The following is a 68,931-nucleotide window of genomic DNA, read 5'->3' as shown; positions in this document are numbered from 1 at the left end:
CAAAATATAATCCATACTCTACTAATAAATATGGTAACAAGGACCCTAACATGTACTCTAAACCATAGTTACCCTTACATATACCCTAACTCATACCTTCACAGAAAAACTAACCAAAACCTTACTATCCTTACACATACTCTAATCCTAACATGTATATTAACATGTGCCCCAACCACTAACACACAGTAACAAGTACCCTAACACATACAGGTACTCTTATAAGCACCTTAACATGTACCCCAAATGTACCCTAACACTAACCCTAAGCAATACCCTAACACACGTCGTAAACCTAACACAATATTGACTTGTGGCCTGAAACATCATAGTTCCCTACCATGTGCTCTTTTACCTAGGTACCCTTACAAGCACCCTAACATGTACTCGAAATGTAACCCAACACATACCCTAACACGTGCCCGAAAAATAACCAAAACCATAACCTTAACCAATACCCTAATATATGTCCTAATCCATGTCCTAACCCAAACACATATCCTAATAAATACCCTAACCACTAATACATGGTCTAAACCATACAGGTAACCTTCATGTACCACAAATGTATAACCTGACACATGACCTAGTGCTGGCTCTGTCCTAACATGTACCTTAACCCTAACATGTACCGAAAATGTTCCCTAGCATATACCCCATCATACACCCTAACTCTGGCTCATACTCACACCCTAACATATGCCCTAACCTAAATCCACACACAAACATGTACCCTAACACCTTATGTACCTTAAAATGTGCCTCAATCATAAAATGTATGGTAAACATTAACATGTATCCTAACAAGTACCCTAACACGTACTCCAAGTGATCCTTACATGCACCCTAACATGTACCCAACATGCATCCTAACGTGTACCCTTACACATACCTAACACGTACCTAACAAGTACCCTAACACGTACTCCAAGTGATCCTTACATGCATCCTAACATGTATCCTTACATGTACCCTAACATGTACCCTTACACATACCTAACCCTAACACATAGCTTAACCCTAACAATCCCAAACACTTACCATAACTGTACCATGTACCCTAATGTATACCCTAACCACTAATATGTACAGAATCAAGTACCCTAACATGTACTTTAAACCATAAAGGTTTATGTACACCCTAACATGTACTCCAAACCTACCCTAAATGCATGCCCTAACATGTACCCTAATGTACCTTAAACCCAAACACTATCTTAACTTGTTCCCTAACATGTACCCCACCATACACCCTAACTTTGAACCCATACTCACATCTTAACATGTGCCTTAGCCCACACTCATACTCATACCCTAAGACATACCCTAAGCCACTCAGCAATCTTATGGCCTCACACTAAACCAGCTGCTAACCAAAATCCATAACTGTTTGACTAACACTTTCTACAACTCCCCAAACCTACATTAATCCTTTACTAACAAATTACCTAATCCTCACTTGTTCGATACCCACTCTGAAGACTGCTCCATAACATATCCAAAACCCATCCCACAAAGTTCTTCCTTGCACGTTCCCAAACTAACTCTGAACCTAACTTTAACATGTATTTTAACCCTAACAGATTTCACAATAGCACTCTAATACATTACACATACTCTAGACCCTAACACATATGGTTAAAAATAGCCTAACACATACTCTGTAAACCATACATGTAACCTTACATGTACCCTGCATGTACCCTAGAATTCTCTAACCCCGACCTTAACATATACCCTAACATGTACTCTAACAAGCACTCTAAAAAACTGTAACCCTAACACACATCCAAACATATACTCTAATACAAGCTCTAAACACTTACATATATCCTACAAGTACTCTAACATGTACTTCAAGTATTACATGTACCCTGAAGTGTGTACAACACAGGTAACCTTACATATACCCCAAATGTATAAGTACCCAAACATGTACTCTATAAACCTAACCTTAGCCTGACCCATTCCATAATCCGAATGTTAATCCCTTCCATAACTCTTAACTTCACCAGATCCCTAACCCATTCTCTAACTAATCCATTATCATATGGTAACATTGACCCTAACAATAACTTAGCTCTTCATACAAACCTGCTCTGTTTGGCTAATTGAAAACCCAGCACCTGATCTAACCTAGTTCTGATCCATAACAAAAAATTTAATTCTAACTTCGACCCTGAGTAGCCCTAAAACACCCAAACTTAACCCTGCCCTTAGCATCAACAACCCTACACCTATAACCAATTCCTCAACAATTCTTTCATAACCTTATGCCTCTCATAGCTTTGGGAAGTTGGTCAAAGCTCCTGAATGTGTTAGGTACACACTTTGTGAATGGATTTGAGTTAGCTCACAGCACAGGACAGAGGGCAGGGTTGGGACCTAGAGTCATCAAAGTTGTTCTGACAAGTAACAACTTACAAGCAGGAAGGAGTAGGCCTCCCTCACAAATGCCTTCACCCCTTCTCCAGGTAACATAAGCACAGATGAAAGCACGGTACAGATGAGGATGCAGACCTAAGTTGGGTCTCAGCCTGCCAAAGCATACATTGAGTTGTAGAGCAAGATTCTACATGCATAATTCAAAGTGTGTGAACTCTCCCCAGCTTCTCCTGACACTCAGTACATTTTCTCCTCAAAGTGCCTACAGGCAGAGGCAGGCAACCGGCAACAAAGGATAGGCATCCAGGAGCCCTGTCACAGACAAGGGGGACCTGGTATGTCTGACAAGGAAAAGAAAAAGGCTAGGTTATGCCTTCTGCTTCCCTCAAAAAATCCTTATCAGAATGTGGACATGACTCCAGTCTACAGAAACTGATTGGCTTCAAAGGCATAAAATGGAGAGCTTAGTGTTGAGGTGTTGCCCTAGCCTGTGAAGAGCCCTGAACATAGTATCACCAGAACTCAACAAAGCAAATTGAAATACCTTGGAATGCCTGACAAAATGTCTGTAAGGTGTATGTAATGAAAACAAACGTGTCACACATCCTCTCACCCCCTAACCACCATACCTTATGCAGGACATAGCTGAAAGCTCAGTAAAGACTTGGTGACATGAATACAGGCCTGGGATGAGCCTAATGTGCTCAAATTTGTTCTGACAGGTATCAACTTACCAAGCAGGAAGGGAGAGGCTTCACCTCGTTCTCCAGGCCCAAGTGTACACATGAAAGTATAGGTGAAAACTTGATGCAGACTCCGAGAAATGCCAGCGGCGAGAGCAAGTTCTGATGGGATCCGATCCGTCCAGACCATCCCACATTAGTCTATACACCATGAACCTATATTCGTGATTCCAAGCTTACAGGATCTCCCCATTTTATCCTGACACTCTGCGTGTTTTCTTCTCAAAATGCCTATAGTCAGAGAAAGACAACATGCATCAAAGTCTGAAAATCATGGAAAACAGCTCCGGACGCCTGGCTCAGGGCCTAAACACCGAAGTCACCTCAGGAAGTGCTCAAATGACACACCGGGAGAGGCAGGCCGCACTTCACACCCTTCCACAGACACCCGCACCCAGGCCTGGGCCTAGACAGCTCCGGACGCCTGGCTCAGGGCCTAAACGCCCCGAAGTCACCTCAGGAAGGACACAAATGACACACCGGGAGAGGCAGGCCGCACTGCTCCACCCTGTGCCCCACCAGCACCACCCCAGGCCCCGTCCGCACCTGGCCGGAGGCCGCTCGTCCCCCGCAGTCGCCTCACGGTCCGCTCAGCTCCGCTCGTCCTCCGCAGTCGCCTCAGGGTCCGCTCAGCTCCGCTCGTCCCCCGCAGCCGCCTCACGGTCCGCTCAGCTCCGCTCGTCCCCCGCAGTCGCCTCACGGTCCGCTCAGCTCCGCTCGTCCTCCGCAGTCGCCTCAGGGTCCGCTCAGGTCCGCTCGTCCTCCGCAGCCGCCTCACGGTCCGCTCAGTTCCGCTCGTCCTCCGCAGTCACCTCACCGTCGGCTCAGGCCGCGCGTCCCGCCTTCTCCACAGACAAGCTGACCGCGCAGAGCCCGCGTCCTCCAGGCGCTTCCCCCGTAGAAAAGCCGCTGGCGCCTGACAGGACCGGGTCGGAAGCCCAGCCCGCCACAAGACCACAGCTCCGCAGGCCCGCACGCCACCGCGCGCGCTCGGAGGAAGGAGCTGCCCGCGGCCTCAGAAAGAACCGGCCCAGACTAGTCCAGCCCTCCGGCCCGCCCCCGCCCCCTCACTTCCTCTCTCCTGCCCCGCCCCTCACGCGCTCTGCCCCACAAGCCCCGCCCATACCTGCTCACTCCCAATCTAGTTCTGCCCTTCCCATGCTCTGTCCCCCGAAGTCCCGCCCCTGGACCACTCACTTCCTCTCTCTAGTCCCGCCCCTCCCCCCTCCCGCACAAGCTCCGCCCTGCTCCCCACGGGCCCCGCCCTGCTCCCCGCAGGCCCCGCCCTGCTCCTGCAAAGCGCCGCTGGCTCCGCCCCGCTCACCACAGGCCCCGCCCTAGCCCAGCAGAGCCCCGCCCTGCTCCTGCAAAGCGCCGCTGGCTCCGCCCCCTCCCCACAGGCCCCGCCCTGCTCCCAGCCCCCCCTGCTCCTGCAAAGCGCCGCTGGCTCCGCCCCCTCCCCACAGGCCCCGCCCTGCTCCCAGCCCCCCCTGCTCCTGCAAAGCGCCGCTGGCTCCGCCCCCTCCCCACAGGCCCCGCCCTACTCCCGCCCCCCCCTGCCCCTGCAAAGCGCAGCTGGCTCCGCCCCCTCCCCACAGGCCCAGCCCTGCTCCCGGCCCCCCCTGCCCCTGCAAAGCGCCGCTGGCTCCGCCCCCTCCCCACAGGCCCCGCCCTGTCCCTGCAAAGCGCCCCTGGCTCCACTCCACTCCCCACAGGCCCCGCCCTGCCCCTGCAAAGCGCCCCTGGCTCCACTCCCCTCCCCACAGGCCCCGCCTGGTCCGGCAAAGCCCAGCAGGCCCCGCCCTGCTTCCGGCCCCGCCCTGGTCCTGCACAGCCGGAAGACCCCGCCCCGCAGGCCCCGCCCTGGTCCCCGCAGAGGCCCCGCCCACCCTGCGCCGAGAGGCGACTCAGCAGCAGGCAGCCAACCAATGGTGGCGGGCCAGCGCTGCAGGGTGCTCTGGTGGTGGTCATGGGAGTCCGCAGCCGCGGGGTCCGCGGCCAATCTCGGAGGAGGAGTGGCAGAGGGGGAGGAGGCGGGGTTAAAGCCAGCGCCCATGGGCGGGGCCAGCAGGGTGGGCTGCGGGGCGGGGCCGGGATTTCCCGCCAAGGTGGTGGTGCTTGTGAGGCTTGGAGGCGCAGGGTGTGGTGGGCGGGGCCGGGATTTCCCGCCAAGCCCCTCTCGGTGGCCGCTGTGCTTGCGAGGCTTGGAGGCGCAGGGTGTGGCACGCAGGCAGGGCCTGGATTTCCTGTGGGGCGGGGCCGGGGAGGGGAGGGGCTGAGGGGCGGGGCCGCGGGGCGGGGCTTGTGGGGAGGGGCGGGGCTAGGAGTTCCCGGGCGCGGTGGCCCGGGCAGTGCAGCTGCAGTGGCGGGAAGTCAGAGGCGCCAGGGCCCACGGGCGGAGCGCTGGACAGGCCGGCACCGTCTGCTTTCGAGACCCTACAGGAAAAAAGAAAAGCACAAATAAGTCCCGAACCCGCGTGATCATACCCCGTACTGGAACTCAGCACACCCATGGGGTGTGGGGGGGGAGTCCGCGTCTGTGCAGGGGTGAGGGGAGGGGTACTGGGGTCAGGAGGAGGGCTCAGGTGGAGGAGGGATCAGGTGGAGGGAGGTCAGGTAGACGAGGGATCAGGTGGAGGGAGGTCAGGTGGAGGGAGGTCAGGTGGAGGAGGGTCAGGTGAAGGGAGGTCAGGTGGAGGAGGGATCAGGTGGAGGAGGGATCAGGTGGAGGGAGGTCAGGTGGAGGGAGGTTAGGTGGAGAAGGGATCAGGTGGAAGGAGGTCAGGTGGAGGGAGGTCAGGTGGAGGAGGGTCAGGTGGAGGGAGGTCAGGTGGAGGAGGGTCAGGTGGAGGGAGGGTCAGGTGGAGGAGGGATCAGGTGGAGGGAGGTCAGGTGGAGGGAGGTCAGGTGGAGGAGGGATCAGGTGGAAGGAGGTCAGGTGGAGGAGGGATCAGGTGGAGGGAGGTCAGGTGGAGGAGGATCAGGTGGAGGAAGGCTCAGGTGGAGGAGGGATCAGGTGGAGGAGGGATCAGATGGAGGAGGGCTCAGGTGGAGGAGTCAGATGGAGGAGGAGTCAGATGGAGGAGGGTTCAGGTGGAGGGGGTCAGGTGGAGGGAGGTCAGGTGGAGGAGGGCTCAGGTGGAGGAGGGATCAGGTAGAGGAGGGATCAGATGGAGGAGGGTTCAGGTGGAGGGGGTCAGGTGGAGGGAGGTTAGGTGGAGGAGGGCTCAGGTGGAGGAGGGCTCAGGTGGAGGGGTCAGGAGGAGGGGTCAGGAGATAGGGGTCAGGTGGACAGGGGATGGTAGAAGAGGGCAGGATCCCCTCCTCTGAGCCCAGGGGCATTTAGGGACAGGGATGAGTGGCCGTGGGGTGGTCAGAACTTGAAGACAAGGGACCGGGCAGGGGCTGAGATCAAAGGCGGCAGCAGAGATGCCTCCTAGACTTAGGGGTCAGGGTCTCCTGGGGTTCAGGTCTCCTAGACCTGAGGGTCAAGGTCTCCTGGGGTCAGGGTCTCCTAGAAGACAGGCTCTCCTGGGGGACAGAGTCTCCTAGGCCTGGGGTCAGGGTCTCCTGGAGGTCAAGGTCTTTCTGGGGTTTCATTAATGTTCCTGGGTCATCTTCAGCGGCCTGAGGTCTGGAGTCAGTGTCTGCCCAAAGAGCAGCAGAGGCTGACAGTGGGTACAGCAGGTGGCTGGCATGTGGCATGTGCTGGGGACCCAACCCTGTGCCTCAGGCTGCCCAGGATTCCTCCCAGGTGACAGCTGCTGGGTATGTGGGGGGGAGGTGCTAAGTGTCCCCATGGAGGGTCTGACTGCTGAGTGTCCCCACAGTGAGCCTGAGTGCTGAGTGTCCCTGTGGTGGCTGAGTGCTGAGTGTCCCCACAGTGAGCCTGCATGCTGAGTGTCCCTGTGGTGGCTGAGCGTCCCCACAGTGGGCCTGAGTGCTGAATGTCCCTGTGGTGGCTGAGTGCTGAGCGTCCCCACAGTGAGCCTGCATGCTGAGTGTCCCTGTGGTGGCTGAGTGTCCCCACAGTGGGCCTGAGTGCTGAGTGTCCCTGTGGTGGCTGAGTGTCCCCACAGTGGGCCTGAGTGCTGAGTGTCCCTGTGGTGGCTTAGTGTCCCCACAGTGGGCCTGCATGCTGAGTGTCCCTGTGGTGGCTGAGTGTCCCCACAGCAGGCCTGAGTGCTGAGTGTCCCTGTGGTGGCTGAGTGCTGAGTGTCCCCACAGTGAGCCTGAGTGCTGAGTGTCCCTGTGGTGGCTGAGTGTCCCCACGGCAGGCCTGAGTGCTGAGGCACCCTTACCACACCCAAACACCAACGTCTTTCGTAATGCATACCCTAACATGTACCCTTAATATATACCACAACACATACCTAAACCATAACACATAACCTAACTGTAAAACAAACCCTGCCACATACTATAAATTTTACCTTACCCTAATATATACCATAACATACACTCTAAACACTAACATGTATCATAGCAGTAACTGTTATGTGAACTTTGAACCATACAGTTACTCTTACATATACCCTAGCATGTACCCCAAACACTCTAATGTATACCCTAACCTAAGATAAAAATTAAAAGATACGCTAACATTTACCCTAGACATAACATGAACCCTAACCCTATCATATACTGTAGACCTTACATATACCCTAACAAGTACCCTAAACTTATGCCAACACACATCCTAACATGTTGCCTAACCCAAACCCTAACCCTAACCCAACACATACTCAAACATGTACTCAAACACACGCTAAACATGTGCACATATCTTACAATGTAATCTCATGTGTACTTCAAGTCATAAGTGTACTCTAACACGTGTACAACACATACCGTTTCCTAACATATACTCCAAATGATAACTCATATCCTAATAAGCACCCTAACACTTATTCAAAACCATGCAAGTACTCAAACTCACTCAAACGTGTACCCCAAAGTAACATAATATACACCCTAATATGTGCCCTAACTTTACCAAGTATTTTAACCCTAACAAGTTTCAAAATAGTACTCTAACACATTAAACATACTCTAGACACTAACATAAATGGTAAAAAGTACCCTAACATGTACTCTATAAAGCATACAGGTAACCTTACATGTACCCTGAAATCACCTAATATACTCTAACCCTGACCCTAACATGTATTCTATCAAGTACCTTGACATGTAGTGTAAAATATAGAAGTATCCATACATGTACCCTTACATGACTCAAACATAAGCTAGCATGTACCCTAACAGGTACCCTAACATACCCTAATAAGTATTGTAAACCACACAAGTATCTTTTTATGCACCCTAACATGTATCCCCAATGTTCCATAACACAGCCTAACATGTGCCCTAACCCTAAAAGATCCCTTAACACATACCATAGTATCTGCCCTAAGACACACTCTAACAAGTGCCCTAACATGTACCATAACCATAACAAATCCCCTATCAAGTACCCTAATTCTAAAACATACCCTAACATGGACCTAAACACATAGCCTAATGTGTGTCATTACTTTACCATGTATATTAAACCTAACAGATTTCCCAATAGCACTGTAATGCACTAAACATGCTCTGGACCCTAACCCATATGGTAACAAGTACTGAAACATGTACTCTATAAACCGCAAGTGTACCCTGAATGTACCCTAACAAAAGATAATCCATACTCTACTAATATATATATGGTAACAAGGACACTAACATGTACTCTAACCCATAGTTACCCTTACATATACCCTAGGTCACACCTTCACACAAAAACTAACCCAAACCTTAATATCCTTACACATACTCTAATCCTAACATGAATATTAACATGTGCCCCAACCACTAACACACACAGTAACAAGTACCCTGACACATACAGGTACACTTACAAGCACCTTAACATGTACCCCAAATGTACCCTAACACTAACCCTAAGCAATACCCTAACACACATCGTAAACCTAACACAATATTGACTTGTGCCCTGAAACATCATAGCCTGCATAGTTCCCTAACATGTGCTCTTAAGCCTAGGTACCCTTACGAGCCCCCTAACATGTACTCGAAATGTAACCCAACACATACTCTAACACGTGCCCGAAAAATAACCAAAACCATAACCTTAACCAATACCCTAACATATGCCCTAACCCATGTCCTAACCCAAACACATACTCTAACACATATCCTAATAAATACCCTAACCACTAATACATGGTCTAAACCATACAGGTAACCTTCATGTACCACAAATGTATAACCTGACACATGACCTAGTGCTGGCTCTAGTCCTAACATGTACCTTAACCCTAACATGTACCCCAAAATGTTCCCTAACATATACTCCATCATACAAACTCTGGCCCATACTCATACCCTATCAGATACCAACCTAAATCCACACACAAATATGTACCCTAACACCTTATGTACCTTAAAATGTGCCTCAATCATAAAATGTATGGTAAACATTAACATGTATCCTAACAAGTACCCTAACACGTATTCTAAGTGATCCTTACATGCACTCTAACATGTGGCCAACATGCATCCTAACATGTACCCTTACACATACCTAACATGTACCTAACAAGTACCCTAACACCCCAAGTGATCCTTACATGTACCCTAATATGTATCCTTACATGCACCCTAACATGTACCCTCACACATACCTAACACTAACACATAGCTTAACCCTAACAATCCCACTTACCATAACTGTATCATGTACCCTAATGTATACTCTAACCACTAATATGTACAGAATAAAGCACCCTAACATGTACCCCATACCTACCCTAAATGCATGCCCTAACATGTATTACCTTAAACCCAAACACTATCTTAACATGTTCCCTAACATGTACCCCACCATACACCCTAACTGAACCCATACTCACATCTTAACATGTGCCTTAGCCCACACTCATACTCATATCCTAAGACATACCCTAAGCCACTCAGCAATCTTATGCCTCACCCTCAACCAGCTGCTAATCCAAATCCATAACTGTATGACTAACACTTTCTACAAGTCCCCAAACCTACATTAACCCTTGACTAATTCTCAATTGTTCCATACCCACTCTGAAGAACACTCCATAACATATCCATCATCCTAACCCATCCCACAAAGTTCTTCCTTGCACGCTCCCAAACTAACTCTGAACCTAACTTTAACATGTATTTTAACCCTAACAAATTTCACAATAGCACTCTAATCCATTACACATACTCTACACACTAACACATATAGTTATAAATAGCCTAACACATACTCTATGAACCATACACGTAACCTTACATGTACCCTGAATGTACCTTAGCATACTCTAACCCTGACCTTAACATATACCCTAACATGTACTCTAACAAGCACACTGATACATACTCTAAAAAACTGTAACCCTAAAACACATCCAAACATATACTCTAATACAAGCTCTAAACACTTACATGTATCCTACAAGTACTCTAACATGTACTTCGAGTATTACGTGTACCCTAAAGTGTGCACAACACAGGTAAGCTTACATCTGCCCCAAATGTATAAGTACCCAAACATGTTCTCTATAAACCTAACCTTAGCCTAACCCATTCCATAATCCAAATGCTAATCCCTTCCATAACTCCTAATTTCACCAGATCCCTAACCCTTTCTCTAACCAATCCATTATCATACAGTAACATTGACCCTAACACTAACTTAGCTCTTCATAAAAACCTGCTCTGTTTGGCTAATCGAAAACCCAGCACCTGATCTAACCTATATCTGATCCATAACAAAAAATTTAATTCTAACTTCGACCCTGAGTAGCCCTAAAATACCCAAACTTAACCCTGCCCTTAGCATCAACAACCCTACACCTATAACCAATTCCTCAACAATTCTTCCATAACCTTATGCCTCTCATAGGTTTGGGAAGTTGGTAAAAGCTCCTGATTGTGTTAGGTACACACCTAGTGAATGGATTTGAGTTAGCTCACAGCTCAGGATAGAGGGCAGGGTTGGGAAGTTGGTCAAAGCTCCTGAATGTGTTAGGTACACACCTAGTGAATGGATTTGAGTTAGCTCAAAGCTCAGGATAGAGGGCAGGGCTGGGGCCTAGAGTCATCAAAGTTGTTCTGACTAGTAACAACTTACCAAGCAGGAAGGAAGAGGCCTCACTTCCTCACAAATGCCTTCACCCAAAAAATAAAAATAACAAAACACAAAAAACAAATGCCTTCACCCCTTCTCCAGGTACCATAAGCACAGATGAAAGCATGGTGGAGATGAGGATGGAAGCCTAAGTTGGGTCTCAGTCTGCCAAAGCATACACTGAGTTGTAGAGCAAGATTCTACATGCATAATTCAAAGTGTGCGAACTCTCCCCAGTTTCTCCTGACACTCAATACATTTTCTCCTCAAAGTGCCTACAGGCAGAGGAAGGCAACCAGCACCAAGGCTAGGTATCCAGGAGCCCTGTCACAGACAAGTGGGACCTGGTATGTATGAGAAAAGAAAAGACTAGATTATGCCTTCTGCTTCCCTCAAAAGATCCTTATCAGAATGTTGACATGACTCCAGTCTACAGGAACTGATTGGCTTCAAAGGCATAAAATGGAGAGCTTAGTGTTGAGGTGTTGCCCTAGCCTGTGAAGAGCCCTGAACATAGTATCACCAGAATTCAACAAAGCAAACTGAAATACCTTGGAATGCCTGACAAAATGTTTGTAAGGTGTATGTAATGAAAACATAAACATGTGTCACACATCCTCTCACCCCCTAACCACCATACCTTGTGCAGGACATACCTGAAAGCTCAATAAAGACTTGGTGCCATGGATACAGGCCTGGGATGAGCCTAATGTGGTCAAATTTGTTCTGACAGGTATCAACTTACCAAGCAGGAAGGGAGAGGCTTCACCTCGTTCTCCAGGCCCAAGTGTAGACATGAAAGTAAAGATGAATACTTGATGCAGACTCGGAGAAACGCCAGTGGAGAGAGCAAGTTCTGATGGGATCCGATCCATCCAGACCATCCTACATTGGTCTATACACCATGAACCTATGTTCACGATTCCAAGCTCTCACATTTTATCCTGACACTCTGCGTGTTTTCTTCTCAAAATGCCTATAGTCAGAGGAAGACAACATGTATCAAAGGCTGGAAATCATGGCAAAAAAAGGCTAGAGAGAAAGAACTAGGGCCAAGAGCTGAGGCACTTGCCTAGCTTGTGGGAGACCCTGGAACACAATACCACTGGAATTCACAGACTAAATTGAAACACCTTTGTGTACCTAGTAACGTGTAAAGTAGGGCTAGGAACATGGCAGAGTGCTTGCCTAGCATGCATGAAGCCCTGGGTTCAAATCCTAAATACCACATACACAGAAAAATCTGGAAGTGGTGCTGTGGCTCAAGTGGTAGAGTGCTAGCCCTGAGTGAAAGAGCTCAGGGACATTGCCCAGGCCCTGAGTTCAAGCCCCAGGACAGGCCAAAAAAATATATTAAGTACCTATGTTATGAAAACAAAAATCTCTTTGTGCTGGTCCTGGGGCTTGAACTAGGGGCCTGGGTGCTCTCCCTGAGTTGTTTTTGTCCAGTGCTGTACCACTTGAGCGACAGCTCCACTTCTAGATGAGCCAGATTAGGAATTGGACATCCTTTAGAGCAGGCCTAGTCAGAGCTGGTCAAAACTGGAGCTGTGGCTGAGAACCAGGGCCAGGCCCGAGGCAGTGATGGTTTACTCGTAATAACCCAGCCAGTGAGAGCTTCCCCCAGGCACAGAGAAAGATCACAAAGGAGTTTTACTAATGGGTCTGCAACTGCGGAGTCCTGAGCTCTGTCAGAACTAGGAGCAGCTGCAACCTACAAGGCTTTTGTTTTCTCCTTCCCACAGGTGTCAGCTCTCTGCAGGCCCCTCAGCTCCTCAGGCTCTCTGCCTCTCCGCCGGCCCCTCAGCGGAGCCCCGCCGGCCTGAGGAGACCCTCGCCGGCCTGAGGGGACCCTGCGCCAGCCTGAGGAGACCCTCGCCGGCCTGAGGAGACCCCCCGACAGCCTGAGGAGACCCCGCGACGGCTTAAGGAGACCCCGCGCCGGCCTGAGGAGACCCGCGCCGGCCTGAGGAGACCCCGCGCCGGCCTGAGGAGACCCCGCGCCGGCCTGAGGAGACCCCGCGCCGGCCTGAGGAAACCCCGCGCCGGCCTGAGGAGACCCCGCGCCGGCCTGAGGAGACCCCGCGCCGGCCTGAGGAGACCCCGCGCCGGCCTGAGGAGACCCCGCGCCGGCCTGAGGAGACCCCGCGCCGGCCTGAGGAGACCCCGCGCCGGCCTGAGGAGACCCCGCGCTGGCCTGAGGAGACCCCGCGCCGGCCCCCTCCGCTGGCCCCTAATCCAAGCCTCTGCCGCCTCAGGAACCCCTCCGCCAGGCCCCTCCGCATAGCCGGATCCCATACCTCACTTGTCTCCTGCTCAGCTCCACAAACCCCGCCAAGCGCTGCTCACTTCCTCTCCCTAACCCCGCCCCTCTCCTGCTTGGCTCCACAGACCCCGCCCTGCGCCGCTCACTTCCTCTCCCTAACCCCGCCCCTCTCCTGCTCGGCCCCACAGACCCCGCCCTGCGCCGCTCACTTCCTCTCCCTAACCCCGCCCCTCTCCTGCTCTGCTCCACAGACCCCGCCCTGCGCCGCTCACTTCCTCCCTAACCCCGCCCCTCTCCTGCTCCACAGACCCCGCCCTGCGCCGCTCACTTCCTCTCCCTAACCCCGCCCCTCTCCTGCTCGGCACCACAGACCCCGCCCTGCGCAGTTCACGTCGTCTCCCTAACCCCGCCCCTCTCCTGCTCTGCTCCACAGACCCCGCCCTGCGCCGCTCACTTCCTCCCTAACCCCGCCCCTCTCCCTAACCCCGCCCCTCTCCTGCTCTGCTCCACAGACCCCGCCCTGCGCCGCTCACTTCCTCCCTAACCCCGCCCCTCTCCCTAACCCCGCCCCTCTCCTGCTCTGCTCCACAGACCCCGCCCTGCGCCGCTCACTTCCTCCCTAACCCCGCCCCTCTCCCTAACCCCGCCCCTCTCCTGCTCTGCCCCACAGACCCCGCCCTGCGCAGCTCACGTCCTCCCTAACCCCGCCCCTCTCCTGCTCGGCCACACAGACCCCGCCCTTCGCCGCTCACTTCTCCCTAACCCCGCCCCTCTCCTGCTCGGCTCCAGAGACCCCGCCCTGCGCCGCTCACTTCCTCTCCCTAACCCCGCCCCTCTCCCTAACCCCGCCCCTCTCCTGCTCGGCCACACAGACCCCGCCCTTCGCCGCTCACTTCTCCCTAACCCCGCCCCTCTCCTGCTGGGTTCCACAGACCCCGCCCTGCGCCGCTCACTTCCTCTCCCTAACCCCGCCCCTCTCCCTAACCCCGCCCCTCTCCCTAACTCCGCCCCTCGCCTAGTGGGCCCCACAGACCCCGACCTGCGCAGCTCTCGTCCTCTCCCTAACCCCGCCCCTCTCCCTAACCCCGCCCCTCTCCCTAACCCCGCCCCTCTCCCTAACCCCGCCCCTCTCCCTAACCCCGCCTCTCTCCCTAACCCCGCCCCTCGCCTAGTCGGCCCCACAGACCCCGCCCTGCGCCGTTCACGTCTTCTCCCTAACCCCGCCCCTCTCCCTAACCCCGCCCCTCTCCTGCTCTGCTCTTCCCACAAACCGAGAGGGTGCAGTGACCACTGATTCCCACCAGATGGTGCTCTAGCTATGTACACGATCCTCCTCGTCTCAGGACCAGAGGGGTGCAGTGACCACTCATTCCCACCAGATGGTGCTCTAGGAGTGTGCACTGTCCTCTTCTTCTCAGGTCCACGTTTGCAGTGACCAATGTTTCCCACCAGAGGGTGCTCTAGGCCTGCACATGATCCTCCTCATCTCAGGACCAGAGAGGTGCAGTGACCACTTCTTACCACCAGATGGTGCTCTAGGTATGCACGCTGTCCTCAGGACCCTTGGCCTCCCACAAGCCTGCCCCTGGACCGCTCACTTCCTGTTCCTGCCCCACCCCTGCAGTGCTCCAGTCCTCCTAGCCTGTAGCTGCAGCTACTTCTGCCCAGGACACTGTAAAACTTGAAGCCCTGATGAAGTGTCCCAAAGCCTCAGTGCCAAAGACAGACCAGCCTCTGTTTGGTCCTGCTGCAAAGTTTAGTGTCTGAAGCCCAGAGCAGTCTTGTCCCAGTGTTATGGGGAAAGGAGTCCACCCTCAGCCTCACGTAAAAAGATGACTAAGTGGGCGAAAGACTTAAAGAGAAACTTCTCTGAAGAAGAAAAAAGGATGGCCAATAGACAAGAAATGCAAATCAAAACAACATTGAGATATCACCTCACCCCAGTTAGAACGGCAAAAATCAAGAACTCTAACAACAACAGATGCTGGAGGGGATGTGGACAGAGAGGAACCTTACTGCATTGTTGGTGGGAATGTAAACTTGTTCAACCACTTTGGAAAGCAGTATGGAGGTTCCTCAAAAGACTCCAAATAGAGCTCCCCTATGATCCAGCAATCCCAATTTTGGGCATTTACCCAAATGTTTACAAACAAGACCACACTAAAGCTACCAGCACAACAATGTTTATTGCAGCATTATTTACCATAGCTAAGATATGGAACCAACCCAGATGCCCCTCAGTAGATGAATGGATCAAGAAAATGTGGTATATATACACAATGGAATTCTATGCCTCCATCAGAAAGAATGACATTGCCCCATTTGGTAGGAAATGGAAAAACTTGGAAAAAAATTATATTAAGTGAAGTAAGCCAGGCCCAAAGAAACATAGGTCCCATGGTTTCCCTTATTTGCAATATCTAGTATATGTATGAGTCAAGTGGAAAAGGTCAGATAATGTGATGTCAGGAAAATGAACCCTTAGATATGTATTTTAATGTTTTTTTCTTTCATGCATGTGTTTCTAACACATTCATAAGATTATTTCTTTGTTGTTTTGTATGTCCCTCCCCCACAGTATAACCCCTGCTTTCACTATATTTGATGTCAGTATAACTTGTGGAGGAGATGGGGAAAAACCAGTTGTTTAAGGATTCAGGTGGACCTGTTGCAAGAATGAGAAGTACAAGTTGTCATGTCCAAACGAGCTTTACAACGTCAGTGGGGGGGGGGGAGAAGGAGAAGGATTGGGATTGGGGGGGAGGGGGGAGGCTGGGAAGGGATGTGAAGGGTAAACAAAGGAGGAGGCTGCAATGCTTGGTAAGAAATGTACGCATTATCCTGCCCATGTAATTGTAACCCCTCTGTACAGTATGTTCACAAATAAAATAAAATTAAATTTAAAAAAAAACATCCACGTGGTCCAGCCTGGCCACGCACAGGTGGCCAACGGGATGGTAACACCACATAAGGGTTGCATGTTTATGTCCGTGGCCAATGGGTTACACTGTGACTCCTAGGAACTGTTTGAACTAACCTATCCTTCTGGCTTGAATTGGTGGGCAAATTTGGGGTCCCCACACAAAGCAGGAGGATATTCTTACTCTTGGGGTTTGTATATTCAGAAAGATAATGTCCTATGCCCCTGCATCCTTGAAGCTAGGGGCTGTTACAAAGACAGCTACAGGAGCTTTATTACAGAGATAGCTACAGGAGGACACACAATGTGCACACCGAGGCATCGGCTCCCACGGGGTGGGATGCACAATGTCACAAGTCAGGCGCCATTCTAACTGGGCAGGGTATGAGACAGGGCTGAAGTCCGTGTGAAATGCGTTTTAAGGTCTCCCTTCATGGCCTCTCTTTGTTTTTAGTAAAGGGTCAACTTCTCGGCTTAGTTTTCCTCACACAGTCTGGGACCTTCACAGTCTAGGAGACCCTTCCCCCTACACCAGCTCTCACTGAATTCTCACAGTGTCAGCTCAGGCCCAGCAGTCAGGGCCAGCAGTGATCTGCTGGGTGCAGGAAGGAGATGGGGCCCCAGAGGAGCCACGAGGTCCATAGGGAGGTAGAGGCTGCCGGGAGAGGCAGGAGCATTGTAATGGGCCGTGTTCCCAAAGTTCATACATGGATGCTCTCATCACCCGGTACCGGTGAATGTAACCTTACATGGAAATGGGCTCTGGGCAGGAGATCAACGCCAATTCCTGCTGTTATTGTGTCCCTAAAAGGGGGGAATTGGGTCCCAGATGATGATCCAGGGATGATCCTCTGTAGAGACGTCACCCTGCTCTCACAGGTTTAGAGGCCTGAGAGAAGACCTAGAACTCACTGCCTTGTACCTCCTGAGGGAATGCGGCCCAGAAGACACTGATTCCATGCTGCTGGATTTGGAGCTGTGAACACAGAGCTCTAAACCACCCAGGCCGCAGCGGTGTGTCACAGCAACCCTGGGAAATAGCACACAAACGGGCTGCTCTTTCCACACTCTCTTCTCCGCCTCTCCCCTGGAGATATCTAGGGTGGTGCTTCCCTCTGCAGCTGCTGAACTCAAACAGCCATATTGTCCAGCAGTCTTGGGTTCAGGCAGCCCTGGAATCTGTTCCTGGATGGTTTATCATTTCAGGCCAGGAGGCGTCTGTGCAGAGGGCCCCCCTCAGCTCTGGACCCCAGATAGCAATGAGCTGCCCCTAAAGGCCACACAAAAGGCAGCTGCCCTCCGGAGCTTGACCCACACATGGATGAGTCCTCTGAGCTCTGGCAGAGAGAAGCCACGCAGGGGACCTGAGGTGGCTGTATGTGAGCCAAGGTGCTTGGTTCTTACAGGTTCTTACCCGATGAGAACGGGATAGGGTCTTGCCAGGTAGTGACTTCCTTAATCAGCAAGAGCCGAGTGCTCGGCCCGCCTGGACACTCAGCAAGAGCCAAGTTCTAGGCCCACCTGGACACTCCGCGAGAGCCGGGCACAGCGGGGGCTGATTCACAGCTAGTCAGACTCAGTGGGAACCTACTCACAATCAAGGAAAGCAAGAAGAGCCAGAGGGCTCAGGCCCTCAGTTCAAACCCTGGTCCCAACAACATTTTATCTTTAAAATGTGGCAGTACCTAACTTAGAAACTTTAGTTTTACAAAGACAACCTGCAAACTGGGATAAAAACATTTTCAAACCACATCAAATTATATGGCTGCTGTATTAATTTTCCAGGACTAGCACAGCAAAATGCAAAGACTGGCATTAAACAACAGAACTTTTTTAACTGTTAGTACAGTTTTGGTTTCCTGAAGTTTCTCTTCTAGGCTTGCCCAAGTCTACCCTCTTCACAACTCTTTTTTTTATTATTATTATTTTTTTGGGTCCGGTTGTGGGTCCTAAACTCTGGGCCTGGGCCCTGTCCCTCAGCTCTTCAGCTCAAGGCTAGCACTCTACCACTTGAGCCACAGCACCTCTTCTGGCTTTTTTCTTTTTGCTTATGTGGTGCTGAGGAATCGAACCTAGGGCCTCAGGCATGCAAGGCAAGCGCTCAGCCACTGAGCCACCTTCCCAGCCTCTCTTCACAACTCTTAACACTAACATAACACCAATATATAGTTCTAACAAGCAGAATATGTTCCAGAAGAAATCATATTGCCAGAATGGTTATCTTACCCAGAGAATTTGACCCTTTAGTCGATGACATGTTTAATTACTCATATCCTTAATTCTTGAGTTTTAAAACATATAAAAGTCCTGACAGCTGAACAAGGACAAAGAGGCGCATGCCCACAATAATTATAATCCAACTGTCACTCTCACTAATGGATATCATAGATAATAATTCACCAAAGACAAACTACTTTGAATGTAACACCTTCAACAAATATTACACATTTCTTTTTTAAATAGTTACCAATTTATGAAATATTCTTGGCTAGGAAACATGTGTTGCTATTAAGATAATCAAGTCACTCACATTTGTACACACGTGTACAGCAGTTTTAATTGCAGTACTTCAAAGCTGGAAACATGAGTTATATATCAGCAGATGAGTTATATTTTGTGGTAAATACAATTCAATAACAATGAACAATATAAAGCAGTATTCTATCAATATGAACAGAAATATGTAAGTAACAAACTATGGTAAGTAGTAGGAGTCATTTGTGTTTGTGTATGTGCCGGTCCTGAGGCGGCAACTCAGTGTCTTAGCCTTCTGTTTTTATTGTCATTGTAACAGTGATGCACAGAGGGGCTATAGTCCCGTAAGTCACCTAATAGGCCACCCCTCCCTTTGCTTTCCTCCAGTCTCCCCCTCTGACCACAAGTCCCATAGTTCATGTTCCACATCGTGTACACTGAACACCATGACTGCATTTGTTACTCTCCCTCCCTCTGTATCTGCACCTCCCCTTTGCCTCCTCCCCAAAGGAAAAAAACCCAAAGACAAAAAACAAAAACAACAAACAACACCACCACCACCAACAGCTTGCATTTCCTGGAATCCATGCTGAGAAACAGTCTTTTAAATGTCCAGCATTGCCAGCTGTTTCCAGGGTGCCCTGCTTTCCTCTGTGTGTGGGAGCCCTGAGTCCTGTGCAAGTCACGATGCCCAGTAGTGTTTCAGGCCCAGCTTCCACATACGAGAGAAGACAGGCACCGTGTGTCTCTCTGAGCATGACCTACTTCACTTACTAAGATTCGTTCTAGATCAGCTCACCTCCCCTTCCACACATTGGAAGTCCCCCACCAAGCCTGTAGCAACCTCGTGGGGATGATTTTTTTGTTTCTCAATAAAGTTGTTCTTAAATCTAAAAGGTCTATTTTAAGCTCACATTAAATGTCCTATTTTAAAGACCTAAGTGTGCATAGCTAATTTGACAACTAGTTCATACCTATCACTATCTCAGGCAATTATTGGATATACTGAAACACATCAGCTAAACCAAGACTGACAGTTTAGAAAACCTCAAAATAGGTTCAGGCATTCCCTTTACATCCTGGTTTTTCTGTGGTTTCAGGCCACATTGTCCAGCCTATCATCTCCCACAACTGTACATAAAATGTTAACTCATTTTCATTCTATAGACTTACACACCAAGATTGCAGAGGTTTTCCCCCAATATTATTTGTTAAATTAATAGCTTTTAAACTCCACTAACTTTAATTCTGAGCTGACTCATATTAGGTTTGGTCATCTCCCTTTTCTGATTTCACAAGTAGATAGCACTTAATCACACTCTTAACAATAAATACTCAAGAGATTACAAGATAATTATGTCCATGATTTTTGTTTTGTTCAGAACAAAGAATATGTGACTTTCACCCAAGGGAAATTCTTCAGACAATGAATATATGTCAGGCTGAGGAGGTGCTTCCACAGATACTTTCTGAAAACAATGTGGATTTCATCCTAAACGCACATTAGAAGATAAGTTGAAACTAGAATCTAGCCTAAGAGAAAAGTATGCTGAGTAAGTTATTTTGTCTATCTGGCTCTCTTCTATGGGGTAATTCATAAACTATTTCTGTGTGTATATTTTAAAGATGTCCACTTTGTTTCCAGTGGAATACAGCTTCTTTATCTTCTGAGATTTTCAGAAAGCAATCCATGGAATTCCAGATTTTGTATTACTACAGCAATTTCCTATTACCTTGACAGTGCCACAGTGCCACTTCCATCTTTTTGTGTTTATGTGTTACTAAGGAATTGAACTCCGAGCTTCGCACATGCTGGGCACTCTTTCACTGAACCACATTCCCAGCCCCAAAAGTGAACACACCACCAAAACAGACAGGTCTAAGTCAGAAGATCACAGTTACTTGCTTCTTAATTGATAAAAGCAGCATCAAGCTATCCTTATCAAAATGGTAACTTTTAGCATGCAGATAAAAGCAAAAAAGAGAGTATAGTTCTAATGGGAAGTGACAGAAGTTTAGTGCAGAAATATGACTAAAACAATCTGAAAACAAAGAACAGCATCACAACCTACTAGATGACAACTACAGCCCTCATCAGTTTACATCTCCTTAAATCTACTTTAAGTCCTAATGTATGCTCATAAAAATGAAAGCACTGGTATTACAGAGTTTAGTACTATTACAGAAAATCAGTCTGCAAAAGTAAATTACCTCTAGAAGAGAATGAATACATTTTTGTGTTAAATATCCCTGAAAAAGTAATTCCCTTTGTTTCCTTTCCTTGTGTTTCAATTTTATTCATCCAAAATTAACATTACCATCTTTGATGAGACTTGACCCACATTAAAATTTACAATTCCACAGATGCCTTAATAGAATGCCCTGTTGCTTCTAGGTCTTCAAGAATATGGCTAACTTCTTTTAGGCCAAAAAGGAGAATCTGTCGTTATGTTCTTGGAAAGTAGACAGCTTGAAAATGTATTCTTGACATTTGTACATCACATGATCACCCTAGTAACCTACTCAGAGAAAATGTAAGTAGTATTTTCAATAAAGGTTATAGCTAGTTTTTTTTGTTTAAAGAAGTGTTCAGCTGAATACTATGAATTTATTTCAAATAAAGTTGGAAATAGTACTGTTTCATGATCTGTTATAAAGACTGGAGAAAGGAAATAACTAATATTTATTAACTTACTTGGTATGTGAAATGCTTCCATTTTTCTATGTAGTTTCTTTGTGTGGGGGGGAGGGGTCATGGGGCTTGAACTCTGGCCCTGGGCAGTTTCCCTCAGCTCTTCAGCTCAAGGCAAGCACTCTACTGCTTGAGCCACAGTGCCACTTACAGTTTTCTAATGGTTTATTGGAGATGAGAGTCTCACGAACTTTCCTGCGTGGGCTGGCTTTGAACCACGATTCTCCTGAGTAGCTAGGATTACATGAGTGACCCACCGACGCCCAGTTTCTATATAGTTTCTTTTACATCTTAATAATACATCTGTTAATTTCATCACATATATAATGAAGTGGAAACAATTATGCTTACTATAAGGTCAAAAATACTTGAGTAAAGCTTAAATAGGGTCTGACTGTTTTAAAAACCTATTGTTAGCAGGGTGCCTGTGGCTCATACCTGTAATCCTCGCTACTCAGGAGGCTGAGATCTAAGGATGGCAGTTCAAAGCCAGCCTGGGCAGGAAAGTCCATGAGACTCTTATCTCTGATAAACTACTCAGAAAAAGCTGAAAGTGGCACTGTGGCTCAAGTGTGCTAGGCTGGAGCACAAAGAGGCTCAGGGACAGTGCCCAGGCTCTGAGTTTAAGTCCCACACCAGGGGGGAAAAAGAAAAAAAAAAAGAAAACCTATGGTTAGTCTAAGAACTCTGCTAAGTAACAGTGTCAATATAAAATAATCCACCGATATTTTTACAATAAGAACAGCCTTTTAAACTGAGTGGTTTTTATTGGCCAACATTGCCTACGAGTGTGCGTTTGGCATCTTTTAGCACATTCTCTTGAGCACATTTGAAATCCCACTTTTAACCCATTAACATCCAGGAGACTTATCCTAGCAGGTAGAAATAGTTTTTGAAATCATATCCTTGACATTTTTATGTTCTTAAGAAATCAAAGTTTGAGCAAAGATGTCAGATTACTCAAAATATCTAAAGGACAGTATTCTATTTGGTGGAAGACATATATTTTCCTAAGAAATTGGGCCGATTGATGTCAAAGAAATATGTTTATTTGCAAGTTATGAGACTATTATGTTATATCTTCTTTCTGCTAGCAAATGTAATGTACGTAATTTCAAGAGAATTTTTTTCGTTTTGCTTTAGTGTATGACTTGCTAAGGAAAAGTAAAAACAGTGCTCATGGCTCATGGCTTTTATATTCACTTGCTCTCCTCAACCCCACCCTAGAGATTTCAAAGGATAAAACAAGATGAACTCATAAACTAAAACAGTGCCAAAAGAGACAATTAAAGAAGGGGAAATATTTTTTCTGCCATGTGGCTTGAGGACTATAAATTTACTTAGAAATCAGTATCAGCAATATCATTATATTTAAAAGTGAATTAATTGTGCTAATTGAAGGGCTTAGCGTCACACTCAGCACTAACAAAGATACACTTCACTAATACAAACATTTATTTATAACATTCTCATAAATAATCAGAGAGGGCAAGGGCGATCACGGTGTTAATGATAATTATTTCATCATATGTAGATAAAGAATAGATATACCTATCTACCTATAGGTCATTAAAGATACTTATAGGGAAACAGGCTAATTTTATAATTTTATACTGTCTACATAAGAACTTTCACCAAGATTACAAGGATTCAATATAAATAGCACAAAGTGGCATCTGAGGTTGGTATTACGTAATTTTTATTTAAATTCACAATCAGTTTAACCATCACCTTTCCAAGTCTATGACTCAAGCCTTATCATGTGATGTAAAGTGGTGTAACAATCAGACTTTCTAAAAACTGAACCAGAGGAAGAAGCCAGCATTCATCTCACAGCATGATCATTGTTACCCTTTATTTACATATATATATATATATATATATATAATTATTTATTGTGAAAATACTGTACAGAGGGGTTACAATTACATGGGCAAGATAATGAGTACATTTCTTATCAAGCATTGTAGCCTCCTCCTTTGTTTCCCCTTCCCTTTCTCCCCCCACATCCAATCCTCCCTGCCCCCCCACACCAAAATTGTAAAGTTCGTTTTCGACATAATGACCTGTACATCTCATTGTTGCAAAGAAGGATGGCCAAGAGACACATGAAGAAATGCTCAACCTCCCTAGCCATAAAAGAAATGCAAATCAAAACAACATTGAGATACCACCTCACCCCAGTTAGAATGGCGAAAATCAAGAACTCTTAATAACAGCAGATGCTGGAGGGGATGTGGACAGAGGGGAACCTTACTGCATTGTTGGTGGGAGTGTAAACTTGTTAGCCTTTCTTGTTACTGCTATAATCTATTCCCTTATTGTGAGAGTACTTTCCCAACAACCCATTTCAATTAAAAAAAATCACACCTCAAAAAATAATAAAGATCACACCTCTTGTTCTACTTCTTGGAAATCTAATTTAATTAGCTTCTTTGGAGGGCATAATTTCATTTGGCCAGGACTTTTGCTGCCACAATTTTTAATTTTTGATATTGCTGGCAAATTTCAATGTGAATATCAAATTCTAAAACTTAAGTACCTTTTCTCATCTCATTAACTGACAATTTATCCTCAGTTATTTCCAAGGACATTCTGAATTTAAAAAATGAATGGAAACAATCAGTCCACAGTGTCAGAGTTTGTGCTTCAGGGACTTGGCTTCACACAGAATCTTCAGGTTTTCCCCTTCATGGTATTTCTGATGCTCTTTGTCATCATTCTGTCAGGGAACACGGCCATCATGATCTTGATCATCACTGACCCTCACCTCCACTCCCCCATGTACTTCCTGCTGGCCAACCTGTCCTTTGTTGATCTGTGGCTCTCCTCCGTCAGCACCCCTAAGATGATCGCAGACTTTCTGAGGGTGAACAAGACCATCTCCTTTGGAGGCTGCATGTGCCAGATCTTCTTTGCCCACTTTATTGCTGCTAGTGAGATGGTGCTCCTTGTGGTAATGGCCTATGACCGCTATGTGGCCATCTGCAGACCGCTCCACTACTCCACCATTATGAGCCTGCAGAGGTGTACTAAGCTGGTGCTGACTTCGTGGCTCATTGGTTTTGTGCATTCTATCAGTCAGCTGGCTGTGATTTTACCACTGCCTTTCTGTGGTCCCAGGAAAATAGACAGTTTCTTCTGTGACATTCCTCTGGTCACCAAGTTGGCCTGCTTGGATGCTCACTATTTGGACATGTTAGTCAACATAGACTGTGGGATGGTGGTAGTGACCTGCTTTGTTCTGCTGCTAATGTCCTATATGTACATTCTTGTCACTATTCGCAAAAGCTCCAAAACTGGCGCCTCGAAGGCCCTGTCCACCTGCTCCGCCCACGTCACCGTGGTGGTCATCTTTTTTGTGCCCTGCATCTACATCTATGTGTGGCCTCTCAAGATCGCTTGGTTGGACACAATTCTTGCCGTGTTTTATTCTGTTATAGCGCCTTTGCTAAATCCAGCCATTTATACACTGAGAAATAAAGAAATGAAAAATGCTATGAAAAGATTTAAAAACTATGTCTTGGGTTCTAAGGGAACCTAACAGGTTACCTAATAAGGTGACTGTAGCATTTCTATAGGGTTACCTAATGCCCAGAAACCTCATTATAGCTGCTTTATATTGACAATAATGGAAAATGAGTAAATTAGTTTACGTGTGAAATTAGTTCCAGTCTCCAGATACCAACATATTTTACTATAATTTCCAGGAATTAAACATTTATTACCAAACAGGAGAATGGTATGAACTAGTTTAATAAAATGCAAATATGAATACTCCTCCATCATAGGGAAATTAATTTTTTAAGTTTCAATGAAGAATAATGTAAAATATGTTCAACGAAATCATACGCGTCAATGAATTTCTTTGAATACTGTGTTCTGTACATTTCCCCTTAAGCCTTTCACTTACCTTTTGTCAAGTGTCAACTTCTTCCTACCTTTCCCAGGCAAACTGTGCTAGAATGCTGCTTTATCTCTGCTTTCTACCAAAACACCAACAAGGAAAGGAATAGAAAAAAATTAAAGAAAAGTGACATACTAAATATGGAATAACTGGGTGTAACTGTGTTGGGTTTCATTGACTCAATTAAAAGTATGACACAAAATAAATGAATAAATTCAAGTTGACATTATTTTTCTCAGTAATCTTGAATTCAACAACTAAAGTTCATCCTTTATATCATTATTTACTATTTGTGTGAATTCCTGAAATGCAAAATTCATAAGGGATGTAACCATGACTTAACTAGCCAGTTCTTGAAATTGCACTACTTAGTACAGGGAGATACAAAATAGACAGGAAATATGTCTTTAAAATCAGAAATGAGTACTAACAAAGAATGACTGGAGAAACCTGCACATACACCTTCACAGAAATAGCTGGATACTAATAATCTTGTTTGATTTTTAACCACTTTTTATATTGGAAAGCAATTTTCAAATGTAGAAATACTTGGTAGTATTAACTACGGAGTATTAACTAGGATAACTTACAAAATAAGAAAGTGCATAGAAAAGTGTAAATACCAGTAGAAGTACACGGAAAAGAATCTACAAGCTAAGGATGGAGATATTTACAATATGAATGAAAATAGTTTATTGATAACGATGAAGAATTATCAACGTGTGATTGCTAGTCCCTTGCAAATTGCATCTACAATTGCTGCTGCTGGTACTACTATTGTAGTTTTCAGCTCCTGCTTCATTTAATGAGAATTGGCAGTACCACTAGGCGCAAGGAGCAAGTAATATAACGTTTAACAGCAATGAAAGGTACCTTAGGATATGATATCTGGCAGGTTCTCTGGAGTGACTAGATTCACAGATGAGTAGAAAGATGAGTCCTTCATAAGCAGTAGAGCGGGGCTTTCTTGGGCATTGAGCCCCGGGAGGGTGTCACCCCAGTGCCCAGATGAGCAGCTAACACACTGCATCCCCTCTCAGAGCTGAGGACTGGAAAGTGGACGCTGAGGGCAGGCTCTCTAGCAGAGGGGGTTTCCACAGACCTGCACACTTACTATCTGAACGCGATGTGCTCTTCTGTGGCAATTGTACCAGATGAAGTCTTCCTTATCAAGTATTGTCATTCATCAAAATATAATAAAGGTATACTAACTCTAGATTGAAATGATCATTTTCATGATTCTCTCTTAAACTCCCTGGATCAATGTCTTGACTTAAGATTTGGTGACAAGCAGCTGCTGAAGGATTAATTCATCTGGCTAGAGTTTAAACAGTTTGCTTTTTCTTATTGACAAAGAGGTTTGGCATACTAGCCAGATCCAAACAGGACAAGACATTATGTACTAAGAAGTTATTATTTTCATATCTTCCATCTCATCATATCTGTATTTCTGTGCATTTACAAACAGTTATTGGGCACTTACTATGAGATAGAATTTGTCAATACGATTCTGTATTTTTTCCTACACAGCAAGAATAACAGGTAGGATAGCTTGGAAGCTGTCAGCAGCTTTCTGCTCAACACCTGTAGAAAGAACCCTACTATTGCAGGGAAATGATTGTCCTTGAGAATGATGTACTAATTCAACCTAGAGACAAGAAGCAGCCTTCACAGACAAAAGCCTGCACACCTGTGTTCAGTAGTGTCATATAAACAAGAAAGGAAACAAACAAAAAGGTTTTTCTAGTACTTGAAGAATATTAGAGTACATTATGATACTTGACAGTAGAAAATTAGGCAGGAAAAGATAACCTACCTGTGGATTGTGAACATTTATAAAAGAGTGAAATCATTCAAAGAATTTAAACAGGATAATACTAAGCAGGTGACTCACAGATACTTTTTTTTTACTTGCATTTTCCTCAGAATCCTTAGTTTCCATTTTTCTTTTGTTATTATGCCTATTGTAGGTCAGTTTTAAATCTCTCCCTTTTAAATATTATCTCATTTTTATGATATCCATGCTAATAAAATATTTTAATTTTATTATATTACTTTAACTGATACATGAGACAAAAATAATACATCTATGGGCTACAATTGGTGCATGTACATGTAAATCAACTTATACATATATATGCCTTCAACACATTTATAATTTCACTATAGTAAATACATTCAAAATTCTGAGTTCTATGTTTTGAAAACACACCGCACACTTTCCCTATGTATTCTCATCTTACTATACAATGGTGCCCTAAATTTTCTCGCTCCTTCTCTCTTAGGTCTTTGGTAACCACCATTCTATTGTCAATTTTTATGGTTTTAGATCACAGCAACACATGACATGGTCATTTTATTTAACATGGTCATTTCCCCTTCAATCTGTGTTGCACGAATGGTAGAATTTCCTTACTTCCAGAGCTTAGCAGTATATCACCATTTTTATCCATTTACCAATTTATGGGCATGTATCACTGCTATGATCGATGTGTAAATTTGTAGGTACTTAAATATAACTCAAGCAAAGATACTACTAAGATATAAGGGTTAGACCGAAGGGATAAAATCTGTACTGTGCTACTAGTGTAACTTTTTTGAGAAAGGAACCATCAGCTGTCTCACATACTCAGGAGGCAGAGGCTGAGCAAAGGTGCGTTGAGGCCATAGGGCTGCAGGCCTGTGGCCATCCCTTTATTTATCTTGGGATAATTATTTATTTATCCCATTTATCTTGCGATAAATTAAAACAAAAACTAAAAGAATTATGCACTGGAAACTAAGGTGAAGCCATAAAATTGAAGACAGCATAAATAAAGGTATTCCATGTTCATAATTTTCAGGAATCAATATCACGTGAATGCTTGTGCTATGCAAAGCAATCTACAGATGAAACATTCTACTGTCAAATTTTACTCATGTACAAAAGACTACAATTTTCTACAATGTAGAAAAAATATTACAAAGAAACCTTAGGACAGATACAGAACATTAAGAAGAACACAAATGCTGGCTTCATCTTCTCAATTTAAAATCATATTTAGATCAAAAGTATTCATACATAACAATGTAGAATTGACCAGAAAAATCTGACACATGGACAAACAGAACATTTTGAGTAATCAAAGATGAATCCAAGCACCTATAATTAACATTTGGAAGGGATCAAATATATATACACACACACAAACACACACACACACACACATATACATAGAGACAGAGACAGAGACAGAGAGAGAGATGGAGGGAGAGAGAATAATCTCTTCAGTGAATGGATGAATGGATACCTACTTGGAAAAATGAAGTTTGACACTTTTTATTTTATTTTTATTTTTTCCAGTTGTGGGGCTTGAACTCTTGGCCTGGGCGCTGTCCCTCAGCTCTTCAGCTCAAGGTTAGCCCTCTACCACTTGAGCCACAGCACCACTTCCAGCTTCTTCTGTTTATGTGGTGCTGAGGACTCAAACCCAGGGCCTCATGCATGCAAGGCAAGCACTCTACCACTGAGCCAACTTCCCAGCCCAAAACTTTCATTACATGCTTATAAAAATTAACTCCTGATTTCTGTTATTATGCAGTTACTCTTTCCAAATACTTTACTGATACCCTTTGCATAGTAACTTTTCTTGGAACTGTGTCTTTGCTAACACATGAGTATTTTGTACATGCCTGTTGACACCCACAGGTATGTGTGGGTACAGATATAATTCATCCTTGCAACTTCTTTAATTTCATTTAATTTCAATTATTTTTAACTTTATGAGGGATTTCTATAGTTTTTTAAAAATAATTTCTGCACCATTTTACAAATGCTGACAATAATACCCAAGTATTCCAGTTTCTACACATCTAGACCAACATCTCTTATTCTTTTATCTAAACATTTTATCTGACATATTTACATACACTTAACTGGTCTAACTTAGCCACAAAACTGAAGCAAGGAGGTATTATAGAATGTGTTAAATTCAGAAAAAGTTTGAAGTTAAGATCCCCAAGGAGGCTCTTTACAAATACTTGGCCATATTTAGAAAGAAAAACTGGAATGCGTCCAGCCTGCATCCTACATTAATTCGGTGTAAATATGTCACCAAGTGACACTGTTGCCAACACTGGTCACCACAGAAAAGAAATGACACTTCTGCTCAGAGTTAGTGTCAAACACAGGCTAAACCTTACCACCAGGAAGAACCCAGTTTCAGATATTTCTGTAAGTAAATCACTAACTCTGATTTTTGTAATTTCATTTTCATAATATTTAATACTTTAAGACTATTATATACTTTTTGTTTAGCACCTTTGTACTTTCGTATTGATCTTAGAGTTCTGAATGTGTTGTTTACTGGATATGTTTGCCAACATTACTAGAGTCATTATTAAAGTCATTTTTTTAACTCCTTTTATCAGTTTTACACACAAAAGGCAGTATTTTTCCACAATCTTATAAGACTGCAGATCCCACTGGAGGGAAGCATGGTTTTTACAGGACATGTAACTTACTCTAATATTTTCTAGTTCTTTTTGGATTTGGGCTGTTACCAATTTTTTAAGAGTGAATAAGGAGGCTGCAATGCTAGGTAAGAAATGTACGCATTATCCTGCCCATGTAATTGTAACTTCTCTGTACAGTATGTTCACAAATAAAATAAAATTAAATTTAAAAAAAAGAGTGAATAAAATGTCGAAAAAAATGGTGCAAACATATATTGTTCATTTGGGAGAAAATGAACAAAATTAAAAGCATTTTAAAAGAATTAATTCATTGCTATCATTGTATATTTATATTAATTTCATTTTGCTTCCCCTTTCATAAAACAGAGTATATTATTTTAAAACAACTGTTAATTTTCTTAGTAGTCTCAAATCAAGATCCTGATTATATTCCTTTTAATATGGAAGTATTACTTTTACTCTTTACATCTCCCAATTTACACTCTGGCTTTCCCACTTTAGATCAAATGTCCAGTAACTGTATAAATTGGGAAGAGCTTATGTTTGTATCTTCAAAATACCAATAAAATGTGGGAGTTAGAGTAAAATCATTTCCACATGCTTAAAACAGAACTGGCTTGCAATATCTGCTTGGTAATCAAAATTTGTATGCCTTTAATTTCTAGTCTAAAATGGTAAAGGAAAAATAGGGAAAGTGAAGAAAGAGAAAAAAAAAGGAAGGAAGAAAAGCAGAACAAACAAAGACAGAAGGAAGAAAGAGGAAGCAAAAGGGTATTTGATTTGTGGCTTGTAAAATATGGAGACTTCCATGACAAGAACTTAAGTAATACGGAAGACTAATTTAGTGAATATAGAATTTGCATTACTTCTCAGGAGGGAGATAATATAAATTAGAACAAAAAATAGTTCTCTGTCTTTCTCTGTTTCTGTCTCTGACTCTGTCTCTCTCTCACACACACAAAGAAACAAAGACATAAAGACACACACACACACACAACACACACACACACACACACACACACACACACACACACACACACACACACACACATTTCAAGCTAGCCTCTAAAAAGAAATCTCCACTACCTGTTAGTTAAGAAAAAGGCATGCTGCATTGCTCAAGCCAAGGTATATCTGATCTGGTAATTACACTGCATGGGAAGAGGCAGAGTGCAATGAGAAACAGTGTGTGATACTAGCAATGTCAAGTTAGCATATGTAGGATCTTCAGAACATTAAATGTCCATCTCCAGGGCTGGAATGGTGGCTCAGTGGTAGAGTGCTTGCCTTGCATGCATGAGGCCCTGGGTTCAAATCCTCAGCTACGCATAAGCAAAAAGAAAAAAGCCAGAAGTGGCGCTGTGGCTCAAGTGGTAGAGCGCTAGCCTTGAGCTGAAGAGCTGAGGGATAGTGCCCAGGCCCAGAGTTCAGGCCCCATGACCGGACCCCCCAAAAAAATGTCCATCTCCAGTCCATCTTGAGGTAAATAACCAGTTTGTAATAGATTTCAGTTAATTCAGTCTATGCAAGCAGATTCACCTAGCAATAGATTTATGTCTGATAAATACTTGATCATACCACAAAAACATACATTCAAGGCTCAGGAAACTTATGAGAAACATTTACTACTGATAATAAAAATTATTATTAAAATATTCATTTTTACACATCTATACTTCTGATAACTGAGGGTTTTGTCCTATTATGGTTAGATATCTTGGTGTATGTACGATATTATACATATCAAAATTCAAGAAATATTATTCCTGGTTTAGTAAAATACTAATAATTTAGTTTATTATTACATGCTTATCACAGCATAATTATTAAGGTCTTGTTTCTAACCTTGGTTTCTCAGTTCATTGCTTTCTCTTTCTGTCCCATTAGAACACAGTGTGAGAAATGGCGGACGCAAACCAGTCGGTGGTGTCTGAGTTTATTTTTCAGGGACTCTGTGACTCCGAGGAGCTGCAGATCTTCCTCTTTGTGCCATTTGCTACACTCTACCTGCTGACTGTGGTGGGAAATCTCTTTGTGGTGCTGCTGATCATCGCTGACCACCATCTCCACTCGCCCATGTACTTCCTGTTAGCTAACCTCTCCTTTGTTGACTTCTGCCTCTCCTCAGTAACCACGCCTAAGCTGACCACAGACCTCCTGCAGGAGAACAAGACCATTTCCTTCGGGGGCTGCATGAGCCAGATCCTGGGTGTGCATTTCTTTGGAGGGGCTGAGATGGTGCTTCTTGTGACCATGGCCTATGACCGTTACGTGGCCATCTGCAAGCCGCTCCGTTACTCCAGCATCATGGACAGGCAAAGGTGCATCTGGTTAGTTGTGACAGGATGGATCATTGGGTTTGTGCATGCCACGAGTCAACTGATCATGATTTGGGGGCTACCCTTCTGTGGACCCAGAATGGTGGATAGCTTTTTCTGTGACATCCCTTTAGTCCTGAAACTAGCCTGCATGGATACAGCCACTTTGGGAATACTGATAAATGCTGACAGTGGTGTTTTAGCAACAACTTGCTTCATTCTCGTGATGATCTCCTACACTCACATCCTATTGACTGTTCTCCTTCGTTCTCAAGATGCTGCCTCAAAGGCCCTCTCTACCTGTACCTCCCACATTATAGTGGTGGTTCTGTTCTTCGGACCTTGCATCTTCATCTATCTGTGGCCAGTCAGCATCACTTGGGTGGACAAGTTTCTTGGTGTGTCTTATACAGCAATTACACCTCTTTTGAATCCAGCCATTTATACACTGAGAAATAAAGAGATTAAAAACGCCATGAAAAAACTGATCAATAAGCATGCTATTTCAAGTAATACTTGTTAGATGTCTGGTGATCAGAAAATGCTCTGCATGCTACAGTTTAACCACACATTCAACCTGCAAACTAAGCCTCAGACATGACTTAATTTCTGTAAGCTAAGAGTGCCCACAGATATATGTGTTGTATCTTTTTCATTATGAAAATATACTCTGAAACCATGCTTAAATTCTTGCCATAGGAAATAATCTCTCAGTGAACATAACTATTGTGTTTATAGATCATAAGACACTATTAACAATAAAATCTATAAAAGCAGTAATTGTCACATTTCATTATACACTGTCTATGCGCCCAACATGTACAAAGCATGTTTACATAGCATATTAATGTATAATGCTATATTTATATTTTATGTGGATGAGGACAGGAGAGAAAAACTGGCAGAAGGTGAGGGAAGGGAGACATGGTTCAAAAATAATCGTACTCATTACCTGAGTTGTGTAACTGTAAATCAACTCTACAATAACAATAAAAATAAAATACATGAAAAAATAAATTAGAAAGTAATGTTGTAATGTTGTAACTGATACCACTGAAATTCCAAGAGTAAGAAATTATCATGAATAATGACATGCCAATACTTTAGATGATGTAGAAAAAAGTCAATTAATTGCTAGAAATTTGCAATCTACCAAGACTGAATAATGAAGAAATGGAATATCAGAACAAAACTCTAATTGAGTTAACAATAGAAAGTCTTTAGTCAAAGAAAAGAACAGGATCTAATGAAATGGCCATTAAATTCTATTTAAGATGTAAAGTACTGATACACTTAATAGTTTAAAGCCTTCTAAAAATTGAAGAGAATGTCGTACTTCAACATCATTCCTTAGTTCTGAGTCTGAGAAATTCAAGGTCGAGGTGTTAGGGGAAGGGACTTGTGGAACGTTACATGGGGATGCAGGCTGACCCACTGTGACCACAGATGTGCAGGACACGGCATTGAAGATGAACTTTGCACTGTCGGGTGGGAGGAGTCGGGGAGGCGTGGAGGGCATTGATGGTGGGGGAACACAGGAGGAGGCAAGGCTCACAGGGAGGTACGCATTACCTTGCTCAGGTAACTATGATCTCTCTGTACAACATTTTTACAATAAAAAAGTTAATATTAATTTAAAAAAGCATGTGCATCGACAACACACAGCTCTGACACATGGACAAACAGAACATTGTGAGTAATCAAAGATGAGACCACGCATCTATAATTAACATTTGGAAGGGATCGAGTATGTGTAGAGAGAGGGGGAGAGAGAGGGGGGGGGGGAGAGAGAGAGAGAGAGAGAGAGAGAGAGAGAGAGAGAGAGAGAGAGAGAGAGAATCAGAGAGGGGGGAGGGAGAGAGGAAGGAAGAGGAGAGGGAGGGAAGGACAGAGAACAATCTCTTCAGTGAATGGATACCTACTTGGAAAAATGAAGATTGACACTTATTTTAATTTTAATATTTTCCAGTTGTGGGGATTGAACTCTGGGCCTGGGCGCTGTCCCTCAGCTCCTCAGCTCAAGGCAAGCGCTCTACCACTGAGCCAACTTCCCAGCCCAAAACGTTTATTACACTGCTTATAAAAATTAACTCCTGATTTCTGTTATTATGCAGTTACTCTTTCCAAATACTTTACTGATACCCTTTGCATAGAAACTTTTCTTGGAACTGTTTCTTTGCTTAAGACATAAGTATTTTGTACATGCCTGTTGACACCCACAGGTATGTGTGGGTACAGATGTAATTCATCCTTGCAACTTCATTAATTTCATTTAATTTCAATTATTTTTAACTTTATCAGGGATTTCTATAGTTTTTAAAAAATAATTTCTGCACCATTTTACAAACGCTGCCAATAATACCCAAGTATTCCAGTTTCTACACATCTGGGCCAACATCCTTTTTTTTTTTTCTTTTTTTTTTGGGTCCGGAAGTGGGGCCTGAACTCTGGGTCTGGGTGCTGTCCCTCAGCTCTTCAGCACAAGGCTAGCGCTCTACCACTTGAGCCACAGCAACACCTCCGGCTTTTTTCTTTTTTGCTTATGTGGTGCTGTGGAATCGAACCCAGGGCCTCAGGCATGCAAGGCAAGCACTCTAACACTGAGCCATCTGCCCAGCCCCTAGGCCAACATCTCTTATTCTTTTATCTAAACATTTTATCTGACATATTTACATACATTTAACTGGTCTAACTTAGCCACAAAACTGAAGCAAGGAGGTATTATAGAATGTGTTAAATTCAGAAAAAGTTTGAAGTTAAGATCCCCAAGGAAGCTCTTTACAAATACTTGGCCATATTTAAAAAGAAAAACTGGAATGCGTCCAGCCTGCATCCTACATTAATTCGGTGTAAATATGTCACCAAGTGAAACTGTTGCCAACACTGGTCACCACAGAAAAGAAATGACACTTCTGCTCAGAGTTAGTGTCAAACACAGGCTAAACCTTACCACCAGGAAGAACCCAGTTTCAGAAATTTCTGTAAGTAAATCACTAACTCTGATTTTTGTAATTTCATTTTCATAATATTTAATACTTTAAGAGTATTATATACTTTTTGTTTAGCACCTTTGTACTTTCGTATTGATCTTAGAGTTCTGAATGTGTTGTTTACTGGATATGTTTGCCAACATTACTAGAGTCATTATTAAAGTCATTTTTTTAACTCCTTTTATCAGTTTTACACACAAAAGGCAGTATTTTTCCACAATCTTAAAAGACTGCAGATCCCACTGGAAGGAAGCATGGCTTTTACAGGACATGTAACTTACTCTAATATTTTCTAGTTCTTTTTGGATTTGGGCTGTTACCACTTTTTTAAGAGTGAATAAAATGTTGAAAAAAATGGTGCAAACATATATTGTTCATTTGGGGGGAAATGAAGAAAATTAAAAGCATTTTAAAAGAATTCATTGCTATCATTGTATATTTATATTAATTTCATTTTGCTTCCCCTTTCATAAAACAGAGTATATTATTTTACAAATACTGTTAATTTTCTTAGTAGTCTCAAATCAAGATCCTGATTATATTCCTTTTAATATGGAAGTATTACTTTTACTCTTTACATTTCCCAATTTACACTCTGGCTTTCCCACTTTAGATCAAATGTCCAGTAACTGTATAAATTGGGAAGAGCTTATGTTTGTATCTTCAAAATACCAATAAAATGTGGGAGTTAGAGTAAAATCATTTCCACATGCTTAAAACAGAACTGGCTTGCAATATCTGCTTGGTAATCAAAATTTGTATGCCTTTAATTTCTAGTCTAAAATGGTAAAGGAAAAATAGGGAAAGTGAAGTGAAGAAAGAGAAAAGAAAAAAGGAAGGAAGAAAAGCAGAACTAACAAAGCCAGGAAGAAGAAAGAGGAAGGAAAAGGGTATTTGATTTGTGGCTTGTAAAACATGGAGACTACCATGACAAGAACTTAAGTAATACGGAAGACTAATTTAGTGAATATAGAATTTGTATTACTTCCCAGGAAAGAGATAATATAAATTAGAACAAAAAATAGTTCTCTCTGTCTTTCTCTGTTTCTGTCTCTGACTCTCTGTCTCTCTCACACAGACACACAAACACACACACACACACACACACACACACACACACACACACACATTTCAAGCTAGCCTCTAAAAAGAAATCTCCACTACCTGTTAGTTAAGAAAAGGCATGCTGCATTGCTCAAGCCAAGGTATATCTGATCTGGTAATTACACTGCATGGGAAGAGGCAGAGTGCAATGAGAAACAGTGTGTGATACTAGCAATGTCAAGTTAGCATATGTAGGATCTTCAGAACATTAAATGTCCATCTCCAGGGCTGGAATGGTGGCTCAGTGGTAGAGTGCTTGCCTTGCATGCATGAGGCCCTGGGTTCAAATCCTCAGCTACGCATAAGCAAAAAGAAAAAAGCCAGAAGTGGCGCTGTGGCTCAAGTGGTAGAGCACTAGTCTTGAGCTGAAGAGCTGAGGGATAGTGCCCAGGCCCAGAGTTCAGGCCCCATGACCGGACCCCCCAAAAAAATGTCCATCTCCAGTCCATCTTGAGGTAAATAACCAGTTTGTAATAGATTTCAGTTAATTCAGTCTATGCAAGCAGATTCACCTAGCAATAGATTTATGTCTGATAAATACTTGATCATACCACAAAAACATACATTCAAGGCTCAGGAAACTTATGAGAAACATTTACTACTGATAATAAAAATTATTATTAAAATATTCATTTTTACACATCTATACTTCTGATAACTGAGGGTTTTGTCCTATTATGGTTAGATATCTTGGTGTATGTACGATATTATACATATCAAAATTCAAGAAATATTATTCCTGGTTTAGTAAAATACTAATAATTTAGTTTATTATTACATGCTTATCACAGCATAATTATTAAGGTCTTGTTTCTAACCTTGGTTTCTCAGTTCATTGCTTTCTCTTTCTGTCCCATTAGAACACAGTGTGAGAAATGGCGGACGCAAACCAGTCGGTGGTGTCTGAGTTTATTTTTCAGGGACTCTGTGACTCCGAGGAGCTGCAGATCTTCCTCTTTGTGCCATTTGCTACACTCTACCTGCTGACTGTGGTGGGAAATCTCTTTGTGGTGCTGCTGATCATCGCTGACCACCATCTCCACTCGCCCATGTACTTCCTGTTAGCTAACCTCTCCTTTGTTGACTTCTGCCTCTCCTCAGTAACCACGCCTAAGCTGACCACAGACCTCCTGCAGGAGAACAAGACCATTTCCTTCGGGGGCTGCATGAGCCAGATCCTGGGTGTGCATTTCTTTGGAGGGGCTGAGATGGTGCTTCTTGTGACCATGGCCTATGACCGTTATGTGGCCATCTGCAAGCCGCTCCGTTACTCCAGCATCATGGACAGGCAAAGGTGCATCTGGTTAGTTGTGACAGGATGGATCATTGGGTTTGTGCATGCCACGAGTCAACTGATCATGATTTGGGGGCTACCCTTCTGTGGACCCAGAATGGTGGATAGCTTTTTCTGTGACATCCCTTTAGTCCTGAAACTAGCCTGCATGGATACAGCTACTTTGGGAATACTGATAAATGCTGACAGTGGTGTTTTAGCAACAACTTGCTTCATTCTCGTGATGATCTCCTACACTCACATCCTACTGACTGTCTTCCTTCGTTCTCAAGATGCTGCCTCAAAGGCCCTCTCTACCTGCCCCTCCCACATTATAGTGGTGGTTCTGTTCTTTGGACCCTGCATCTTCATCTATCTGTGGCCAGTCAGCATCACTTGGGTGGACAAGTTTCTTGCTGTGTTTTATACAGTAATTACACCTCTTTTGAATCCAGCCATTTATACACTGAGAAACAAAGAGATTAAAAACGCCATGAAAAAACTGATCAATAAGCATGCTATTTCAAGTAATGCTTGTTAGATTTCTGGGTGCTACAGTTTAACCACACATTCAACCTGCAAACTAAGCCTCAGACATGACTTAATTTCTGTAAGCTAAGAGTGCCCACAGATATATGTATTGTATCTTCTTCATTATGAAAATATACTCTGAAACCATGCTTAAATTCTTGCCATAGGAAATAATCTCTCAGTGAACATAACTATTGTGTTTATAGATCATAAGACACTATAACAACATTTATAAAAGCAGTAATTGTCACATTTCATTAAACACTGATTACGCTTCCAACATGTGCAAAGCAAGTTTAGATAGTATATTATTGCACACTACTACATGTATAATGCTTTATTTATATTTTATGTGGATGAGGACAGGAGAGAAAAACTGGCAGAAGGTGAGGAAAGGGAGACATGGTTCAAAAATAATCGTACTCATTACCTGAGTTGTGTAACTGTAACTCCTCTCTATATCTACTCTACAATAACAATAAAAGTAAAATACATGAAAAAAATAAATTAAAAAGTTATGTTGTAACTGATAACAATGAAGAGTAAGAAATTATCATGAATAACAACATGCCAATACTTTAGATGATGTAGAAAAAAGTCAATTAATTGCTAGAAATTTGCAATCTGCCAAGACTGAATAATGAAGAAATGGAATATCAGAACAAAACTCTAATTGAGTTAACAATAGAAAGTCTTTAGTCAAAGAAAAGAACAGGATCTAATGAAATGGCCATCAAATTCTATTTACGACATAAAGTACTGATACACTTAATAGTTTAAAGCCTTCTAAAAATTGAAGAGAATGTCGTACTTCAACATCATTCCTTAGTTCTGAGTCTGAGAAATTCAAGGTCGAGGTGTTAGGGGAAGGGACTTGTGGAACGTTACATGGGGATGCAGGCTGACCCACTGTGACCACAGATGTGCAGGACACGGCATTGAAGATGAACTTTGCACTGTCGGGTGGGAGGAGTCGGGGAGGCGTGGAGGGCATTGATGGTGGGGGAACACAGGAGGAGGCAAGGCTCACAGGGAGGTACGCATTACCTTGCTCAGGTAACTATGATCTCTCTGTACAACATTTTTACAATAAAAAAGTTAATATTAATTTAAAAAAGCATGTGCATCGACAACACACAGCTCTGACACATGGACAAACAGAACATTGTGAGTAATCAAAGATGAGACCACGCATCTATAATTAACATTTGGAAGGGATCGAGTATGTGTAGAGAGAGGGGGAGAGAGAGGGGGGGGGGAGAGAGAGAGAGAGAGAGAGAGAGAGAGAGAGAGAGAGAGAGAGAGAGAGAATCAGAGAGGGGGGAGGGAGAGAGGAAGGAAGAGGAGAGGGAGGGAAGGACAGAGAACAATCTCTTCAGTGAATGGATACCTACTTGGAAAAATGAAGATTGACACTTATTTTAATTTTAATATTTTCCAGTTGTGGGGATTGAACTCTGGGCCTGGGCGCTGTCCCTCAGCTCCTCAGCTCAAGGCAAGCGCTCTACCACTGAGCCAACTTCCCAGCCCAAAACGTTTATTACACTGCTTATAAAAATTAACTCCTGATTTCTGTTATTATGCAGTTACTCTTTCCAAATACTTTACTGATACCCTTTGCATAGAAACTTTTCTTGGAACTGTTTCTTTGCTTAAGACATAAGTATTTTGTACATGCCTGTTGACACCCACAGGTATGTGTGGGTACAGATGTAATTCATCCTTGCAACTTCATTAATTTCATTTAATTTCAATTATTTTTAACTTTATCAGGGATTTCTATAGTTTTTAAAAAATAATTTCTGCACCATTTTACAAACGCTGCCAATAATACCCAAGTATTCCAGTTTCTACACATCTGGGCCAACATCCTTTTTTTTTTTTCTTTTTTTTTTGGGTCCGGAAGTGGGGCCTGAACTCTGGGTCTGGGTGCTGTCCCTCAGCTCTTCAGCACAAGGCTAGCGCTCTACCACTTGAGCCACAGCAACACCTCCGGCTTTTTTCTTTTTTGCTTATGTGGTGCTGTGGAATCGAACCCAGGGCCTCAGGCATGCAAGGCAAGCACTCTAACACTGAGCCATCTGCCCAGCCCCTAGGCCAACATCTCTTATTCTTTTATCTAAACATTTTATCTGACATATTTACATACATTTAACTGGTCTAACTTAGCCACAAAACTGAAGCAAGGAGGTATTATAGAATGTGTTAAATTCAGAAAAAGTTTGAAGTTAAGATCCCCAAGGAAGCTCTTTACAAATACTTGGCCATATTTAAAAAGAAAAACTGGAATGCGTCCAGCCTGCATCCTACATTAATTCGGTGTAAATATGTCACCAAGTGAAACTGTTGCCAACACTGGTCACCACAGAAAAGAAATGACACTTCTGCTCAGAGTTAGTGTCAAACACAGGCTAAACCTTACCACCAGGAAGAACCCAGTTTCAGAAATTTCTGTAAGTAAATCACTAACTCTGATTTTTGTAATTTCATTTTCATAATATTTAATACTTTAAGAGTATTATATACTTTTTGTTTAGCACCTTTGTACTTTCGTATTGATCTTAGAGTTCTGAATGTGTTGTTTACTGGATATGTTTGCCAACATTACTAGAGTCATTATTAAAGTCATTTTTTTAACTCCTTTTATCAGTTTTACACACAAAAGGCAGTATTTTTCCACAATCTTAAAAGACTGCAGATCCCACTGGAAGGAAGCATGGCTTTTACAGGACATGTAACTTACTCTAATATTTTCTAGTTCTTTTTGGATTTGGGCTGTTACCACTTTTTTAAGAGTGAATAAAATGTTGAAAAAAATGGTGCAAACATATATTGTTCATTTGGGGGGAAATGAAGAAAATTAAAAGCATTTTAAAAGAATTCATTGCTATCATTGTATATTTATATTAATTTCATTTTGCTTCCCCTTTCATAAAACAGAGTATATTATTTTACAAATACTGTTAATTTTCTTAGTAGTCTCAAATCAAGATCCTGATTATATTCCTTTTAATATGGAAGTATTACTTTTACTCTTTACATTTCCCAATTTACACTCTGGCTTTCCCACTTTAGATCAAATGTCCAGTAACTGTATAAATTGGGAAGAGCTTATGTTTGTATCTTCAAAATACCAATAAAATGTGGGAGTTAGAGTAAAATCATTTCCACATGCTTAAAACAGAACTGGCTTGCAATATCTGCTTGGTAATCAAAATTTGTATGCCTTTAATTTCTAGTCTAAAATGGTAAAGGAAAAATAGGGAAAGTGAAGTGAAGAAAGAGAAAAGAAAAAAGGAAGGAAGAAAAGCAGAACTAACAAAGCCAGGAAGAAGAAAGAGGAAGGAAAAGGGTATTTGATTTGTGGCTTGTAAAACATGGAGACTACCATGACAAGAACTTAAGTAATACGGAAGACTAATTTAGTGAATATAGAATTTGTATTACTTCCCAGGAAAGAGATAATATAAATTAGAACAAAAAATAGTTCTCTCTGTCTTTCTCTGTTTCTGTCTCTGACTCTCTGTCTCTCTCACACAGACACACAAACACACACACACACACACACACACACACACACACACACACACATTTCAAGCTAGCCTCTAAAAAGAAATCTCCACTACCTGTTAGTTAAGAAAAGGCATGCTGCATTGCTCAAGCCAAGGTATATCTGATCTGGTAATTACACTGCATGGGAAGAGGCAGAGTGCAATGAGAAACAGTGTGTGATACTAGCAATGTCAAGTTAGCATATGTAGGATCTTCAGAACATTAAATGTCCATCTCCAGGGCTGGAATGGTGGCTCAGTGGTAGAGTGCTTGCCTTGCATGCATGAGGCCCTGGGTTCAAATCCTCAGCTACGCATAAGCAAAAAGAAAAAAGCCAGAAGTGGCGCTGTGGCTCAAGTGGTAGAGCACTAGTCTTGAGCTGAAGAGCTGAGGGATAGTGCCCAGGCCCAGAGTTCAGGCCCCATGACCGGACCCCCCAAAAAAATGTCCATCTCCAGTCCATCTTGAGGTAAATAACCAGTTTGTAATAGATTTCAGTTAATTCAGTCTATGCAAGCAGATTCACCTAGCAATAGATTTATGTCTGATAAATACTTGATCATACCACAAAAACATACATTCAAGGCTCAGGAAACTTATGAGAAACATTTACTACTGATAATAAAAATTATTATTAAAATATTCATTTTTACACATCTATACTTCTGATAACTGAGGGTTTTGTCCTATTATGGTTAGATATCTTGGTGTATGTACGATATTATACATATCAAAATTCAAGAAATATTATTCCTGGTTTAGTAAAATACTAATAATTTAGTTTATTATTACATGCTTATCACAGCATAATTATTAAGGTCTTGTTTCTAACCTTGGTTTCTCAGTTCATTGCTTTCTCTTTCTGTCCCATTAGAACACAGTGTGAGAAATGGCGGACGCAAACCAGTCGGTGGTGTCTGAGTTTATTTTTCAGGGACTCTGTGACTCCGAGGAGCTGCAGATCTTCCTCTTTGTGCCATTTGCTACACTCTACCTGCTGACTGTGGTGGGAAATCTCTTTGTGGTGCTGCTGATCATCGCTGACCACCATCTCCACTCGCCCATGTACTTCCTGTTAGCTAACCTCTCCTTTGTTGACTTCTGCCTCTCCTCAGTAACCACGCCTAAGCTGACCACAGACCTCCTGCAGGAGAACAAGACCATTTCCTTCGGGGGCTGCATGAGCCAGATCCTGGGTGTGCATTTCTTTGGAGGGGCTGAGATGGTGCTTCTTGTGACCATGGCCTATGACCGTTATGTGGCCATCTGCAAGCCGCTCCGTTACTCCAGCATCATGGACAGGCAAAGGTGCATCTGGTTAGTTGTGACAGGATGGATCATTGGGTTTGTGCATGCCACGAGTCAACTGATCATGATTTGGGGGCTACCCTTCTGTGGACCCAGAATGGTGGATAGCTTTTTCTGTGACATCCCTTTAGTCCTGAAACTAGCCTGCATGGATACAGCTACTTTGGGAATACTGATAAATGCTGACAGTGGTGTTTTAGCAACAACTTGCTTCATTCTCGTGATGATCTCCTACACTCACATCCTACTGACTGTCTTCCTTCGTTCTCAAGATGCTGCCTCAAAGGCCCTCTCTACCTGCCCCTCCCACATTATAGTGGTGGTTCTGTTCTTTGGACCCTGCATCTTCATCTATCTGTGGCCAGTCAGCATCACTTGGGTGGACAAGTTTCTTGCTGTGTTTTATACAGTAATTACACCTCTTTTGAATCCAGCCATTTATACACTGAGAAACAAAGAGATTAAAAACGCCATGAAAAAACTGATCAATAAGCATGCTATTTCAAGTAATGCTTGTTAGATTTCTGGGTGCTACAGTTTAACCACACATTCAACCTGCAAACTAAGCCTCAGACATGACTTAATTTCTGTAAGCTAAGAGTGCCCACAGATATATGTATTGTATCTTCTTCATTATGAAAATATACTCTGAAACCATGCTTAAATTCTTGCCATAGGAAATAATCTCTCAGTGAACATAACTATTGTGTTTATAGATCATAAGACACTATAACAACATTTATAAAAGCAGTAATTGTCACATTTCATTAAACACTGATTACGCTTCCAACATGTGCAAAGCAAGTTTAGATAGTATATTATTGCACACTACTACATGTATAATGCTTTATTTATATTTTATGTGGATGAGGACAGGAGAGAAAAACTGGCAGAAGGTGAGGAAAGGGAGACATGGTTCAAAAATAATCGTACTCATTACCTGAGTTGTGTAACTGTAACTCCTCTCTATATCTACTCTACAATAACAATAAAAGTAAAATACATGAAAAAAATAAATTAAAAAGTTATGTTGTAACTGATAACAATGAAGAGTAAGAAATTATCATGAATAACAACATGCCAATACTTTAGATGATGTAGAAAAAAGTCAATTAATTGCTAGAAATTTGCAATCTGCCAAGACTGAATAATGAAGAAATGAATATCAGAACAAAATTATAATTGATTAACAATAGAAAGTTTTTAGTCAAAGAAAAGAACAGGATCTAATGAAATGGCCATCAAATTCTATTTACGACATAAAGTACTGATATACTTAATAGTTTAAAGTCTTCTAAAAATTGAAGAGAAAGGAATACTTCAACATCATTCCTTAGTTCTGGGTCTGAGAAATTCAAGGTCAAGGTGTTAGGAGATTTGCTTTCTCTTGACATAATCCTTCCTTGGCATTTGAACGTCTACCTTTTTGCTGTTCCCTCAAAGTCCTAGTCTTTATACATGAACATGACTGGTACTGCTTTATGCTTCAGAGACAATAAATGCTGTATTAGAACTTCCCCACTTTCATATACCATAACTTTAGACCTTATCTCCAATATGGTTACTTTTAGACACAGTAGGTGCGGGAACCAGAACTTTAAAAGTAAAGACATTCCTGAAAAGATTACAAGATTTATGACCATCTTAAATTTCATAGTAAAGTATCTTCAACTGTTTTGAACTATTGTGAATTTTGACACTAGAAGAAGAGGTTACACATCAGAATTCCTGACTACTACAGTTTTTATGTACAGGAGATAATATCAATGCACTTTTGGGAGATACTGGTTATGACCTCAATGGAACTCCCTGGACACTAGCCAGAGAATACAGTCAAAACTACCAGTAAATTATGACATGGCTGAGCTGGCCTTAAAGGCTCATCAAACTGGATTCCAACCTACTAAACTAAATATAGAAATATAATGTATGTGGACACGTGACTAATAAACTTTGGTACTTTGTATGTATCTTTTTTCCAACTTCTGAAAAAAATGGCATTATAAAGTAGTTGCTAAAATACTAGGTATTACATTTTAAACTGACATCCTAAAAGAATGTTTCATAATAAGAAATCTATGATGGAAATTTCCAATAGAAATCATTGCAATGCATTTAGACTCATGTGGCATATTTTACCTTAATAAGAATTTTTTATTTTTAAATAAAAAGTGCACTGTAATTGATACTTTATTATTCATCACTCCAGATTGTAAAATACAAAATACAGTATGAAACATGGGAGTATGTTTCTTCTCATTATAAGCAGAAAGTGTTCTTTTCTTAAACTGCTGTGTTGGTCTGTGTGCTGCACAGATTCCTAAGCTTGGGGATCTAAGTGCATAGCCTTTTTTGGGGGGGAGGGTCCAGTCGTGGGGCCTGAACTCGGGAGCTGGGTGCTGTCCCTCAGCTCAAGGCTAGCGCTCTAACACTTGAGCCACAGCGCCACTTCCGGCTTTTTTCTTTTTGCTTATGTGGAGCTGAGGAATCGAACCCAGGGCCTCATGCATGCAAGCCAAGCGCTCTACCACTGAGCCACCTTCCCAGCCCCATAGCTTTTATCTTGTGTGTCAACGTAACTGGATGCAATGTTGACCTGGTCTGCCTATGAGTTTCCTCTCTAACATACCTTCATCTCAACTTTCATTTATTCACTGAATTAATGTTTCTACTTTCTAAATCCATAACTTAGTATACAAGTATAGACATAGGAACGGTTAGACTCCAGTTTAGGGTAAGAATGCTAACTCTGTCCTCTTAGAGACCAGATGTCAAAAAATCATTACTTACTTCTTCCTCTTTCTCTTCGTCTTCTTCTTCCTCTTCTGTCAGTCATGGGGCTTGAACTCTGGGCCTAGGCACTGTCCCCCAGATCTTCAGCTCAAGATGAGCACTCTGCCACTTGAGCCACAGTGCCACTTCTGATTTTCTGGTGGTTAATTGGAAATAACAGTCTCACAGACTTTCCTGCCCAGGCTGGCTTTGAACCACAATCCTCAGATCTCAGCCTCCAGAGTAGCTAGCATTACAGGCATCAGCCACCAGTGCCTGTCATGAAAACTTCACTATTTTCATAAGAAACATGCAGTATTTATTTTACTAGGTTAAATTTCTTTATCATTTTATATTTTAAAAAATATAATCTTATTGCTATTATAAGAGATGTTACCATTGCGTAAGTCAGCTGTGTACATTTCTGTTTTGAACAATGTCAACCCTTTCTTTGCTTTCTTCCAACTTCCCCTCCCATTCCTGCCCACAAGTTATAGAGTTCATTTTCCATGTAATGTATAAAATTTAAATTCTTATGACTGTGTTTATTATTAGTATAATAAAGTAAGAAAAGAAAGAAAAATATCAATATGGCTTGTTTGCTAAACAATTTTTTTTGGGGGGGGTCCAGTCATGGGGCCTGAACTCTGGGCCTGGGCGCTGTCCCTCAGCTCTTCAGCTCAAGGCTAGCACTCTACCACTTGAGCCACAGCGCCACTTCTGGCTTTTTTTCTTTGTGCTTATGTGGTGCTGAGGAATCGAACCCAGGGCCTCATGCATGCAAGGCAAGCGCTCTACCACTGAGCCACCTTCCCAGCCCCTTGTTTGCTAAAATTAACTGTGATGAGAATGAACCATTTTCATTCTCTGTAAATGAGATTCTTTTTTTTTGGGGGGGGGGGGGTCCAGTCGTGGGGCTTGAACTCTGGGCCTGGGCGCTGTCCCTCAGCTCTTCAGCTCAATGCTAGCACTCTACCACTTGAGCCACAGCACCACTTCCAGCTTTTTGCTTTTTGCAAAAAAAGCATGCCTCAGGCATGCAAGGCAAGCGCTCTACCACTGAGCCACCTTCCCAGCCCAATGAGATTCTTTTTAACTCAATGAAAGTATTGACTAATTCCAGTGAGTCTATAAAAACACATTTGGAATCAACTTTATAAATAATTTCAGATTTTCTATTCACCAATACAAATTTGGACAATATAAAGAATGACTTGAAAACTCTTAAACTACATAAAATTGCTGAGAAATATCCAATGAATCACATTATCAGTTAAAAACTAGAAGTAAACTACCCAAGATTTTCAATCTTCTGGATGAGGAACAATAAATTGTCTCACAATACAAGAGTCCACCAAATACTTATGTTTACAGTAGAGTTTTCTGAAGACACAACTTGTGTTCCTGTAAGTTTTTTAGGAGATTCTTTTCAAACTCAAAAGTTGGCCATTCAGTCTCCTCATTGCTTGTTTCATGTCTTTGTTCCTCAGTGTATAAATGGTAGGATTCAGGATGGGCATAATCATGAAATCCAGAATTGCAAGAAACTTATCCACAGGTACTGTAGGAAATGGCCACATGTAAACAAAGATGCACGGTCCAAAGAACAAAACCACTACAGTGATGTGAGCTGAAAGAGTAGAGAGGGCCTTGTGCAGCCCACCAGCCGGGCTTTTCCACACAGTGAAGAGTATGAAGGTATAGGAGAGAAGCAATAAGAAGAAGGTGCCAACGGAAATCAACCCCCTGTTAGCAGTTACCAAGAGTTCTATTCTGTAAGTACCTATGCAGGCCAGTTTAATAAACGAAGGAAGATAACATTAAAAGCTGTCTATCTCATTAGGGCCACAAAAAGACAAACACAGAACAACAGCTAACTGGATCACTGAGTGAATGAGTCCGTAGCCCACTCTCTAAACAGAAGTGAACTCCACATTCCTGGGCTCATGATGCACAGCTAGTGCAGTGGTTTGCAAATGGCCACGTATCTGTCCAAGGCCATCGCTATGAGTAGCACCATCTCAGACCCCCCAGGACATGGAGGAGAAACATCTGTGTGACACAACCCTGGAATGCAATGGTATTGTGGCCAGAGTACAAGTCAGAAATCATTTTGGGAACTGTTAAGGTAAACAGGCATAGGTCAATAAAGAAAAGAAATACAGGGGGGAATGTAGGTAGAAGTCTAAAGTCACTGTGAGCACAACGGAGACATTTCCTAGAACGATGGTCACATAAAACATGGTAGAGAAGCAACAAGGAAACACTGCACTGGTCTATCAATAGAAAGCCCTAGAAACATAAATTCTGATACTTCAGAGTACTTTGCTCATACATCGGATATTTTGTCTTTACCTAGGATGTCCAAACAAAACAAGAAGAGTTTATCAGAAGTATATATTGAAAAGTTAAATTCTTTTAGAATAAATCTTCAAGAACTACAAGGAGGTATTTTGATAAAATTATTCAATTATGTTTCCTTCCATATAATATTCTTCATGAGCATCTACTATTTGCTATGTATCTTGTCAACTTTTAAAGTAAAGCTGATCTTACTTTTAGAAGATTTAGATGTCAGTTATTCCTCTGAACATCTTTTAATGCAGACAAAACATAAACAATTTGACCAAAAACTGAACTCACATCAGCAATGCCTGCTTAGACTCTGCTTGCTGGTGGGGCTACTTCTGAAATGCTGGCGGTCCAGGCTTCGAACAGTCCATACAAAGACTGACCGGAGGGCCAGCACATCCAGATGACGAGCACATGGGGTCGCAGGAAAAGGAAACAACTTCTGTGCCCAGAAGAACTCTGCTGTTATCAAATAAAATAGAAAACTATCAATAATTTTAAGTCATTTCTTGACCATATTTCTGTTTGTAAATGGACATAGTATAAACAACGGAATGAAGCCAGCACCGGCAGCTCGCTCCTGTGATTGCAGCTACTCAAGAGTCTGAGGTCTGAAGATCATAGTGAGAACCTAGCAGAAAACACCTCAAGACTGCTTATCCCCAATTAATCAGCACAATGCCTGACTGGAGGAGCAGCACCATCGGCAGAGCACCAGCCATGAGCACAAGAAGCCAAGTGAGAGCACAAGGTCCTAGGCACCAGCACACACACACCCACACACACCCACACACCCACACCCCCACCCCCACCCCACCCCCACCCCCCACACCCACCCACACACCCACCCACACACCCCACACCCACCCCACCCACACACCCACCCCCACCCCACCCCACACACACCCACACACCCACCCACACACCCACCCACACACCCCACACACACCCCACACCCACCCACACACCCACACACCCACACCCACACACACACACACACACACACACACACACACACACACACCCCACCCCCACCCCCCACACCCACACACACACCCCCACACACCCCCACCCCCACACACCCACCCCCACCCCCACCCACACACCCACACCCCCACCCCACCCCCACACCCCACACCCCCACACACACCCACACACACACCCACACACACCCACACCCCCACCCACACACACACCCACACACCCCACACACCCCACACCCACCCCACCCACACACCCACACACACCCACCCACACACCCCACACCCACATACCCACATACCCACACACACACACCCCACACACACCCACATACCTCCCACACCCACCCACACACACACACACACACACACACACACCACACACATACACACAAGAACGGGATGAAGGGTCAGAGTTCAGCTTAATGTAACCTAAATTTTTTTTTTTGGGGGGGGGTCCAGTCATGGGGCCTGAACTCTGGGCCTGGGCGCTGTCCCTCAGCTCTTCAGCTCAAGGCTAGCACTCTACCATTTGAGCCACAGCGCCACTTCCGGATTTTTTCTTTTTGCTGATGTGGTGCTGAGGAATCGAACCCAGGGCCTCATGCATGCAAAGCAGGCGCTCTACCACTGAGCCACCTTCCCAGCCCTGAAATACTTTTTAAACTCATGCTTTGTAAATACTCTCAAATAAAATACTTGGTATGATCTAACAAATAAGTCTAAGACATATAAGATAAAAACTACTAAATTCTGATGACTTACTTCATGTTCATAAGCAGAGAAGAGTCAGTACAGCCAACCTGATCTATATATTCAATACAACTACAAAACACCACTAAGATTTTCACTCTCGTGCTTGGTAAGTATCAGTCTTCAGCCTTTTTCTCATTAAATATTAATGTGGCTATTACATGTACACTCACTATTATGGGAATAGCAATAAATAGAATATTGCACGCCAGTTATACTAGTGCTTACACCAACAGCCTTAACACTGAGAAAGGACAGATGAAGAGAACATTCAATATTTGCTAAGAACTCATCTATTTCACTGTGCTGTGTTCATATATAATATAGTAGTGCATTACAATGTATTTTCAATTACCTTTATCACTTAATGATATGCACAAAATTTGTATCAAAGTGCTAATTTTAGAACTCTACTTAAGAAATGACATTGATGAGATCTACATGCTTCTCTGAATCACAGGAAGACTGTCAGTATATACACTATATATAATTTTTGTATCTTTATATTTATATGTTACATGTTATTTTTATATATTCATATATAATTTAAATCACACCCTAGTTCAATCATAGAAATACTGGGTATAGAATAAATAGAAGTGCATAGACTGTTTCTAATGAACACAAGAAAACATGTTTTAAGTATCACTTTGCTGTTTTTAATAATCATCAAATTTTATTAGAGTAACTTGAATGTAGCTTTGATTAGGTGTATCACGTAAGGACAAAATTCTGGGAAAGCAGATGGCTAAGAGATGCCCCAGGAGAATGATAAGGAGACTTTCCAATTTTGGGCTCTACTTAAAACACAACTAAAAAAGTCTCTCCATACAGAAGCTACCTGCTACAAGTTGAGGAAGACATATTTTCTCTAAATTCCATTATTGAAGAAAACAAATTAGATTACACATGTAGGTACAATCTAGAGCAAACTAAAGCAGGTAAGAAATGTCCTGACTACTACAGGTAAGATGACAAATTATCTGATTCTGGAACTTTCAATTTTCATTTCACATACCAATTTGATCATGTTTTCTGTAACATTTTTCATACTGATCTTAAGAGTTCTGAAGGTGCTATTAGTTAATGTACTCAACAAAAACATTATTTTTTTTTTACCAGTATGTACTTAACACTTCATAACTCCTTGGAATACTTTCAGAAAATAACAGTAATGTTCTACACTCAGACAAGTTCCCAAACCCCCAACAGGGAGAAAAATTGCTTTCATAAGCCATCTGACCTGACTTGATATATTCAAATTACTTTTAAATTTTGTGTCTTTTGCTATTTAAAGTAGCAGATGTGAAATACTTAATTATTGGCATTTATGAGTAAAATACACTTGACTGATAACAAAAGTACATTAAAATTATTTAACAGTAGCTTGAACCATCATTGGCCATTTATTTAAATTTGGGTATGTATGTGTATTCTCTACATGGTGTGAAGTATTAATGTCTTATTTTACAAATCTTGTCATTTATTACTTACGTTTCTCAATATCAAATGTCAATCAGAAGCTGTTACATGGAGTTAGGCAAATCTCACTTTATACTCTAGGCCTGTCAATGTCTATGTATATTATTAGGAAAGTCATGCATTCACATTTGCCATATCAGTCTTGAGATTATTAAAATATCATGTTGAAGAAATTAAAAAAGAAAGGCAAGTTCAGAAAACTTGCTTTTGAATTCTTATTATTTTCCAAGAATATGGTACAAAATATGAAAAGATACAAATAAATGGTACAATATATAACTGGGCACAACTGCCTCATGCCTGTAAGCATTAGCTACTCTGGAGGCTGAGATATGGAGGATTGTGGTTTGATGCTAGCCTGGGAAGAAATGTCTATGTAACTCCATCTCCCAAACAGCCAGCAAAAAGCAGGGCTGGTGGCATGATTCAAAAATTTGGTTACTGATTACAAAAGAAAATTTCTAGTCCCTGTTCCTAACTACTATCAGTTAATTTAGGAGACTGTATTTCTTTGGTGCTTAGTATAGTGCAGAACATTCCTCATACTTACTGTATTTCAACTCATTTTGATCTTAAACGCATGAGGTAGGAGTCCTTAGCTCTGTCTTTACGTGTGAGGAGTGGAGGCACTAAGCATCTTAGTTGCTCTCCCATGAAAATTCAAGGCAGGGTTGCCCTCCACTACCATATTCTTACACATTGCCACATCGCAATATATTGTGTGTCCAAAATTGCTCCTACATCAATTTTTCTTTTCCCCAGAATTGGTTTTCATACATCTTTTAAAATTAGAAAACAATAAATGATGATTCTCTACCAAAACAGGTTGGAGACAGACATGAAAAGATTTCTGCTCTGTGATGCTTTCCATACGATCTTTTATTTCCAGTAACTACAGACTTAAAAATGTAAAAACCTACATTTTGCCACTGTATCTACCTCTTTAGTCCCTTTTCCTTGAATAATTAGTGCTTTCAATTAATTCAAGGTATCAGAAATACCAAGTAATGTTGGGAATATAATTCTTTTGTGAATTCTGTTCTTTCAAAAACAATATGACACAGGGTTGCTGTGCTAGTTAGAAGAGCTTTTCTCTTCTGCAATTTCATGCCCTCTCGCGTGAATGCCAACGCCACATCCCCACCCCTGAGGTGGAGAAGCAGTGACACGGGAGCTGCGCAGTTAAGCCGTAATGTAAAATGGAATCTACTTTCTGAATTTCTGGACTTAGAAAACACTTCTAACCTCATTTTAAGTATTAACTCCTACCAACCCTATACAAGTTTTATAACTTACATTTATCTAAACATCTAGAACTATTTTTCATAAGATATATGAAGATTTTCATAATTTGGATTCTAACATTTAACTACTAAAATGTTTAGATCAATCATATTGCTCCATAGTGTTATATTTAGATATCATTCACAGACTTTTCCCTCCTCTCCCCCAACTCTTCTTTATGTTTCCTTTTCAAACTTTTCCTATTTGTTGAAATGGACATTTGGATCTTCTGCTAACAACTCAAAAGATACACTGGACATTTAAAGAGCCTTGGGGTTTTTGCTTAAATTATCTCATAAAGAATTCTTACTTGTATAACATTTGCTCTATTATTTTATATTAGTGTGGTGAATCTCCCATTTTATTCAAGGTTGAAATATATCAGAAATGTTTAATTTTTAAACTTAATGCTTATATTGCACATTTTATTCATAAATAACATCATTTTATATTTTAAAGTATTTAATTACATATTAGGCAATATTGTTCACTTAATGGGTCAGTTTTTCAGTCAGACAATTGGGTGCTTTCTGAATAATTCTTGTTTTGTTATTTTCTTCTGATTTAATCTCGTCTTTTTTTGTAGCTCATTGTTAATCCTTACTACCAGTAACCTTAAGGTCATTGTTATTTCTTTGGTGCCTCATGTATAATTAAAGAATTGAATATAACATTGTGTACCTGGGAAAGACATGTGATACACAGCAAGTGTACCACAAAATATACATCTTGCGTATAAGTAAGGGTTGTAAAGATAATCACTAGTGCACTAGACTGATTACATGATTATGAGTTCAGTTCCTATTGGCTACTTGAAGCTAGAGGTGGGGTTTTAACATACTATTTAACATACTATTCTGGAGTCCAAGGGTAAAACTACAGATCTGTAATTCAATAAATAGGTATAATTTAAAATGGAAAACTTGGCACATTGAATTAAACAAATAGGAAGATCTGAGTCACATCAAAAGCTAAAGGCTTGCAGAGTAGAAGCTAACCCCTACGCAAGAGTGAAAAGTTTAGACATGTCTGCAATGTAGGAGGGGTGTTTTGCAAGAGAAAGCTTAGAAATGATCATGCTGTATTCAGCTGAATCAACAGGAAGCTTGATTTAAAATGAACAAAATAAACTAATATTTTGTTTTCTCACATTAGTATAAGAAATTTAAAAAGAGAAAGAATACTAGCTTATATTAAGTAGCAACATACCGAATGAGTGCTAAGCCCTTTCAAGTGTTTCACTGTGTCAGTTGTAGTATGTGCACTGTAGAGCGCTGTAGTTGCAATACCTTCAGACATAATATCAGTGAATAAAAGAAAAACTAGATCAAAATAATACTTTCAAAACATGACAGTTTGGAGCTGGGTGTCAGTGGCTCACACCTGTAATCCTAGCTACTCAGGAGGCTGAGATCTGAGGATCGAGGTTCACAGCCAGTCCAGGCAGAAAAGGCCTTGAGACTCATCTCCAATTAACCACCAGAAAACTGGGAGTAGAGCTGGTGGCTCTAAGGGGTAGAGTGCTAGCCCTGAGCAGAAGAGGCTCAGGGTCAGTGCCCAGGCCTTGAGTTCAAGCCCAACTACTGAAACAAGAAAAGGAAAAAAAGAAAGTTTTTCCCCCTTTGCTAGCAAAGCCTGCCAGGAAAGACATCCTCTCACTTAGCAGTTCTGAGCCACATGTTCAGTATTCAGTGAATCAATGACCCAGGAAAATGGAACTGTGAAAAACAGTTGATGAAATCTGTGATGGTCCTGATTTGCCATATGGTGCTACCTTCAAAAATTAAGGGATTTCAGCCTACAGCATGAAGAAAGGGAATTTCTGTTGGCAGGTAATGAGAATAGCACTATAAAGACATAAAGCCAAAGAGTAAAGGGGATACCGAAAAAAGGCACAACACAAAAACTAGCCAGAATTAATCCTGTGGAGAGATAACTTCAATAAGGATCAAAAGACTACTATATAAAGCATCCAGAATCCAATGTTTCTATAAATATGGCATCCAACTGAACCGTTAAGTGTGTTGAATTAACCAAAATAAATGACTACTGATAAACGCTTGGATTTAACAAAAAGGGGGAATACTTAAAGAGGTTGCACGATTCCAATGTTTCATATGTTTCATCTTTCTTTTGGTAGTAATGAGGTTTAACTCCGGGCCCCATGCTTGCTCCAAAGGATATCTATCACTTTAATCTAAGCCAGTCCTCAGAAATGTCAATTTTTTCAAATATGGTATTGATAAAGAACACAAAACATTGAAGGGTATTTAACGACAGGTGACTTGAGCAGCCACCAGCATATATCAGAAGGGACCTATGCTTGCAAGCACAGTGGCATAACCCAGCCGTAAGTGTGTGTCATGGTGTCCCACATTTCGGGACATCCTTAAGAGACTCAGCCTTAAAGATTAGAGACATAGCCCATTTACTTACAAGGTACATCCAATTCAAGAATATGGGAGAGATGCAGAATTTTTAGTAATTTAAAAAAATGGAGGAGCCAGGCGCCAGTGGCTCACACCTGTCATCCTAGTTACTCAGGAGACTGAGATCTGAGGATCACAGTTCAAAGCCAGCCCAGGGAGGAAAGGCCATGAGACTCTTATCTCCAATAAACCACTAGAAAACCAGAAGTAGTGCTGTAGCCTGAGCAGTAGAACACTAGCCTTGAGCTGAAGAGAGCAGGGACAATGCCCAGGCCCAGAGTGCAAGCCCACGACCAACCAAAAAAATAAAATAAAATAAATGTTAAAAAATTTTTAATTAAAAATGGAGGAAGCACGTAACAAATGTCATCCATGGAATGCGTGCTGCTAGCTCACATCTGTGATCTGAGGTACTTAGTAGACTGAAATCTGGAAGACTGCAGTTCACAGCCAGCCTAGGCTGAAAAGGTTCTCTAAAATGAGACAGTAAGTTTCAAATAATTGACAAAAAAGCAAGGCAAGAGGTATGTCTCAGGTAATATAGTATCAACCTAGCAAGTGCAAGGCCTGAGTTAAAAACCCCATGACTGCCAAAATTAATAACAAATAAATGTTGTCTATTAACATATTTTTATAAAATTGTATTTACTAAGAGCTTTACTTTTTATGCATTAATACTGATATTCATTCATTGACTATGATAATTATGGGCAACGAGGCTAAGCCTTGCAAGGAATCTCAACTTAAATAACATCGTAATCTACATGGTAAAACCAACAACCAAAACCTACAGCCCAAACCTAAATGCACACACATGGAAAACATGTGTGCATGTTTAGAGGGAAACACTTCAGGACATTTAAATAGACAATGATTCTTTTTATCTAGAACTCCAAAACATAGTAAACAAAAGCAAACATGGACAAATCGTATTACATCAAACCAGAATGCATCTATACAGAAAAAATATGTTTTACTTGGAGTAGAAACTGTAAAGCATTTGTACAGAAAAGAAAATATGTGTTTACTCAGAGTATATTTTTTACTCAGTGTAAAAACTATCTGACATGGATCAGTATCTATAAGTCACTTTAAATTCCTAACCTCCTGCAGAAATAAGCCATCAAATGAAAAATTAGCCAAGGGGATGAATAGATCTTTCCAAAGGAAGACATACAAATGACCCTAAATATGCAAAAAATACTCAACTTTATCAGGCCTTCGGGAAATATAATAAAAGTACTCTGAGACAGCATTTCATCCCTATTAGAAAAATCTATTATCAACAACAAGTAATAACAAATGCTAGCCAAGAGATGAGGAAAATGGACACATATACTTTGGGTGGGAGTTAAATTAAAACTAAGAAAGCAATTAGAATCTTTAAAAAAACTAAAAATATAATTATCATATGCCAGGCTCTGGATACACACACACACACACACACACACACACACACACACACACACACACACACGTACAAAGGAAATGTAGTCATCAGACCAAAGACATAGTTGGATGCCCATGTTTAGTGCTATAATATATAGCAATCATATACAACAAAAAGTTAAAGGTCTTATGTTAAATAAATTACATGTAAAAAGAAAAGTACCTAAAAATTAAAATTAGAAAGTGATTAAGGAAGTTTGGGAGGGCTGGGAAGGTGGCTCAGTGGTAAAGCGCTTGCCTTGCATGCCAGAGGCCCTGGGTTCAATTCCTCAGCACCACATAAGCAAAAAAAAGAAAAAAGCCAGAAGTGGGGCTGTGGCTCAAGTGGTAGAGTGCTAGCCTTGCGCTAAAGAGCTGAGGGACAGTGCCCAGGCCCAGAGTTCAGGCCCCACAACTGGACCCCCCCAAAAAAAGAAAAAGAAAGTTTGGAAGGGGACAAAGAGAGAAGGGTAGATATATATGTATTTGCCAAAAATAAAATTTCCTATTTTTGTTTTGAAAAACAGATAAAAATTGTTACAAAGTTTAATCTTTTTAAATCTCCATTTTATCAATGAAAAAAGGAAATTCAGCACAGTAAAAATTGCAAGCTCCTCAATAAGCATCCCAAGTGCTTTCTTTCATGTGAGACTATTACATTCAGAAAGTATCTGGGAAAGAATTCCAAGAATATATTCATAAGTCCTTGCAAGGGAAAAGAAACAATAAATGTCATGGAACAAAATGAAAGAAAGTAATTTCCTCCATCTAATATATACATAATTTTCATTCTTCATCATACTCTCCTCATTCTTTTTTGGTATTCTTTTCTCTACAATATGAAGTTATCATTTACTTATTTTTTCAGCCTACTCAGTATTACTGAACGCTCAATTATAAACTCGAGGTAGCATGGTAATGGGGAAAACAGTAACACTAATCGTGACTTTTCATCATTTTCTGTACTCCGTCTGAAATCAGCTCATCTGCCCGGTCATGGATCAACCAAATGACTCTGTGGTTTCTGACTTTGTGCTGCTGGGTCTCTCTGATTCTTGGGAAACTAGAGTTTTCCTCATGTTGACGTTCTCCCTGCTCTACTCAGGGATTATTCTGGGAAATCTCTTCATTGTGTTTTTAGTCATTGCTGACTGTCACTTACACTCTCCTATGTATTTCCTGCTGGCCAACCTGTCCTTGAATGATGTGTGGGTTTCTTCCACCACAATTCCCAAGATGATCTCAGATCTTTTAAAAGAATACAAAGTAATTTCTTTCCAAAGCTGTATGACACAGATATGCTTCATCCACATCATGGGAGGAGTGGAGATGGTACTGCTCAGAGCCATGGCATTTGACAGATACACAGCCATCTGTAAGCCTCTTCACTACTTAAACATTATGAGCCCTAAAATATGTGTTTCATTTGTGGTCCTTGGCTGGGTGACTGGAGTGATCCACGCCATGTCTCAGTTTTCCTTTGTTGTAAACTTGCCCTTTTGTGGTCCTAACAAGATAGACAGTTTCTACTGTGACTTCCCACGGGTTATAAAACTTGCTTGCACAGATAATGCCAAGTTTGAGTTTGTGGTCGCTGCCAACAGTGGCTTCATGAGCATGGGCACCTTCTTCCTGCTGCTCCTGTCCTACGCCTTCATCTTGGTCACCGTGAGGAAACGGTCTGCAGGGGACCTGTCCAAGGCCCTGGTGACCCTCTCAGCTCACATCACCGTGGTCGTTCTCTTCTTCACCCCATGCATATTTCTCTATGCATGGCCCTTTCCAACATCATCCATCGACAAATATCTGTTTATTGCTGACTTTGCTATCACCCCAGCCCTAAATCCTGTCATCTATACATTAAGAAACAAAGACATAAGGGTAGCCATTCAAAGACTGAGCACACAGCGCCATTTTGGCAGATTCTGCTGACAAGATCTGTGTTGGAGCTCTCAGTCCACTGAGCTGTTTTCAGGGAGCCTGCCGCCACACTGGGCCTGCACCTCTCACTGCACTAGTTTCTACTGCAGGGCCTGCACCTGACTGCACTGGTGTCTACGGCTGGGCCTGCACCTCTCACTGCATTAGTGTCGATTGCTGGGCCTGCACCTCTCACTGCACTGGTGTCTACGGCTGGGCCTGCACCTCTCACTGCACTGGTGTCTACGGCTGGGCCTGCACCTCTCACTGCACTGGTGTCTACTGCTGCTGGGCCTGCACCTCTCACCGCACTGGTGTCTACTGCTGGGTTTGCACCTCTCACTGCACTGGTGTCTACTGCTGGGCCTGCACCTCTCACCGCACTGGTGTCTACGGCTGGGCCTGCACCTCTCACTGCACTGGTGTCTACTGCTGGGCCTGCACCTCTCACTGCACTGGTGTCTACTGCTGGGTTTGCACCTCTCACTGCACTGGTGTCTACTGCTGGGCCTGCACCTCTCACCGCACTGGTGTCTACGGCTGGGCCTGCACCTCTCACTGCACTGGTGTCTAGTGCTGGGCCTGCACCTCTCACTGCACTGGTGTCTACGGCTGGGCCTGCACCTCTCACTGCACTGGTGTCTACTGCTGGGCCTGCACCTCTCACTGCACTGGTGTCTAGTGCTGGGCCTGCACCTCTCACTGCACTGGTGTCTACTGCTGGGCCTGCACCTCTCACTGCACTGGTGTCTAGTGCTGGGCCTGCACCTCTCAATGCACTGGTGTCTAGTGCTGGGCCTGCATCTCTGACTGCACTGGTGTCTAGTGCTGGGCCTGCATCTCTGACTGCACTGGTGTCTACGGCTGGGCCTGCACCTCTCACTGCACTGGTGTCTACGGCTGGGCCTGCACCTCTCACTGCACTGGAGTCTACTGCTGGGCCTGCACCTCTCACTGCACTGGTGTCTACTGCTGGGCCTGCACCTCTCACTGCACTGGTGTCTACTGCTGGGTTTGCATCTCTCACTGCACTGGTGTCTAGTGCTGGGCCTGCACCTCTCACTGCACTGGTGTCTACTGCTGGGCCTGCACCTCTCACTGCACTGGTGTCTACTGCTGGGTTTGCATCTCTCACTGCACTGGTGTCTAGTGCTGGGCCTGCACCTCTCACTGCACTGGTGTCTACGGCTGGGCCTGCACCTCTCAATGCACTGGTGTCTACGGCTGGGCCTGCACCTCTCAATGCACAGGTGTCTACTGCTGGGCCTGCACCTCTCAATGCACTGGTGTCTACTGCAGGGCCTGCACCTCTCAATGCACTGGTGTCTACTGCTGGGCCTGCACCTCTCACTGCACTGGTGTCTACTGCTGGGCCTGCACCTCTCAATGCACTGGTGTCTACTGCAGGGCCTGCACCTCTCACTGCACTGGTGTCTAGTGCTGGGCCTGCACCTCTCACCGCACTGGTGTCTACTGCAGGGCCTGCACCTCTGACTGCACTGGTGTCTACGGCTGGGCCTGCACCTCTCACTGCACTGGTGTCTACGGCTGGGCCTGCACCTCTCACTGCACTGGTGTCTACGGCTGGGCCTGCACCTCTCACTGCACTGGTGTCTACTGCTGCTGGGCCTGCACCTCTCACTGCACTGGTGTCTGCTGCTGGGCCTGCACCTCTCACTGCACTGGTGTCTACTGCTGGGCCTGCACCTCTCACTGCACTGGTGTCTACTGGTCTCAGGTCTCCACTGGTTGGGAGGATCATTTTCCTTTTTTGGAATACGAACCTAGATCACATGCTGTGATCGAGCGTGACCATGTGCAGATGTCAGGCTGCATGGCAGCTCTCTTTTTCCCTCCAGTTTTGCTATGCATCTCCGCAGTCCTGCGCGTTGGCTAACAGGAGCCCTCAAGTCAGATGCCTGTACACACAGGCTGCGGAGCTCTGCTTGGTTTTGTCTCCTCGAAAAAGACACTTGGCAGTGTCTGACTTGGAAGTGACCAACCGGCCTCGCGGAGCTGACCCAGAGGGAGGCCGTCAGGGGGAGGCCGGTCACAGGGGGAGGCCGGTCACAGGGGGAGGCCATCTCCAGGACACAGGGGGAGGCCGTCCACAGGGGGAGGCCATCAGGGGGAGGCCGGTCACAGGGGGAGGCCGGTCACAGGGGGAGGCCATCAGGGGGAGGCCGTCAGGGGGAGGCCGTCAGGGGGAGGCCGTCTCCAGGACACAGGGGGAGGCCGTCAGGGGGAGGCCGTCAGGGGGAGGCCGTCAGGGGGAGGCCGTCTCCAGGACACAGGGGGAGGCCGTCAGGGGGAGGCCGGTCACAGGGGGAGGCCATCAGGGGGAAGCTGTCTCCAGGACACAGGGGGAGGCCATCAGGGGGAGGCCGTCAGGGGGAAGCTGTCTCCAGGACACAGGGGGAGGCCGGTCACAGGGGGAGGCCGTCTCCAGGACACAGGGGGCCACACCCTGGAGGGCTGTCTTACTAGAGGATGGGGCATCTAGAGTATTCTAGACCTTCGGAGCCAGTCTGTCCCAAAACAGCGCACACTCCGCGCGTGCGGGAAGGGCGTGCAGGGCCCCCGGCGGCACAGCGCACACTCCGCGCGCGTGCGGGAAGGGCGTGCAGGGCCCCCGGCGGCACAGCGCACACTCCGCGCGTGCGGGAAGGGCGTGCAGGGCCCCCGGCGGCACAGCGCACACTCCGCGCGTGCGGGAAGGGCGTGCAGGGCCCCCGGCGGCACAGCGCACACTCCGCGCGTGCGGGAAGGGCGTGCAGGGCCGGCGGCACAGCGCACACTCCGCGCGTGCGGGAAGGGCGTGCAGGGCCGGCGGCACAGCGCACACTCCGCGCGTGCGGGAAGCGCATGCGCAGACGCCGCGCCCCAGCTCCGCTCCAGTCACTGGAAACACGCCAGGCTTTAACCAGAGGGCTGTCCTAGCAGGCGAGTGGGGAAGCGGAGGAGAGAAGCGGTGGACGGACCTGCGGGGCTCCGTGCGGGGCTCCGTGCGGGGCTCTGCAGACGTTACGCAGAGTCGCAGCAAACGGAAGGAAGCGCCACTGCGGAACCGCGCCCGACTCCGCCCCACCGCGCGCCAGCCGGGGCCAGCCCCGCACAGCCCGGGAAACCAGGCATCCGCAGGCCCCGCGGGCGGCCGCCTCCCACCTCCCCGGCGGCTCCCCACCCGGCCCCCGGCCCCGGGACCCCCACCCGCCGACACCGAGAGCCCGCCAGCTGCACCCTGCCCGCACAGCACGGGCGCGTGGGCCCGCACCCGCCGCCACAGACCCGCCGGGACCGGACCCCGGAGCGCGGAGCACGGGCGGCCTCCCCACCCCACGGCCACCCGCTCCCAGCACACGGCCACCCGCTCCCACCCGCTCCCAGCACACGGCCACCCGCTCCCACCCGCTCCCAGCACACGGCCACCCGCTCCCACCCGCTCCCAGCACACGGCCACCCGCTCCCACCCCACGGCCACCCGCTCCCAGCACACGGCCACCCGCTCCCACCCGCTCCCACCCCACGGCCACCCGCTCCCACCCCACGGCCACCCGCTCCCAGCACACGGCCACCCGCTCCCACCCCACGGCCACCCGCTCCCACCCCACGGCCACCCGCTCCCACCCGCTCCCACCCCACGGCCACCCGCTCCCACCCGCTCCCAGCACACGGCCACCCGCTCCCACCCGCTCCCACCCCACGGCCACCCGCTCCCACCCGCCCCAAGGAAAGCGGCGGCAGCGAGGCAGCGAGGCCCCGCCAGGAAGCCGCCCTGAGGACTCCGGGACTAAAGCTCCACGAAGAACCCGGAAAAGCGCTCCTGTTTTTTGTTCTTGTTTTTGTTGGTTTTTACCTCTGATCATCTGTTGTTTGTTTTTATTTCTATGTCTTACTTATATGAACTGTGATTTAGGATTTGCTATTCCAATTAAAGCTTCTATTTCTCATTATTATTCTCCCCCAGTTTCCTAACTTGTCAGGTTTTTCTTTCTTCTTTCTTTTCCTCTCACTCTCCCCTTCTCCCGTCTCTCCACCAGAGCCTCCCTAGTTCTATACACAAAGGAAGGCCTCCTTCTATGTGTGTAAACAATAATGACAGGAGTTAACCTACATTAAGTGACTCTCCAACAATATCTGAATAATCTTTCTGTAATCTCAGAAAGTCTCCCAAATACACTTACATATAATTTTTTCATACCTTCATCCGATCTCTAAGCTACTCCCTACATAACCGTTCTTCGAATTCCCCTCCACCTCTTACCCCCCCCCCAGCTGTTCTAACCCCTCCACTGCATCATACCCAAGTCGCCTTCTGAACTCCAACTCGCATCTCTCCAATCCTAACCCTTCACTTCTCCATCTGCACAGCCCATTGATCCCTAATGGTTTATATCTGACCCAACTTACAGCTGGTTCTATATTTGACCACAAAGTTGGTTCCATGTGACTATGTTGAGTACAAGGGGCCCACCTTGTTAACTCCAAGGAGCAGACTACTTATCAGCCAAACCCAGGTTGTCTCAAAAGTTACCACTATCCATAATCTCAACTCCAAGGCCTCAATATCCCTCTCCAAGCAAAGAAAAAGAGAGCTGACTAGGAAAACGCCTACACTAGCTTTGAAACCCTAAGATCGACACATCTACACAACTCCAGGCTGGCTCTGGTCCAAAAACAAAAGACTTTCCTACTGTCACACCGGTGTGGCTCTTGTCTCCAAAAGGGTAGAACCAACCACAGAGACACAAGGAACGTGGCCAGTCGACAAACTCCAACCCATCTCCACATAAACAAGCTACAGAGCAGGCCCAGAATAACCCAAAGGGTAGAGCTCAAGATGGATAAAAGCATGCCTGGTAAACCTGCCCGCCGCGCAGCCCGTCCCGCCCCGAGCGCCTCAGGAGGCCGGGCCGAGGCTCGGGCCCGCGCGGGGAGGCCCACGGGCCCACCCCCCCCCCCGCCCGCGCGGGGAGGCCCACGGGCCCACCACCACCCCCCCCCACGGGCCCACACCCCCCCACGGGCCCACACCCCCCCACGGGCCCACCCCCCCCCCACGGGCCCACCACCACCCCCCCCGGCCCGCACGGGGAGGCCCACGGGCCCACACCCCCCCCCCGGGCCCACCCCCCCCCCGCCCGCGCGGGGAGGCCCACGGGCCCACCACCACCCCCCCACGGGCCCCCCCCCCCCGGGCCCACCCCCCCCCCCGGGCCCACCACCCCCCCCCCCCCGGCCCCCAAACGGCCGGCACCGCCAAGCGGGAGCAAAGCTGCGGCTCCGACCCAAAGCGCCGGCCTGGGAGGCGGCCCACGTCCGCGCGGCCCTGAGAGCGCCGGCCTGGGAGCCGGCCCCACGTCCGCGCGGCCCCACGTCCCCGCGGCCCCACGTCCCCGCGGCCCCACGTCCCCGCGGCCGCACGCGGCCTCGCCAGCTCCCACCGCGCCTCTGGCTCTTCCGCCTCTGGCGGAAGCGCTTCTTCCCGCTCCAACACGGCCTCTTCCCACAATGCCCTGGGTGCCCTGCGCCAATGGGGAGCCAGGGCGCTGGCCGCGGGAGCCACGGACCCATCAGCGCGGCCGGGGGGCGGGACGGGGCCGAGCCCGCCCTATAAAGGCCGCCGGCCCGCGGTGGTTTCCCGGCGCGCCTTCGTCCTTCCTCGGTCCTTCCACTGCGCAGGCCGCCGGGCCGGGCCAGCGTGACGCCCAGTGCCCACAGAGCATGTCAGCCGAGGCCTTCACTCACTCACTCACACACACGATAGACAGACACACGATTGACGGAGACGGACGGACAGACAGACACCAAAACTAAAGAAGTGAAGCCAGGGCTCACGTTGCAGAGCATTTGTCTTGAGCAGAAAGAGCACCGAGGTCGTGAGTACAAGACGCAGGACAGCGAAAGAAAAAATACACACAGACAGACACACAGACACACACACTATTACACACAGACAGACACACAGACACTATTGTACACACACGTACATTATACATTATACACATGCAGACACACGCACACATCGGTGTACGACAGACAGCGATGCGTCCTATAAAGTGTGGCTGAGATTGGCCAATCTATGGAATCCGCCTGGGCGCCCACTAACTTAGAAGCAGCTACAGAAAATACATAGTGAAGTATTACTCCAGCATAAAGAAGAATGAAGCTATGCTATCTGCAGGAAAGTTAATGGAAGAACAGAAGATCACGTTGAGCAAAATAAGTCAGTCCCATAAAGACAAACGACACATTTTCACTCAGATGTGGAAGTAGAGCTCAAATAATACAGTAATGATCACTATTAAACACGGTTATAGAAGAGGGACTGACTGGCAGGAGCCAGCAGAATGGGTGAAGGAGAAAGCAGGGAGATGGAGGTGAATATAATTTAAAACAGCATAAAGAAGCCCACTAGAAACAGAAAGAAAGACAGGGGAACATGATTATGTTAGATGTGCTTGTGACAGTGTCACAGTGGAAACCATGGTACCATCAGTTGACAGGCCTGAAAGGGAAAAACAGCCTTAAAAACAAAGCTCCCGACTTGCCTAAGAAAGTTGTACCACAGACATTAGTAATGCTTTTATTCCAATCTCGTGTTGCAAACGTCACAGAGTCTACCATTTGTAACAGAAAAAAAAATTCTGGTTTACACAACATTGTGTGGATCTTAGAGCACTTTATAGAAAACTTTTAACTGTTTTGCCATTGTGGAGATGCATCTTACCGACCTTCACATACGGACATGGGAATTCATCTGGTCACGTACAATGTATGCAGGCAATTATAGCGTATACGCATCATGCAGATGTTCTGGCTTTGAAGGAAGGACACGAGGCTGTTGGTGACATGGGTGGTTGTGGAGATAGTGTGCTAAACAGACAGAGCCACCCACAGAGGAAGAAAGGACGCACCCTCTCATGGAAAGCAGAGTATTGCTAACGCTGAATGACTAGAAACAGAAGGATTCTGACAACCAGGACTAGGCTGGCCAAGGACACAGAGGGAAGTGGTCTGCATGGTGCTCTAAAGACCTTCTGTGTTGACACAGCACAGAGCAGTGGTCAGCACTGTGTTCTGCAGACCCTCCACGCTGGGTCAGCACAGAGCAGTGGTCAGCACTGTGTCCTGCAGACCCTCCGTGCTGACACAGCACAGAGCAGTGGTAAGCACTGTGTTCTGCAGACCCTCCATGCTGGATCAGCACAGAGCAGTGGTCAGCGCTGTGTCCTGCAGACCCTCCATGCTGGGTCAGCACAGAGCAGTGGTCAGCACTGTGTCCTGCAGACCCTCCGTGCTGGGTCAGCACAGAGCAGTGGTCAGCACTGTGTTCTGCAGACCCTCCACGCTGGGTCAGCACAGAGCAGTGGTCAGCGCTGTGTTCTGCAGACCCTCCGTGCTGGGTCAGCACAGAGCAGTGGTCAGCACTGTGTTCTGCAGACCCTCCGTGCTGGGTCAGCACAGAGCAGTGGTCAGCACTGTGTCCTGCAGACCCTCTACGCTGGGTCAGCACAGAGCAGTGGTCAGCGCTGTGTTCTGCAGACCCTCCGTATTGTAACAGCACAGAGCAGTGGTCAGCACTGTGTTCTGCAGACCCTCCGTATTGTAACAGCACAGAGCAGTGGTAAGCACTGTGTTCTGCAGACCCTCCGTGCTGGGTCAGCACAGAGCAGTGGTCAGCACTGTGTTCTGCAGACCCTCTACGCTGGGTCAGCACAGAGCAGTGGTCAGCACTGTGTTCTGCAGACCCTCCATGCTGGGTCAGCACAGAGCAGTGGTCAGCACTGTGTTCTGCAGACCCTCCACGCTGGGTCAGCACAGAGCAGTGGTCAGCACTGTGTTCTGCAGACCCTCCATGCTGGGTCAGCACAGAGCAGTGGTCAGCACTGTGTTCTGCAGACCCTCCGTGCTGGGTCAGCACAGAGCAGTGGTCAGCGCTGTGTTCTGCAGACCCTCCGTGCTGACACAGCACAGAGCAGTGGTCAGCACTGTGTTCTGCAGACCCTCCACGCTGGGTCAGCACAGAGCAGTGGTCAGCGCTGTGTTCTGCAGACCCTCCATGCTGGGTCAGCACAGAGCAGTGGTCAGCGCTGTGTTCTGCAGACCCTCCACGCTGGGTCAGCACAGAGCAGTGGTCAGCACTGTGTCCTGCAGACCCTCCACGCTGGGTCAGCACAGAGCAGTGGTCAGCGCTGTGTCCTGCAGACCCTCCGTGCTGACACAGCACAGAGCAGTGGTCAGCGCTGTGTTCTGCAGACCCTCCGTGCTGGGTCAGCACAGAGCAGTGGTCAGCGCTGTGTCCTGCAGACCCTCCGTGCTGGGTCAGCAGTTCTTATTTAAGGTGGAATATTTCCTGTTCATACATTTGCACCACATTTTCTTCTTTGGTCCATCTCTTCCTAGGTAATCAGTAGTTTCCATATCCTGGTTAACATGAATATGGTTTAAATTAATGAGAGTGTAGAAATCGCTTTACAATTCTGATTCCATTTGCTTTGATTTATACCAGTGGTGGGATTTCTGGTTAAATTTGGTGTGTTATAGTTGGTTTTTTTAAGGATCTTCTGCACCTTTTCTGACTGCGTTTCAGCTCATTGTCTGACCACTGTGCCAGGGCTACAGTTTCCCCATGTCTGTGCCAATAATTGCTATTCTTGTGTCTTGCTATTCTTGTCTTCCATAGTCTCTTGAACTTCACTAAGCTAACTTGAACACAGTGCTGAAAAGTGTGCAGTATTACAGGAAGCCTTCAGTGCAGAGAATGTTTTTTTTCTTTACTTTTTTTCACATTTCCATTAGCAACAATTAGTTGTAGAAGGGGATTTCATGGTCACAATTCCATATATGCAGACACTGTGCCTTGATGAGACTCAGGCCCTGTACAAGTCTTCCTCATGTCCCTTGCCAAACCAGTTCCAAGTAACTCTATTGGTCTATTTTCATATATGTTTACTATACTTTTTACAATAGTCATCTTTGTTTGCCCTTTTCATTTGCCTACACACACATTGGTACCCACATAATGCACATTCACTGGTTTATGTTCCAGTCCCTGCTTGTTAGGCAGGGTTGACCACCGTATTTCACCTGTGTTCACACAGCCTTTTAATCAGGATGAAGACTTCAGTTACTCTCACTGTCTGCATCTCCCCGAGACCCTGTTATTCACAGCTTTTTGCTACCTTCACTCACAGTAGCAGTGTACCTCAGAAAAAGTTTTAAGCTCATGTTCCCTAAGGAATATGGAAACAAAAGTCTTTCCAAACGTGGCCCAATTTAAATGTCTATCTGGAAGCATTCCAGCCTCAGCCATCTTTTCAGAGTATATAAACCATGGCAAGATGAAGCCAAGGTTGTCCACCTTGCTCACCACAGAAAGGAATTCTGCTGGTAAGTACATCACACACTGTGGGGTTTGCTTGTATACTTCCATCACAATGACGACTTTAAGAATAATGTTTAGTTTTAGTTTTTCTTAGCATTTTTTTCTGTAGTTCTATATCTATGTTACCATTCTCAATGTTATGTAGGTGATGTATTTACCAAAATAGTGAGGATATAACAAACTAATTCTCAGACTTGTAAATCCCATGTAGTAGTTTTATACATACCAACCAACATCCCACAACCTTACAAGTTTTCCATATCAGAAATGAGGGAATGATTATTATCAGACAGTTAAACTAAGACAAAGAAGGAAATAGAACAGAAAGAAGAAATGAAGAAACAAGGAGGAGGAAATAATAAGGAAACATGGAAGAAAAGAAAAAGAAGCAAGGAGAGGGAGAAAAGAAAGAACTAACTAAAAAAGAACTTTTCTGGTTTATAAATAGTACATGAGATCAATTTAAATAACATAGAGAAGAGTTCAAGTATGAATGAACATGGAGAATTTAAGCTATCTCCCATGGCTGACAGACATGAAAGTACCTGTCACGTGTTTTCCATTTAAGCTAGTCTTATAAATTATGTGTGAGGGTGAGTCAATGAATAGTAACAAATGGCATCGCTCAGGCTGAGCAAACATTGCTTTTCAGAAATACACTCAGAGGGAAAATTCATAAACAAGTAAATACTACATTTATTTCTAGAAATAAGCGCTTTTGTAGCATAAACATTCTATCTTTAGTAATTTGATGAACAGTTTCTACAGTTTGTAGTGAACTTTGGTTCGATTCAGTCTGCTCAAGCATATCCCTTAGTAATAGATTTATTTCCCAGAATTATGTGATAAGATTGGTCATGTATCATTAGATGATTGCCCTATTTTTCCACACTGGTAAAAATAAAAAGGTTCCAAATATATTTTGTAGATATTCACTAAAGATATTTATTTCTGATTCTTTATGAAAGAGGTAGAAAGAAGCCTTAGAAAAATTGTTGAGAGAGAACATTTACTGGTGACATTTTAAATTTAATGACCCATTTTCACACCTTTATATATTGTTACATAT

General features: G+C 44.4%; 5 protein-coding genes and 1 pseudogene across 5 annotated transcripts; 5 read left to right on the top strand and 1 right to left on the bottom strand.

Moving 5' to 3' along the window:
- Positions 1–24,241: 24,241 nt before the first annotated feature.
- LOC138833187 (olfactory receptor 4K14-like) lies at positions 24,242–25,180 on the top strand. The gene has a single exon (XM_070031552.1). It carries the CDS (start codon positions 24,245–24,247, stop codon positions 25,178–25,180), a length of 936 nt encoding a protein of 311 aa, XP_069887653.1. The 5' UTR covers positions 24,242–24,244.
- Positions 25,181–29,692: 4,512 nt separating this feature from the next.
- Positions 29,693–33,058, top strand: LOC138833150 (olfactory receptor 4K14-like). The gene is made up of 2 exons (XM_070031488.1): positions 29,693–29,756; positions 31,886–33,058. The coding sequence occupies exon 2, from the start codon at positions 31,901–31,903 to the stop codon at positions 32,837–32,839; it is 939 nt and encodes a 312-aa protein (XP_069887589.1). The 5' UTR covers positions 29,693–29,756; positions 31,886–31,900; the 3' UTR covers positions 32,840–33,058.
- A 4,227-nt stretch (positions 33,059–37,285) lies between these two features.
- Positions 37,286–38,372, top strand: LOC138833149 (olfactory receptor 4K14-like). Its single transcript, XM_070031486.1, has one exon. It carries the CDS (start codon positions 37,286–37,288, stop codon positions 38,222–38,224), a length of 939 nt encoding a protein of 312 aa, XP_069887587.1. The 3' UTR covers positions 38,225–38,372.
- A 4,283-nt stretch (positions 38,373–42,655) lies between these two features.
- Positions 42,656–43,742, top strand: LOC138833148 (olfactory receptor 4K14-like). The gene has a single exon (XM_070031485.1). It carries the CDS (start codon positions 42,656–42,658, stop codon positions 43,592–43,594), a length of 939 nt encoding a protein of 312 aa, XP_069887586.1. The 3' UTR covers positions 43,595–43,742.
- A 3,519-nt stretch (positions 43,743–47,261) lies between these two features.
- On the bottom strand, positions 47,262–53,996 carry LOC138833147 (olfactory receptor 4F15-like; annotated as a pseudogene).
- Positions 53,997–57,550: 3,554 nt separating this feature from the next.
- Positions 57,551–62,793, top strand: LOC138833186 (olfactory receptor 4F21-like). The gene is made up of 2 exons (XM_070031550.1): positions 57,551–58,452; positions 62,676–62,793. The coding sequence occupies exons 1-2, from the start codon at positions 57,551–57,553 to the stop codon at positions 62,791–62,793; spliced, it is 1,020 nt and encodes a 339-aa protein (XP_069887651.1).
- Positions 62,794–68,931: the final 6,138 nt, after the last annotated feature.

Source organism: Dipodomys merriami, unplaced genomic scaffold (assembly GCF_024711535.1).
Source record: "Dipodomys merriami isolate MVZ:Mamm:240054 unplaced genomic scaffold, mDipMer1.0.p SCAF_201, whole genome shotgun sequence".
Lineage (NCBI taxonomy): Eukaryota > Metazoa > Chordata > Mammalia > Rodentia > Heteromyidae > Dipodomys > Dipodomys merriami.
Note: the sequence above shows the minus strand (reverse complement) of the source record. Positions and strands in the feature narration are given on the sequence as shown.

Excerpts from the sequence above, each read along its gene's own strand:
- LOC138833150 (XM_070031488.1), top strand. The coding sequence starts at position 31,901 with ATGGCGGACGCAAACCAGTCGGTGGTGTCTGAGTTTATTTTTCAGGGA.
- LOC138833187 (XM_070031552.1), top strand. The coding sequence starts at position 24,245 with ATGAATGGAAACAATCAGTCCACAGTGTCAGAGTTTGTGCTTCAGGGA.
- LOC138833186 (XM_070031550.1), top strand. The coding sequence starts at position 57,551 with ATGGATCAACCAAATGACTCTGTGGTTTCTGACTTTGTGCTGCTGGGT. Across the intron at positions 58,453-62,675 it reads AGGGTAGCCATTCAAAGACT|CTTCATCCGATCTCTAAGCT; the intron begins GAGCACACAGCG and ends ATTTTTTCATAC.
- LOC138833148 (XM_070031485.1), top strand. The coding sequence starts at position 42,656 with ATGGCGGACGCAAACCAGTCGGTGGTGTCTGAGTTTATTTTTCAGGGA.
- LOC138833149 (XM_070031486.1), top strand. The coding sequence starts at position 37,286 with ATGGCGGACGCAAACCAGTCGGTGGTGTCTGAGTTTATTTTTCAGGGA.